General features: G+C 35.6%; 9 protein-coding genes across 9 annotated transcripts; 1 reads left to right on the top strand and 8 right to left on the bottom strand.

Moving 5' to 3' along the window:
• Positions 1–20,191: 20,191 nt before the first annotated feature.
• On the top strand, positions 20,192–20,736 carry LOC119669030. The gene is made up of 2 exons (XM_038079142.1): positions 20,192–20,498; positions 20,580–20,736. Exons 1-2 carry the CDS (start codon positions 20,230–20,232, stop codon positions 20,632–20,634), a joined length of 324 nt encoding a protein of 107 aa, XP_037935070.1. The 5' UTR covers positions 20,192–20,229; the 3' UTR covers positions 20,635–20,736.
• Positions 20,737–22,209: 1,473 nt separating this feature from the next.
• LOC119665480 lies at positions 22,210–22,908 on the bottom strand. Its single transcript, XM_038074701.1, has one exon. It carries the CDS (start codon positions 22,906–22,908, stop codon positions 22,210–22,212), a length of 699 nt encoding a protein of 232 aa, XP_037930629.1.
• A 12,392-nt stretch (positions 22,909–35,300) lies between these two features.
• Positions 35,301–36,686, bottom strand: LOC119665478. The gene has a single exon (XM_038074700.1). The coding sequence runs from the start codon at positions 36,684–36,686 to the stop codon at positions 35,301–35,303; it is 1,386 nt and encodes a 461-aa protein (XP_037930628.1).
• Positions 36,687–36,802: 116 nt separating this feature from the next.
• On the bottom strand, positions 36,803–39,256 carry LOC119665477. Its single transcript, XM_038074699.1, has one exon. The coding sequence runs from the start codon at positions 39,254–39,256 to the stop codon at positions 36,803–36,805; it is 2,454 nt and encodes an 817-aa protein (XP_037930627.1).
• Positions 39,257–39,268: 12 nt separating this feature from the next.
• On the bottom strand, positions 39,269–40,588 carry LOC119665476. Its single transcript, XM_038074698.1, has one exon. It carries the CDS (start codon positions 40,586–40,588, stop codon positions 39,269–39,271), a length of 1,320 nt encoding a protein of 439 aa, XP_037930626.1.
• A 5,149-nt stretch (positions 40,589–45,737) lies between these two features.
• On the bottom strand, positions 45,738–49,694 carry LOC119665475. The gene has a single exon (XM_038074696.1). It carries the CDS (start codon positions 49,692–49,694, stop codon positions 45,738–45,740), a length of 3,957 nt encoding a protein of 1,318 aa, XP_037930624.1.
• Positions 49,695–49,706: 12 nt separating this feature from the next.
• On the bottom strand, positions 49,707–51,026 carry LOC119665474. The gene has a single exon (XM_038074695.1). The coding sequence runs from the start codon at positions 51,024–51,026 to the stop codon at positions 49,707–49,709; it is 1,320 nt and encodes a 439-aa protein (XP_037930623.1).
• Positions 51,027–67,367: 16,341 nt separating this feature from the next.
• LOC119665473 lies at positions 67,368–68,900 on the bottom strand. The gene has a single exon (XM_038074693.1). The coding sequence runs from the start codon at positions 68,898–68,900 to the stop codon at positions 67,368–67,370; it is 1,533 nt and encodes a 510-aa protein (XP_037930621.1).
• A 535-nt stretch (positions 68,901–69,435) lies between these two features.
• On the bottom strand, positions 69,436–70,149 carry LOC119665472. The gene has a single exon (XM_038074692.1). The coding sequence runs from the start codon at positions 70,147–70,149 to the stop codon at positions 69,436–69,438; it is 714 nt and encodes a 237-aa protein (XP_037930620.1).
• Positions 70,150–71,566: the final 1,417 nt, after the last annotated feature.

Raw genomic sequence — 71,566 nt, 5'->3', positions numbered from 1 at the left:
TAATATAATTATAATATAATATAATATAAACATAATATAATATAATATAAACATAATATAATATAATATAAACATAATATAATATACTATAAACATAATATAATATAATATAAAAAATATAATATAATAAAACATATATAATATAATATAATACAATATATTGAAATATAATAAAATAAATAATATATAAATATAATATAATAATAAATATAGAAATATAATATAATAAAAAATATAGTATAATATAATAAAAATCTAGTGATATAATATGATAACATGTATAGTAATATAATATAATAAACACTATAGTACTATGACATAATATAATATAATAAATAATATAATATAATAAAAAAAAATATTAAAATATAATAAAATAAAAAATAAAGAAATATAAAATAATAAGAAATATAGAAATATAATATAATAAAAAATATAGTATAATATAATAAAAATCTAGTGATATAATATGATAACATGTATAGTAATATAATATAATAAACACTATAGTACTATGACATAATATAATATAATAAATAATATAATATAATAAAAAAAAATATTAAAATATAATAAAATAAAAAATAAAGAAATATAAAATAATAAGAAATATATAATATAATATAATATAATATAATATAATATAATATAATATAATATATATTATATAATATAATATAATATAACATAATATATATTTATGTTTCGCGATCCTTCCGATTTTGTTTTATAATATATCCTGAATTTTTTATAGAAGCATAATTAACTATATCGTTTATGTAATAGTTAAATATTCCATCTGATTACATTTTGCATCTTTAAGTTTTGTTCGTGAACTTTAACTTCGTTGATAATTTCTCTATCAATATTATCGACTGAGTTCTGATCTGTACACCTTAAATGAGCCCATAAAATACATCGTTTTGCAAGTAGAAAATCTGTCACTTCATTAGATTTAGACATTGCGTGATTTATCAACCACTATCGCACCTCTTCAAATCCATGCTTGATTTTTAATTGAATCCAAACGCTTCATTTTTACAAAGATATTTCCCACTTTTATTTTTGCCGCATATGAACATATGTTTTGCGTTTGTGTCAAAAATAAAATACGCATTTTGTGTTTTGTGAAGTTCGAATTGAGAATTCATATATTACTATAAATATATAAGTTTAAGTTGAAATAATTTTTAAAATTCAAACTAGAGCACTTTTGATATTACTTTATTGACGTTTTTGTTCCAACTTCAACAAATTCCTTATTTTATAAGAAAATGCTGTAAAATCTGTAAAAATTGTTTATCAACATATGTTTGTGTATATGTGCTTCTACAACACAACAATATATTTTATTTTTTTTGATAAAATGGTTTTTGCTATCTCTTATACATAGCAAAAACCGTCTGCGTTCACCCACTAAAGTTTTCTTAAATTTTGCATTACTTTTTAATTTTTACTTAAATTCATTTTTGTTTTCTGATTTATTTTAACCAAAGAAACAACGATAAAATTCAAACATAAAAAATTAACAGTTATTCTTTAAAAAAAGATAAAAATAGTTATATGCAAAAGAAACTGTTTTTGAAGCAGAAAAAGTCTGCGTTAATTTCTTAATATTTAAATTAAAGCAATTCAAATTCACAGAAATCTGCAATTAATAGCCTGTAGAAGAACTTGTTTAATAACCTCTTTTAGGCGTCTTTATATAGACTCAACCATCTCTGCAATATCCTGTGCGATTATTTTTAGCCATTCTTTCTTTATAACGATTCTTATCATATCCTTGCTGGTAATCGTATGCTGGCGAATATTATTTTCCAAATGAACCTACAAATGTTGTATAGGACTAAGGTCTGGTGTTTCTGACAGTGTTTGAAGTTCCCTGGGAGCATGGTTCAGCAGCCAAATCCGTACGATCGCTGCTGGATGCTTTAAGTCGTTTTCCTGCTGAAACAAAAAGGTTTCCTCAAGCCCTAGTATTCTATTATTTTCTTTCAAATTTGATTTCAACATATTTAGATACCAATATTAATGCATTGTATCTTGTATAAATTCAAGATTGCCAGCACCATTACTTGCTATACATGCCCAATCATTTACGCCTCCGCCACCATGTTTCACCATTGAAATCAATTTTTCTTTATCATAGACTGTACATGATTTTCTTCACACAAGTTTTGTACTTTGGATTCTAAATATGCAAAATTAACTGTCATCGAAGAAAAAACTCATTTTTAGAACTTCATAGGTTTATTTACATGCTTTCTTGCAAGCTTTATCAATTTATTGTATTATATATGGATACTTATATGCTATGTGTACGTATCGATAAAAGTCTTGTAGACAATTAAAATTTGAATTACTATAAATGATATTTTTAATTAAAACTATTTATTTTGATTTAATTATATAATTTCGAAGATCAAATTCTTCAATTAATAAAAGACTACACTACTTTATTTGCTTTATTTATTTTATATACCTAGTAGACCATGGTTAATAAAAGCATCCGATCAGGCTTAAAAACACCTTCGTACTAACATTTTCACACTTTTGAAATAAAATTTAGATAAATAGTAAAGCTTTGCGAATTTTTTTAACTAAAATGTGATTTTGTCATTGCTTTTACAATTTTCTATAAATTGTGCAATGCTAATGTTAAAAATTACCTTAAATTTTTATTCTTACGCTGTGTTATAGAGTTGACTTCAGCCGTCCTGGTTAATTGGTTTTTCTAAAATTTTTTTTTTTTTGTATCAATTAATTTAGAAATCTCCACTACATCTGGTATAGATTTTTCTTCAGCATTGTATATACAAGTTGAGTTATATAATATGATACATATATAAATATTGTTATTTATGTATTGCTAGCTCACTTGCAGACTTGTTTTTTGTCTTCGTTTGGATACTGTGGATCTCGTGTGTTTTTGTTGGTATCATTATCTACAACAACAGTCGATCATTATGCAGTATATTGCATTGAAGTTGTCTAATATTGATGTTCTATTATTGGCTTATTCACGACATCCCCTTATGTACTTACAGTGTTATGCCTAATAGTATAATTCAGAAGCTACTGCATTTATTTCTTGGGTGTTGTATTCCTCGAATATGATGAATATGCACTGAACACGGATTAGATCCAGCATTGGTTCTACCGCTTAAAGAGCAAGGACAGAGAACTTAACACCTATGCTAGCTCCACTACACTCATACTACTTCCCTCGATGCTACATCATATAATTATTTACCACTTCATTATTTGTTGAAATGAAGCTATTATTAGCTGTTTTCGCAATTTCGCAAAGAATGTATACATTTTACTTTCAACAATGATATATGCATTGGAACTACAAATTGCAGTATACGGAAATCTTTGTGTAACATATTTCAAAACATGATACAAAATAAGTAATGTACATCAAAGGATGCCATTTTTTCATCTTTCTGCGAACTCATCAATTCCATGCCAAAAAAAACAGGTCGTCTTTTAAACTCAATAATGAATCGATTACTTTTGATCTCTTAATTGTTGCACTCCAGCAAGAGGGTAATCTTTATAAAACGATATTGATGATCAAAGTCTAAACAATACAATTGGTGAGGTTAAGTTTTCCATTCATTATTATCGTGATAGTTTTTGACCGGTGTAAAAACATACAGCCACCTGCTATAGTAATGGCAAATTACGGATTTGGGTCTGGTCGCATATTCCGGTCGTGTTTGGTCAGGCTTTTGGGTTAAAATCTTTTAATTTATTTCCTTGATTCGGATAAGTGCCATTGATTTCAAAATATTACTTTTAGTAGTAGTACTACTTTGATTGCAAACTACTTTTATGTTCACATCTAATTACTTTGGAAGTTCTATTCACATTTGACTTAAGTCTTTGTCGAGTTTTGCATTGAATTCTTCAAGTTTCTTAGGTTTAAATTACTATTCTGTCTCTCTTTCGGATCCTTATGTTAACAAAGTAAGCATTCTTTTTTTATTCGAATTTTTGGTCATTATTGCTATTAATGCTAAATCAATATCTTGTATAACTTTTGATTTTGAAGGTTCTATTTTATTACCATGCTCTGTATTTTAATATTGTAGATATACGACATCATGTCTTAAAAAGTTACATTTCTTAGAAATTAACTTAAAATTATATTTATCTGACCTTTTCCGGATTGTTGTCGTGTGACTAAGAAAAACAATTTTTTTCTGCAAATAATCGATTTTACTCATCAATATAATCTCCTTCAAGGGCAATACAATCATTTCAACGCTTCTCTAACTTCTCGATGCCGTGCTTGTAGAAGGATTTGTCTTTTACCTCAAAATAGGCTTCAGTTTCAGCAATTACTTCTTTATTTGAAATGAGTTTCTAGCATTTTTTTGAGATCAGCGAATAGCCAGTAGGTGCTGGTGGCCAGATCTGGAATAAACGGTGGATGAGGAAGCAATTGGAAATGTAATTCGTGCAATTTTTCCATCGTTTTTATTGACCTGTAATATGGTGCATATTCTTGGCGAAACAAAATTTTTTCTTCGCCATATGCGGTCGTTTTTTCACAATTTCAGATTTCAAACGATCCAGTAATGCCGTGTAGTAGTTACTATTGATGGTTTTTCCCTTTTCGAGATAGTCAATGAAGATTATACCATGTCCATCCCAAAATACCTTTCTAGCTGACTGTTGTGCCTTTGGACGCTTCATACGTGATTCACAGGTCAAATGTTTATGAATCTTAAGCGTTGATTGAAAATTACAACCAATCTCATTCTGAACGATTTTTGTTGTTGCAAATGATGTCATTTGAAAGCACGAATTGAATTTGCGAATTTTACGAAAAAAACAATATAGATTAAGATGTAGCTCCAGCCAATAGTGCTTTCAATGGTTCTAGCGGCGAATTCAATGGTGGCAATACAATTTTTTCAGATGCGCAGCAGAAACCGGCCGATTCACCTTTGTATTTGAGTGCATGACAGTGGTGGCACTGTTTGTTCATAGCACCGATTACAATTCGTGAATGTGACGAATAGTCGATATCCGACTCATATTCATATTGTTTTTTTTGTACGTTATTTATACCTTTTATACCTTTATATATATATATACGTTATTGTACGTTATTTTATAATTCTTCTTTTTTGTGTGTGTTCAAGTGAATTCAAGGATGGTTTAGATTCACAATTTGGTCCACTGGATAACGTTTTTTTAATTATTATTATATACTGCGGAATTTAAATGCACTTAAGCTATACAATTTTACGATTCATTTTAGAGATTTTAAACTTTTTAAACAAATCAAAGTAAGCATGGATAAATTTTAAATTTCTAATATAAATGTATATGGATAACAAAAAATAAAAAATTAATTAAAAAGACATTATCCAGTGGGCCAAATTGTGAATCTAAACCTTCCTTGAATCCACTTGAACACCCACAAAAAATTTCATCAAAATCGGTTCAGCCGTTTAGGAGAAGTTCACTGTCAACACACGTACAGAAGAATTATATATATAAGATATGTATACATATATATTTTATACAATATATTGCATTTATTACCATATGTTATATTTCTGTGAGCATGCTTATGAGTATATTTTTTGGCTGTATTTGTTTATTTTACCCCATTAGTAGAAATAAAGAGAAACAAGGCCTTTTTCTGTAGTAAGTAGTCCTTACACGCTTGTATTTTTCACTATCTCTTATTTGTTCTGAATGTGCTAAAATTAAGATATATTTATGTTTTTGCGAATTTGAAGCCCTTTTCTATTTCATTATTATAATTTTTTTTACTTAGGAATTCAACACCTGCAGCTTCTGTAATATAATGCAATATTTGACAGTTTACATATTTATTTTAAAATTTAAACAAAAATACTAACTGTAAAAAATATTATTCGTGCCACTGTACTTCTTGAAAGCATCCTTTGTCAGTATGCTGTCATAATAAAAGTTTGTAACTATTTTTTTTCCAAGAAAGTTGTGCAAACTTTTTGCAAACCCTCCGTTCGAAATTATATTTTGGACATTTAAAATCTAAAAATAGGGAGAAAAATATGAGTAATTAATAATCAGACATATTAAGTACAGTCGAAGTTCACAAATTAGAACTCTCTGAAATTCGAATCTTCCAGAAATTAGAATTGAAATTTGTAAAGCATTAAACGCTGTAAAATTAGAATTAAAAATTCTTATTTCTGGGCATGTTTTTTTTGTGTGGATTTATCTATGCTATTTCTGTTCTTTTAGCAGAAATAGATCTGAGCAATAGCATCTGTATAGAACATATTAAAAGATGGAATAAAGATGTGCTTGATGAAGGATCTACATATGAACCCAGTAGAGATGTTGAGTTTTTACAGTTGTTTCAAACTCGACAACAATTGAGAACGTTAATAATTTAACGAAATTATGCAACAATAAAGAATTATTTTCTACTAATATATAGTGGAATATATATAATTATTTTCCATATATGTCACAGAAGGATTAGTTTTAAACTTGCCGATTGTAACATCTGCGTCTTTATTAACTTTGAATTAATTTCTTAGCTTCGAAGTCCTCTTTTTTTTATACATTCCATTTTTATATAACACAATATATAATATTGACATAATTGTAGTAAATCTTTATGTTTTGTTGCATATAGTTAAAAAATACAAGTTGTATGTATTCCCCTGGGTTTGTTTAGTTTCGTGTTCTTATTTTTATTGAATAAAATAAAATGAAAAAGTAATGTATTGTATTTTTTAATGACTTTTCTACATTTTTTTATTTATATTCGAATAAAAAAATTGTCCAGAAATTATAATTTATCAGAAATTAGAATTACCTTAAAAACAAAGTGGTTCAAATTAGCGTCGACTGTATCTTATCAAAGTGATTTTAATATAATTTGCAATATTTCCTTCGAATTCGTTTAACCCTTCGTTATAAAAATCGGAAAAATGTGGAGAAGTTTTTTGCCTTCCTGATCCCGTTTTAGTGTATGTTCTACCTTTACTTTAACGACAGCGAGTTCCGCAACAATTATTTCATTTGTCTCACTACAATTTTCATCAGCTTTCTCAATCGCGGTCATATACTTTCGAATTCAAATTCAAATTCAAATACTTTTGTTAGAATTTTGCAACTTTTGCAGTAATTTAACTTCACAAAGAAGAGATAGTTGTCTAGACAGCAACGAAAGAAAACAGAGATGCAAAACAAAAAAGTACAGATTCTTACTGTACCTAAATTAAAAAAAAAGTAAGTAGATTCTTACTTTAAATTAAATTAATGAAACACAAAATCATTCAATTCAAATTTATTTTACAAAATCACGACTGCATGGATAATCTGATATTGACAAAACTAGAACTTGACTGGCACCCTCACACTGTTTCATTTAGGTGGTTTTGCTCATTATAGCCATTAATGAGGATAATTTACCACACAAACCTCCTTCATATAAATGAGCTCTATGGGAGCTGAACACTGGTTCAGTAAACCCGCACACATATTACTTAATATTTATATTACTTAATATATATTAAGTACCATTCACCAATAGTAATAAATTAACTCATAGTTAAGATTGCACTACTCATATCCAATAAAAGGATGTTTTCAAAAAAAAAAAATTTAAATGAGCTCATTATCAATAAATCAGCTCATTTAAGGGGAATAATGTCGAATGCAACCCTTAAAAATAAATTCCCCACAAGTGTAATTAAAAAATTTGAAATATGTGTCATATGTTTAATACTTAAAATGTAAACAAACAAGAGTTGCAAAACTTATTCTAACATGTTTTATTATGTTCTTAAATTCTATTGGTTATTTAAACGACCACATTTAAATTCAGTTTCCAATATTTAATTGTTGTTAATGATAGTGCAAGGTTGCCGTAAACATAATCTATTTCCAATTTGATTGCACAATTGCAAAAAGTTATCCAAACATCTGAAGTCGAAACTATTAGTCATTTACAGGTATCATTTAAAACTTGCCAGATATGCAAAACATAATTAATTTTCTTCTAGTGTAACCACCTGTTGTGAAGTCAGGTAATTATCGTCTACCTAGCAGCTAAAATATTACTAAGAACGCTGAATATAAGAGGACTTCTCAACTCAAACAATTTTATTTCTACACATATTAGGCAATTTAAGAGGCACGTGGACACTTTGCATTGGCTGCTCAGACATTGTTTTTGATTACTCTCTATATTTTAAAGTTTTTCTTTACGTAATGCTATATGCGTGAATGCAGCATTAGTGTATTTAAGCATTTTTTTAGTTCTAATTTTATAAAATCGTTGTTGTTAAATCTTTAATAAAAACAATAGTTACATTAAAAACTTCGTTAATCATAAACGAATTACGTCAATGATATATAAAATAAATTATATACGCCCAGATATTAAATAATGCAAACATATGTAATTAAGAACTTTCAAATATAATTGCGAATATGAAACATTTTGTTTGACAAAAATTTCGAAAATTTAAAACTTTTTTATATTAACTAATTTAACAGAATAAAATTAACAATAATGTAAAAATGTTATATCTTAAAATGTGCAAAGGTCACAAAAATTTTTATACTTGATTATTTTAAAACGTTTTTCGTTTATCCTCTGTAACGAGTTTTATCACTTTATTCTTTTGAGAAAGCCAGTTGCAAAACGGTTTCATTTCGTTTAAAATATATTTCTTAATATTTGAGTGATATTGTGATTTGAAAAATATTATTTTAGATGTGTATATTGTTATTACTATTTGTAGTCGATTTTCATTAGAAACATAAGCTATTAACTTAAAATCTCCATCGTTGTCTGTCGTAATTCCGTAAATATTTTTGCAGTTTCATTGAAAATAGTACGTGGTCAAGTTATCTTCGGTCTCCCTTGTCTTCTATTTCCCTGCGGATTTTATTCAAGCGCTACATGGCATATTTCATCGTAAGGTTTCCTCAAAGTGTGTCCAAGCCAGCTATACTTTTGACTTTTTATTTCATAATTTAAATTTTTTTGTTTAGTTGTTTGCAATAAATCTTATTTTCCTGAACCACCAGATTTTCAAGATGTTTCCCAGGCACCTGTTAGTCATGTTTCGCATCCATATAAAAGATCCGATTGAACACATTTATTAAAAATTTGTATTTTAGTTTTGTAAGACAATAAAGTAGATCGCAATACGTCGCGTAATAAAAAAAATGCAAATCCGGCTTTATGGGTACGATGTGATACATCTTTGTATGTACCACCTTCCTCAGAGATTATGCACCAAAGATACTAGAATTCGCTCACGTTTTGAATTAGGTTGCCATGAACGTAGAAAGTTGGCGAATTATTTACTTTTACTGTCATAATCTTTCTTTTGTTGATAGTAATACGTTGTCCGATGTTTACTGCTACATTTACTCTTGTTACCGTAGAAAAGGTTTCGTTTATGTTTCCTGCACATAAAACTATTGCTTTGGAATCATTATATTACGCTTTTGTAAGGTTTTCATACAAACTCCTTTATCTTCAAGTGCATCCCAAATCGCACTCGTTGTAATGTTCAATAATAAGTCTTAGGCGGTTAACATGGTCAATATATGAACGGTTTACACAAAAGTCTGCTTGTTCCTTTTGTAATAAACGATCCACTGATTTTTGTATACGGTTGAGTATAATCTTGTTACAAATTTCATTAACTGCTGGTGTAAAAGCGATTGTTCTACAATTGTTGCAAGTTTCACCCTTTTAATATGGATTTCGACTATTATAGTTAAATTTTCGTTTTGCGGTATAGTTTCTGATTGCCATATTTCCTTGAAGAGTGACCTCAAAATTTCGACTACACTGCGTGATTTTAAAATTTTTGATTTTTAAAATTCTGCTAGAAAGTTGTCCATTCCTGCTGCCTTTCTAATTTTTAACTGGTATATGGCCTTTTCAATTTCGTTCAAACTAGGTGTTTCGGGAGAAATAGATCTGAAAGGGTTAGCAAATATGATCTACTGGAATCATATTTTGACGGGAATTAAGCAGTTCTTCAAAATATTCTCTCATGTGTCAAACTAATTTCTTCTGGTCAATATTTTGCCGTTTTAATCCTTAATAGGTTGGTTTTGATTGATTTTTATACTAGCAAGTTTTCATGTCTCCGATTTGAGCTAATCGGAAACAAGTCGTTTCATTCTCGGCTTGCTTCTAAACTTCTTTTACTAAAGTGACATGTTTTGTGTTCAGTTGATTTATTACAACGAAGTCGGCTGGAATTTTTAGAAACCGCTTTACCTTGCCTTGTGCATCTACTTTCTGTTAAAACTCTTGCAACCATCATTCTTTATATTGTGATGGCGCTCAGCTATATCGCTGAAGATTGTGAAGATTTTTTCTGTATATATTCCCATGTTTCGTTTACGTTGATAGGATGGTGCGTATGCCCTGGCAGGGGTTGATACTTTCTTATCACGTCGTTTGCGAAACTTTTTCGGTTATCTTCTAGTTTCTTCTTAGTTTCTCGATATCGTAACTTTAAATTTTGTCGTCGAGTAGCGCATGTTGTTAAAAAAGTTTTGATTCGTTTATTACAAGACCAACTAAGTAAGGTATTTTGGCTTATTAAAATTCCAAGGCCTGCATATGCAGATCGTTATCATTAGGTTTGCCAGAATATATTATTGCTATGAGTATATATCGATCGCTATGAGTATTTGTATTGTCTTGCAAGTGTATGATAATTATACGAGTTTTCCTATTTGGTATAAGGTATTAACATTCCAGGATCCAAATTGTGACCATGTGCAGGCATTAGTCATCATTATTAGATCAGCCGGTTTCTATTTCTTGTAATGTTTGTAATATATGTTGAATTCAATTGGTGTTATAGTTGCTATCTTTGAAATAAACGCTTTGTGGATGTAGGACCTCCAAACATCGTTCCGATATTGTTCCTAAGGCCATTTCCTGTCAAAGCGGGATGTTAGGGTACGGATATCCCACCGAACGATTGCTCGTTAGTCTCATATGTGAAAACTGGGTTCAGTATGAGAAAACTGAAGATGACGTTTGTCATTCTTCTCATGCTTTTTGAAATGTAATATAAATCTTGAGCCCCTATATATGTATAATAAAATGAAACTGACAAACGTTGTAAAGCAGTCTGCTTTGATTTTTTAAATGAAGACTGTTTGTCTATCACCGAAACTGTTCTTTATTGTAGTTTCGGTGAAATAACCATCTAATTGAACTTTAATTGCCAATTTCAGGTATTTATTGCAGACAATCCTTTTTATAAGCGTTTTTAAAATTCCACAGTCTGTGAAGTATCAACCAATTTGAAGTTTCAAAATGTTGTCTTTTTCCTCATGAATTTTGGAGATTAGATTAGATTACTGTTTTTCACAGGTTTAATATTAACTACGCAACTAAGTACTGTTTGTATTCCGTGCATTTTATTAACGTCATCGGTCTGATCAAAAGTCAGCATAAAGAGGTCGAGGAGGCTTTTCGTTATATACTGTAACATTCATAATTTTATGAATAATTTTAAGATTTAAGATAATTTATAATGTCAACCGGATGAAACGAATGGTGAAGATTTGTTGGGAATAAAGCAGTGAGACTTCTGTAATCTGAATTATCTGTAGTATTAATTTTATATACCTCATTATTAAACAATTAATTTTATATTTGTTTTCAACATGATTATGAACAGTTTGCTGTAGCACATTATAATTTGTGATACCTGAGATCATTACAGGTCGTGGCTTTCTATAATAGATTTTCCTTAACAAGTTTTTGTACATTTTGGTCTATGTGAGAGTTGATTGTTGCTGACGACTCTTAATTTAATTTTACCTCTGATAAGCACTCTGTTTTTCGTTTCTTGTGTGTATATCCCTTTCTGTGTCTTTTACTTATCCAATTTGATTTATGTAGCCTGGAGATATGGGCCACTTTGAAACAAACTCTAAAAGAGTTTTGGCCAATTAAAAGAAAGTTCTTAAATGTCTATGGGCTACCGGAGACAGAACAAACACCCCTAATGCGAGAGTTTTTAAAATGTTATCATACCTATAGGCGTTTACCGGCCTATCACTATTCTTTAAACAATTTCTAACAGAAATTTGAAGATTTTGGGGGAGCCTATTACAAAACTCCTCTAAATTATCCCCCTCTGGCCCTTCAGTGATACTGGTAAATGACTTATCAGCTGAAAGTTGTCGAAGCAACTCATTATTTAAGGCCCTAAGCTTTTCAATCTCTAAATTTGGTTTTGAAATAATTTTATCCCTTATACCTAAATCTAAACAAATCTTTTTTAGTTTATTATTTAGTTCTTGATTTTCTTCTACCAATTCTCTTATCCTAGGAGACAACTCAGAAGATGAACTATTTCTTTGGAGCTCCATGTCACCTATTGGAGGTGCATTTTCTACCTTTCCTACCCTTTCTAGTGGTGGATGGAGATAAGATATTTGAAATTATGTTGTTTGCTACCATTGAATTGTGAAGACAATCTATTTTTTTCAACGAAACATGTATGTTATTGTTATCACCAGAGTTCGTATTTGCGTACCCATGAGCGGCTCATTTCGGCTCATTCTGCTCACGGCTCATGAGCCGACAAAAAACTCTTTCACGCTCACGAGCGAGCCCAACTACAGAGCTCTCGCTCACGAGCATGAGCCGCCATTAAGTTATAATTGGGCGCACGCTCGTGAGCAAGAGTATCAGTTGCGGCTCATGAGATCTCATGCGCCCAATTTAAGATTTAGCTATTATTTTTTTTTTGTAAAAACATGTCATTAAAAAAGATTAAAAATTTTAATAACCTTGAACTAACTAAAATATGGAAATAATCAAAGTTTCTAAAATAAACAATAAATATATTTTTATTGTTTAAATAAATAAATAATAAATATACTTTTATTGTTTATTTATGGAAAATAATATTTTATAAATATATTTTCCAAATTATTGTTTCATTATATTGTTTTAACGTGAAATTATATATTTTTACAAATAACGTTTATAAAAATAAATAAAGCAAATAAACTAATAAATCGCTTTTTATTAAACGGTTGAGCTCGTGAGCTCTCGGCAGCTCTTCAATATGAGCAAGTTGAAGGCTCAAGCTGGTGAGCAGCTCTTCAATATGAGCCAATTATGGGCTCACTCTCATGAGCCAATTTTGGGCTCACATAAGAATTGAAATACGAACCCTGGTTATCACCACCCACTACTTTAAGTGATTTTTTGCTAACACTAATTGCTAAATTTTGGTCAGGCATTGCTTCCTTGATTAAATTTTTCGTGCAACGCATTTTTCCAGAAAAGTGCCTATCACAGGCATAAAATATCCGGTTTATGGAGTCAGTAACTCCCAGGGCCTTCCACTCGTTTCTATAATAAAAATCATAAAACGACCATTACTTAAAATTTGTATGAAAACATACAACACAGTTTGGAGAACTATTAAGGAACATTTAATACAAAGATAATATTTACGAAAAACACAGATCACATTGTCTAAATCGCAGACTTTGTTCAAGCAACAACAAAATCTGCAGCAATTTTATAAAGTGGAATGCAACTGCACGTCCAAGGTCTTTTGTCTGTATGATTTGAAGAAAAAACAAACAAACAAAAATCGCAAATTGTACAATATATTTTTAAAACATATAATTTTTTACACTTGTGTTTTGTTAAAATATAATTAACATAAATTTAAATATCTATATATAATAACAACACTCAACCAAAGTATAATTAAAAATATTAATTTCACTTCAGGATTTTTCCATTTTTATAATTATTAGTATATCATGAAAAAAATAATTTTCTAATCACTTTCAAAGTACTAAATTATAAATAACATGCACAACTTAATTCGTAGTTTATTATATACACTAATTAGGTACACATCTAAGTTTCCAATGTGTTAATACATTTATATATTTACTTTATTCTACAACAATAAATTGTGTTATTTTTAATTAATAATATACTTTCGAAATTTAAACATCCAAGTACGCACTTCCATTTCATCTGTAAATAAATTTTAATTAAATTTAAATAATTGCCTTTTCTAATGCTTTTATAATTGAAAACAAATTCCGCCTTTTTTTCTTTCACTAATGTGGCATTTGTGCACTTAATTACAACTTTGGCGCATTTTCTCGTAACAGATTTTTAATGTCAAAAAACCAAAACAAATAACGAAATTTCACAGAAACTTCTCTTATATTAGCAAATATCGTGGTGAGTAGGGACCGGGTGGGCAAAATAGCAGGGTCCGGGTGGGGAATATATTCACGCGCTATTATGTAGCATTTGGTCTTTATTATTAGAAAAGACCTGCGTAATATTTTCACCTCATTACGCAAAATTTTGAATATTTTTTGAATAATCCAGAAAAATTTATACACAATTTTTTGAGATACTCTCAGTTTCTTTTCTTTATCTTCTTTGCTATTACTTTAAGCACTTGACTCCACCAAGGGTTGCCAGTTGACAAAAAAAGGATTAGAAAGTTTTTATGAAAATTCCAGTCATCTGTCAAAAGTTTGTAAACAAAAATTCGAACAAAATTAAGTTATACAAATTTGAAAATTGGGGAAATGAAATATTTTAAAAATATATATATAAACTAGCTGACCCGGCGAACGTTGTTTCCCCTTGCAATTAATTTTCCTGGCGTTCGTTGCGTTGCTCTTGACTTTCATTAGCACGTGTAATTGTATCCTGGTTTCTTACATCTTCATTGTTTTCTGCCGATCTATTTAACCGACGGTTCTGGAGTAATTGTGAATTCCGAGTCCGTCGACCAATATTTCCTCCTCGTCCACGAAGACGTGGCATTGTTTTTTGTACGATATTTATATCTTTATATATATAATTCTTCTTTTTTGTGTGTTGAATTTTTGAATTCGCTAAATTTACCAGGAATACCACCACATAACTTAAGATTAAAAATTGGCTCACTTATAATTATGCTGCGGAATTTAAATGCACTTAAGCTATGCAACGTCAGTTTTACAATTCATTTTAGAGATTTTAAAGTTTTTAAACAAATCAAAATAAGCATGAATAAATTTTAAATTTTTAATATAAATGTATATGGATACCAAAAAATAAAAAATTGATTAAAAAGACATTATCCAGTGGGCCAAATTGTGAATCTAAACCTTCCTTGAATCCACTTGAACACACACAAAAAATTTCATCAAAATCGGTTCAGCCGTTTAGGAGGACTTCACTGTCAACACACGTACAGAAGAATTATATATATAAGATATCTACAATAATGTATACGAGTACTTGAAGAAAGTATGTATAATTTAAAAACGCTTTAAAACGTTCCTATCAAGTTAATACTTATTAAACATATTATTAACTTTGTTGTAAAAGGAAATTTCGTTATATACACATATGCAAGATTTACTCTTTGCGAAAATATAACATTTGATAGATTGCAATAGTGATGCATATATCACACTTAGCGTTTATAGTAAGTAACTTGCTGTTTTTTGCCACACTTAGAAGCTACCGAAGGCACCTGTTATTCCTAAAAACTACTATTTTTTAGTATTTGATGTTGAGATGTTTGTATACAACAAACATAAAAAATACAATAGAAAATAATTTCTTGTTCAAAAATTTAATACATAATTTTGTATTGATATTCAAATATAAGTGAGACAAATAACATCTCTTGTTTCTATAATTCTTGGAATTAGAAGAGACAAAATATTGTAAATATTCAAATTGCTCATGAAGTGTGATAATATATATTGTTACGAATTTATTCATATCAGCAATGGAACGATTGAAAATAATTTGATTATGTCAGTTTATATTTTAAGTTAGTGAGAATTCTTACTGAAGAGTTGTATTTCGGATAATTGCTTCAATAAAACTCTGTTATCAAATACTACTGTTGAATAAGAGTACATAATTTGAAGTCAAGAAGTTTCATTCATTTTACAAAATCCAGTGAGATAAATGAGAAAGTTAAGATTAAATTGCAAAAAGCAACTACGTAACATTTGGTGTCAGAAGTGGGATTTTGTAAAACGGTCCAATTGGAACAGATAACTGTGATTCAACAAAAAAAGCAGTTGGCGAAAGTAAGACATGGTGTAGGTGGTGCGAAGGCAGAACTAGTGGAGTAAATGTAGATGAAGGGGAGTTCATCGAAGAAATCTCTGGTGCAGTGGAAATGAGGACAGATGAAAAACTTGACAAGAATAGTGAAATGATGGCAATTATGAATTTTATGATGCAGAAACTTGAGAAAAATTCAGTAGAGCAGGTGCACGGTTTACGCAAGTTGAACCAAAGGCTTGGACAAACTTCAGAAGAACAGACGCACAGTTCACGCGAACAGGCGCACAGTTTGCGCAAGTTGAAACAAAAGCTTGCACAAAAAAACAAGCTTAAGATAGAAATCACTCAGAAATTAGAAGAAAATTTTGTCGGGCTAAAGATAGAGTTGCAACAAGTACAAGAAAGGTGCTAGGGAAGAAGGGACCCGATTGATCGGAATGTTCAGGTTTTAAAAGGTGAGACGTTTCAATTGAAAAGTCGAGCTGAGAGTAGGCAGCTAAGCGGGTCATCTTCAGCCATCATTTGTGAAACTAGTGGCTACCGAAGTTTAATGAGAGCTAAACTTTTGAAGTGTTCAATTTGAAACAGCGGTTGAAACAAATAATTGGAATATTGGTGAGAAAACGGTAGCATTAATTGTGGCATTAAAAGGTAGTGCGACAGAAGTTTTACCACAAATTCCACCTGAAGAACATAAAAACTACCAAGATGGATACATTGCAGCGCAAGTACAGTAACGTTTTCATGACTTCATTGCAAAGGGTAGAACCGGAAGCAAGAGTCCAGCATGTTGACGAGAGTCCTAAAGAATACTCTACCGACATTGAACGGTTGTGTAATTTGGCATACATTGGTAGCTCTGGTGATATTATGGTGAAGAGTACAATCGACACTTTCATAGGCAGCATACGTGATCTGGAAACTAAGCGTCAAGGTCGTTATGTTCCCGAAGGAGACATACTCTAAAACAGTCAGCTGCGCTTTGACGTACGACGCTGCCGGTATTATGTGTTGCGTTACAGCTAAAGTACGGAAAATAAAAATTGGAGGAAAAGCAGGAAGATAGACAAGAGGGAAGTTAAAAGGAAAGACAGAAAGGAAGGCAGGAAGAAAGACAAGAAAGAAGACAAGAAGGGCGGTAAGAAAAAATGCAAGAGGAAAGAGAAGAAAAAGAAGAAGAATAAGAGGGAGGACAAGAAAGAAGATAAGAGGAGGAGGAAGACTGATTCAAATAATGAATAAGGAAAAAAGAAACAGAAAAAAGAGTAGAAAGAAAAGTAGGAAAGACTATTTTGGCTTATGTACCTATGATTTTGTGGTAATCGGCTATGGTATAGTTGTTGTAGAACGAAATCTAAAAGACAATTCTTGTTTACTAGATGTTTTTTAAATCGAAGAAGCTCACTGGAGAAGAATTAGTAGGTGCTATGTGCAATTTGCTTATGGGTTGGCACAATAAATTATTGCATCACGGAGCCACATCATTAACTGGTTTAATTGAAGCGACCGGATCGTATCCGGATATACAAACATCTTGAAAAGGACCGTGTAAGGTAGTAATGAAGAACAATAATGTGTTGTTTATGGAATTCAAAGTCGCGGCCTCATAGAACTAGAACGGAAGCGGTTCATCTGGATATAGTAATACCTGTAAAGTTAGAATTTTTGCTGAAGAGTTATGTTTTAGATATTTGCTCCGAATAGAACTCTGTTATCAAATACTACTGTTGAATAAGAATTCATAATTTGAAGTCAAGAAGATTCTTTCATTTTACAAAATCTAGTGAGACGAACGATAAAGTTAAGAGTAAATTGCAAAAGGCGATTACGTAACAATATATTCATATGTTGTAGTACACATAAAATATGTGTGCAGGATAAATAGAACTTCTGGTTGCTTAAGAATAATTTGGCAGCACTGCCTAAATCATTAAACATATAGAAAGTAAAAAAATTTTTAAGAAATTTGTGGTTAATAAATACTTGTAAATACAAATTTTATGCTTGCACATAATTTTATAAAAAAGTTTTTCATATAAATTTCTATAAAATTAATGACACAAAAAAGTTATTGGTGTCCATTTTATATTGTGTTTGAATTAATAACTTCAGTCATCTTCACAAATTTTATTAAAAAATTAGTTTTTTAAAGTATTTAAATTAACTCATTAACACTCGTAACAGTTATAAATAATAAACAGGTGACTGGAACTTTCCATTTTCTTTCAAAAATTATTCACAATAGATCACTTTTAAGATTTGGCACCATTGCACTTATTCGTTTCAGAGTCAGGAAAGTGGGCTTATTTTTGTGAATTTTTTTTTTTTGCTTTGCATGTTAATATTTAAGCGACACGTGTTATATTCTAGAATTCATGACAAAAGAATTTCAGATGTTGCTTAAGCAACATCAATTCAGTATTCAGAAACCAAATCAATTTTAAGGAACACTCTTTTATGTCCTTATAGAGAAAAATTATTATTGAGAGAAAGCTATACACATATTATTTTTTAATTATAGTTGCTCGTTAAGCATTTCTCATTGTTTTTATTATGTTTTAGGCAGCCTAATTTGCAGAGCTTAGTTGCTATTTGCCTGTATATTAATGAAACATATTGTGTCTGCTGATATTCTCAATAACTGCTCTCAATTATGGTCATACAAAAGTACAAATGTATATGGTGATTTTAGGCCCAGAATAATTTTTCAACTGAATGCTCTACATACTCTCATTCTGTAATATTTATAAACGTACGCGGAATTTTTATATATTACGTTTTGATTTTTACTAACATAAATATTCTTGCATGTACATAAAAAACATTCTGTTTAAGCGCTTCGACTACACACTTATAAGGCGTATTTTGTGAAAGTTGTTCTTAAATAACAACGCACTAAAAATTATTATTATCGAAAGATGCCAATTTATTTGTCAATATTTCGACTTTATTTATTTCTTTTATTTACAAAATGCAAATTGGGTACTACATAAAGTATATAAAAACACTTGCCACTTTGTACTGAATACTATTTTTAGTACGTCCAGCACTTTGCAAAGAACTTTCATTTACCTGTTTCTTTTTTGCAGCAGTTGGAAAGCATTACCGGCTACAGTGTGAGACTTCAACCCACTAAAACCACCTCTCAGGAACGAGTTAAACATTAAACTGTAAAAGCTATCTGGCTGAAATGTCCAGTAATCAGTATGTAAAGATGTTAGAAGTATTTCAGTTTTCAATTTTATCTAAGCTGGGATTGAGAACCTAATAAACGTTAATTATGGGAAATGATTGGCATTTACAAAAGGCTGGGACTCCTTAGGAGTATACTTTATGGACGGATCACAATATCTGTGGTTGTACAGCGGAATTATGGGAGGCCTGTGGAAAATAGATTGGAATCCGTGGAAAGTTATTCGGTGTTCAAAATAATCGGAAATAGACTAAAGTAAAGAGCTCGACAGGTAGAGGAAAGAACTCAGCAGGAGTGGTGATGCTGATTAGATTTACGTGCATAGTTAATACAGTTGCAAAGGATTTTCTTTTCAAAAATGCGCAAGCACTCCATTTGTGCTAATGTTACCACGGACCAAATCAACAGCGCGTAGATGAATAGAAAGTGAATGAGCTGCTTATAGCAGAGTAGCTGAGTCTTAACGTTAAATAGGTTATACCTACGTAGAGCGTTCTTGAGTTGGATGTGCTGGAAAGTGGCGTTCTGAACGACCTGGGATATATGGGGACTGAAAGTGTTTGAATTTATCAACTAGTCGGATGGATGTAGCATTGATATGCAATCTCAGGTTGGAGGCTTTATATAGTCTTCGTTCCGCTTACCAGTAAGCAATGGTCGACATCTTGTCTGATTTAAGCTGGAGATTTTCACTTGCCTCACCTGAATCTCTTTTATATATTTTTTTCCAAAGCAATTTTCACGCAATCTGCTTGTACAATATAGTGTAAAACAAATATATGTTGACTTGTGGTGATACCAACAAGTTTATTAAATATTTAAAAAAAAAAAATTCTGTCAAAATAGTTACGCAGTTTTTTCTGCAAAAAATTGATGTAAATATTTAGTAAATTATTAAAAAACTGAATATCAAATATTTATATACTAGCTTACTCGATATATGCATAGTTTTTGGTCTTTGACTCGAATTTTTATTTACAGGCCACAACCACTTGGAGCAAATAGTGGACAATTATTTAATGGTAACGAAGATGACGACCATTTAGGCGGATTCAAAAATAGATTCCAATTCTTAAATCAAAATCTTAACTTAGACATTAGTCCAATACGCGGCAGTGGACAAAGTGGAGATGATTATAGTTATTCACAAAATGGTTATAATAACAATGACGATGAAAATGTTCATGGATATAATTATAAAGTACCATTGCAAGTATCAAAATTCAAATAACATACACGAAATTAAATAATCAACTCATTCTAATTTGAACTTTAATTTATTAAAAATAGAGATCAACTTCAGACTCATCCAGTTCCTTCAAGACAATACCTGCCAGTGCATTAACATAAATATAGAATTAGAAGTTTAATATAATTTAATTAAGGTATTTTAAAAATATTTATGTGTACATAATAAATTTATTATAAAGTGAATTGTTACACTAATATTCTACAAAAACCTTGCCTACTTATTTTTTCCATAGTCAATTTATAAAGGATTTTTTATAAAAATAATCAAGAAATCTATCAGTTATCTTTCAAATGCAGGACGGGAATAAAAACTATATGCAACTCAAGAGACTCGTTTGCAACCGTTTAAACGATCGATGCATATATTTTGATTTAATATTTTAAAAGTTCTTACGTTCTTTTGTTTACTATTTGAGTTTCAGAGTCAAGCATGTTAACTCGGAAATACATTACGCTAATCAAACTGTTTAGATTTTATGACGTGCATGGAGACAGAAAAATGCTGTTGTCATGATTCTTGCTTTTCTGTAAAGTCTGAATTAGTTTTCGAAAACGTAGCAAACGTAGATAATGCAAAATGCAGAAAAAGTTATTACTTATGACAGAGTATATACAACGTAAAACAATATAAGAACACAAATAACACAAATTTAATCGATCACCAAATACTTCGCACGCAGAGCAATATAATACAGCTGCTCAAAGTTCATATTAGCTAATATAAAATCTCGGCTACGTCTAGAAACCAAAATTCATTTACCACAACTTTTTCTTTGGATTGAATAATCGAATTCATTGGTTTTTATAAGGTAGAAGGAAACAGAAAAATGATTTAACTTTTATGGGTTTACATAACATATTTTTTATTATACTTCGTGCAATGTTGTTCGAGTATGACAGCAGTTGATTTGACCCTTCACTGAAATATACTTCGGTCGCGACAGTCCACCAAAAACCGAGTTGCGTAAATTGAGCAACAATATTAGTTGGATGCCATTTTAGTCGCTCATATACAATAGCAGCATAGTTGAACGCTCAAAATCATATCAACTGCCCCCGGCATCTGTAATTGAGGGTCAGCTAAATCTAAGTTCAAAAAATCACCAAGAGCTTCCTTCGGTATAGGAATGGTTGGGGTAACGCTACCCACTCGGGGAAGTATTAGCGCAACACAATTCATGTTGAAATCGAATTTTAGTGAATGGATTGTAAATGAAACCATTCCTCTTGAATTGGCGACCTTTGACATTTGTTTTGTCCAGTTTTAATCGCTGCACGATGAACTCGCTGACAAACGTTGCTTCCGATGCGCTATCCAAAAGAGCACGTACAATAAGCTTCTGACCGGAAGGACTCCTTACCTCTATCAGTGCAGTACCAATTAAAACAGTCTGTAGGTGTAATGTTCGAGCATCTTGATTAGTGCTGGCAATGTGTGTGTTGTTTGATGTTACAGTGTACTTCTTGATCGCTTCTGTGGGATTTTCCTGTATGTCTGAGTAATTCGTTTCTCCACCACTCCCCTTATGGTCATGTAGTAATGTATGATGGGTTGCACTACATCGCAGACACCGATATTTCGATAGGCAATTATGACACATGTGTCCCGTTCTCAAGCAATTGAAGCACAACCTTGCAGCTCTGACTACCGCATATCTCTTTGGCCTAGTCATTTGTCGAAACTCTGCGCAATATGCCAGCAAATGGCATATTTGCTGGCATAAACTCGGCAATGCACGCATTGTTGAATAGTTGTATGATGGCTTTTAACGAAACCCTTTGTTCTGATAGATGTTGCAAACTTACTATCAACTACCTCAAGCGATTGTATTCGATTTTTTAGGAAATTGACCAGATCTTCAAACTTTGGGATTTGTTCTGAACTGGTCGTTGACAGCTCCCAAGCTGAGCGTGTTCTCGTGTCTAATTTGTGAAGAAGCGTAAAAACCAGCCAATCGTCCCAATGCTGCACTGGACGACCCAATTGTTCTAACGCACGCACAGTCGACGCGATGGTGTCACATAGTAAGCATAAACTATTTGGTAAACCGTCAGACACCGTTGTTACATTCACAATTTCCTTTAAATAAGCATTAAGAATAATCCTCTTGTTTTCATACTTGCGGACCAGTAAATTCCATGCTACTGCCCAATGTGCATCTGTTGTAGTAATGTTGTCTAGTGCGTGTTGCGCGTCCAACACTAACGCATCTTTTAAGTATTGAAGTTTCTGCGTATTAGACAATGCGACATTATTTGAAACAACTGACGTGAATAAATCCTTAAATGCGTACCAGTGCAGATAATTACCATCAAACGACGGAATTTTAATGCGTGGCACATTAGACGTCAATTCCATGCTTGACATACTTTTAATTACAGGTTTGCTGTTACCTGAAGAGTCTACAGCTTCTGTCTTAGCTAACGCATCGATTAGCTCCGCATCACTTCCAAATAAATATTTCAATATCCATGTAACTGTTTTCGCTGACTAACGCTCTTATTGAGTCACTCGCTTCTTCCTCCTTTGCACCGTCATGAATATAGGCCAACAAATTTTCTCGAGCTTCCTGTGATTGTTATATGCAATGTAAGCCGTTGCGCTCAGCAAGTTTTCGAATCCAGAGTAAATAATTGTGCCTAGCGGCTATAAAATCCAAATTAACTAATTGTGCCCAATGGCTATATAATTTGATAGATATGCCCAGCGGCAATAAATTTGACAATACGCCCAATGGCTATAACTTGAGAAATATGCTCAGCGGCTAGAAGAACCTCGCGATATTCGTAGACAGCAACACATAATTGGACGCAAAAGATACGTTGCTTCCCGCAAGTGATGCCAAAAAATGTTTACGTAAATGAATTATATTCGTACAGTAGTTTATTTTAGGTAACATCAAATTTTATTTCATTACTTCAATAATTAATAATACTATAAAAAAGTTTACTTAATAAAGAAATAAATGAAGAACAATAAAACGGCACTAAAACCCGACCGGTCACTTCGCTAGCTCGCACACACACACTAAAAAGAAAACCTTGCCAATAGATAAACGAAGCCCATACACAGTGGTTGCCAGATTGATATATATGTAATTTTAAACAGTCAGTCTGTTTAAAGTATGTATTTATTCGTAGTTATAAGAGCAAGAGTCGAACTGAAGGCCCTTTGGGGTTACAATTAACTCCGACACATCTGCCCTATTATTTTCATTAGCCCCTACTATTGAATTCTGTTTGTTTACCACTGCTAACTCAAACACTTTCCAAAACTCGAGACCAAAATAAAAATATTGCTGCAATGCAGGTACTACCAAAAACCCCATATTTTTTATCACATCATTTCACTTTACTGGCAATGTGATCATTCCTATGATTACGGTCTCTCCTCCATTTGCTGTTTTAACCTTCTGATTCTTCAAGGAAATCATTTGGTTTGACCGTTTTTCAAGAAATTTGGCGCCATTTTTCCCAATGCAGTTTGTACTAGCCCCTGAGTCTAATAAAGCTAACACTTCTTCCCCATCTATCGTAGTTTTTGCAAAAAATCTATTATCACCATCTAAAATCACTATAGCAGACACTGACTTTCTCTTACAACGTTTAAACAAAGCTGTTTTTCCCTAATTTTCTTAATTTTCTTAAAATTTCTAACTGACAGCTCTTCATTAAATATTTTTGCTCTTTTACGTTCATAATTTAATTTACGCTGGTGTAGACTTTTACGTTCCATTATAACAGGTGACACCGGCGTTTGTACATCAACTTCTCTTCTTAAAATAGTTACTTGTTTCCCGGCTTCATCTGCATTTGACAGCCTCCCCGGGGTGACGCTGTCATTACTTGGTTTCCCTCTTCAAACACACAATACGATACATCACTATCACATATAAAACATCGCATAGAGTGAAACGACGATATACATGACTCATTCACACCATTCATCACCTTCTTCTTATAATAATTTCCTGCGAGGCTCCGTGAAAGTGCTTTCGTGTATCTTGATGACCTATTAGTATGCTCTGTAGATTTTGAATCACACCTCAAACTCTTAGAGGAGGTAGCTACCTGTTTAACTAGACATAAGCTAACAATAAACGCAGAGAAGAGCACATTTTACTATAAAGAAGTCAAGTACCTAGGGTTCATAATAGGCGACGGTTGTTTGCGATCCGATAAAGGTGTAATTGCCGCTATGGTAGAATTTCCTGAACCAAAGACCGCAAGACAATTGCGTCGATTTTTAGGTATGACAGAGTGGTATCCGAGGTTTATAAAAACTTATGCCATGATAGCTGCGCCACCGCACGAGTTTCTTACAAAGTCTAATATGAAAAAATTCATACTGTCAGATGAAGCCAGAAATGTGTTTCAGGCGCTCAAAACTAGTTTGTCAACAGCACCAGTACTAACTAATCCTGACTATACAAAAAGATTTTACGTAAAATGTGATGAATTAAAGGAAGGAGTAGGTGGAGTTCTGTTTCAGAAAGATGATTTTGGTGATGAACGACCTATTTCATATATGTCTTTGAAGCTCAACCGAGCTCAGCAAAATTACAGTTTAACGGAGTTAGAATGCTACGCGACCGTATTAACAATAAAAAAATTTCGGCCCTATATAAAGGGCTTACCGTTTACTGTAATCACTGATCATGCAAGTTTAAAAGGGCTAATGCAACTTGCTAGGTAGTCACCTTGTCGTGGTGTAGGGGCTTATTGTGGACTGAAGCATGTCATGTGAAAGTCATAACATGATGACCTTTCATGTGGCATGATTCAGCACACAAATTAAGAACTGCCGCCAACGCACAGGTTGAGAGTACATATCTACGATTCCTGATCAGTCGTTGAGGCTAGATAGTGGACTTTAATAGACACTTGCTCATTGGTCAGTCCTTTTAGGAAAGTGAGGCTATCTATCAGACCAATGACTCACCTTTAGTACGGTCATGTCTCTGCTGTTTGTGAGTCGCCGATAGTCGAACGGGGGAGAAGGAAAACACCCTAGGGCAGGGTCTGTTTATATTCCAGGTTACCAAGGCTAGGTCTTGATAGCCTGGAATATGAACAAACCTATTGCCCCAAACAAACCCCCTAAACTCTGCACACCTATAAAAGTGCAAAATATGGCTTTACAAAGCCAAAACTCATTACTGGCCAAGAGGGCACATAGTACCATCGTCAGTGTACAAATGGACCACGACTTGTTGGAGGTGGCACCTGATCCTCTACCCGACAAGCCGGAGGAGATGGACATTCCACTTAGTCAGGAGTCGGCTGGAATGTCCATTTCCTCGGAACAGGAGAGAGATCTTCTTGAGCCTAGTCCAACCAAAAAGACTCAAACAAGAGTGAAGCTATCCGGCGCTGGACACAAAAGATGAAGGCTTTACTTGCCAAGGGCATCCCGCTGGAAACAGCAAGGTCTTTGGCAGTAAAGCCGGCCACCACGTCCAACGAAGGACAGGCAACACCTAAACGATCCGGATCGGACAGCTCGACACCAACATCGAGCTCCAAACCGATAAAGCGGATTGCATTACAGGGCAAAAAAGTTGATAGGGGGCAGAGCCCAAACTGGCATGCGACAGTCAAAAAGATTAATTGATCCTGATCACATCAAAGTTGATGCTATCCTTGGCCTTAGCAGAAACGATATTAAAATCTACACTGAACTTCTTACAGGACACTGTAGACTTAATTACCACATGAAGATTATAGGTGTGGTAGAAAGTGACTCCTGTCGACTCTTACATGAGGAGAAGGAAACATCACAACATGTTCTATGCAACTGCGCAGCGGTTGCAAGACGTAGACTCGATTACCTTGGAAGCGGGATATTAGTCCCAAGTCAAATAGGTAAAATTAAGCCCACAGCAATTACAAGATTTATAAGTAGTCTAAAATTGTCCTAATTGGGCCTTTAGGCGCACAATAGATCTTTTAGGTCGGGGTGCTTCAATAACCTATTACTTAAATAAATAATAATGCAACTTAAAAATCAGGAAGATTAGCTATATGGAGCCTCAAACTTCAAGCATTCGACTTCAGTATTGAGCAAAGGCTATGTATCGACTTTATGGGACCATACCCACGATCATCGGATTGGAACACAATGTTGTTCGTATATTTGGATCATTTTACGAAAATTATTAATGAAAGCAGCCACGGCCGCTAAGGTCACTCAATACCTTGAAAACGACATTTTTCATGTGTTTGGGATACCTGAGTACATTCATAGTGATAATGGTAAACAATTCACAGCAGAAAGATTCAAAAACCTGCTTTTAAAATACGGAATCACACATGTCAAAACGGGATTTTATGCTCAGTTACAAGAGCATAAGAGAAAAGATAGTACATTAACTTAAATTAGATCATTAAAGAGCTGAAAAAGTGTATAACACAAGGAGTAAGTCAATTTCTTTTAAAGTAGGACAAATGGTATATAGAAGGAATTTTAGACATAGCCATACAGCAGAATATTATAATGCAAAACTAGCTCAAAAAAATATTAAATGTATTATTCATAAGAGTGTAGGCAATTCCCTATATATCTTAAAAGGGTTGGATGGTAAGGATATGGGCACATATCATGCGAAAGATATTTTTTGTAGCTTAGCATTTTTAATTCTTAAACTACTAAGAATTTCCTATAGTATTTTTTTTTATAGTTACAAAACACTTACATAAGTCCTTGATGTATTACCTGTGACATTTTTTTTGATGTTTATTTCTTTATTAGTTTGATAATAATTATTCTTTTATCGGTGACATTGTTTTTTATTAATAGTAAGACATATGATTAATGCTTTATTTCTCGTTTGTAATATTTTTGTTTTTTGTTTGAAATAAACTATTTAAACGTTAAAAATTATTTGCAGTGATATATTGCGTAGCACCACAAAAATAATATGATTATTAGTTTTTTTTCGAGTCTATTAATTTATTAGTTTCCGGTCATTTAAGTACAGTCGCTCATGCTTGTTTTGTTAGCATGAGGACAGTTAGATGAAGTCAATTATGCTCGGCGAGCTCAATCGACAGAACATAAGTCTCTTAATATCAGGGAATGGGTCGAAGAAATGATTTATATTTTTTTTACCAGCCCATTCCATGCTAAAAGTGACATCGACGGTTTCGAGCGTGTTACGATAAATGTTGGCAATTTAATGTAATTTACGGATATTTTTTTTTTGGTTGTGGTGCTATGTGGATGCTAAGTGTGTACATTAAAGTATTTAAGAGTGTGGATGTTAAGTATGGTGAAAGCTCATATGTTGTAAGAGTATCTGAGCGAGTGGTTTTAGGATAAACGTTATATAGCCAAACTTCCAAACGTTGACTCGAGCGGGAATATAAAATATCTAGCGGAAGAAGATCGTGGGTCAGTTTTTTTGAGAGTCGAATTAGCAACATCGTGTGCTAAAAAAAAAGAAAAATATTGTGCATAACATTTAATGTATGCTAAGGTGAATGTTATTTTTTTTAAATAACAAAAAAAAAACAAAATTCAAATTTATCAGTGAAACAAAAAAAAATTAAAAGAATAATGTACGCTACATACAATTTTATTTAATTTGTGAAGAAATTGCTAAACTCATCTTGCTAAGATGAATCTTTTTTTTTGATTAACAAAAATAAAAAAACAAAATTCAAGTTTCTCAGTGAAACAAAAAAAAATAAAAAACAATAATGTACGCTACGTGCAATTTTATTTAATGGCTGTGAATTAACAAAATCACTTATTCACTGACATGAATGAGACAGCAAAGAACAACCTACTGAAGGGCAAAAACCACATATTGAAGAAAAACAATTTTTTTTGGTGAGGGATTAGTTACACTAAGTGATCTTATTTTACCAATGGATAATACAGTACTTTATGGTTTTATTGATTATCCAGAATTTATAAAAGCTCCACAAAAAGCAGCATCAAAACAGCAACATCAACAACAGCTAAGTGGCGAACAAATGAAAAAAATTCATTATCTCATATAAATAATTTATATATATCATTTATAAAGTTTTTTTTTGAAGTAATTTTCATAATTTTTATTATTTTTGAATTTTAAATATTTAATTAAATTAATTTTTGAAACAGAAGGAGTAAAAAAAAAAAGCTCGTGTGCATTTATATTATTATTTTTTTTATTTTTTTATTAATCTAGTTAAGATAATATTTACCTTAAATATATTTAATATTTGTTTAAATTTGGTTCTAAACATACATTTAAAAGAGAAAAAAAGTAAATAAACGTAATATATATGTTTGTATATAGGTAGCACCTATATGCCTATATTAAGGGTACAAATATAAGGGGAGTTTGGTTTTATTTACAGGTTTTCTTGCTGATGACGTCATCGACGGGAAGATGAATTTGTAATACTCCTCTCTTTTTAGTTTTTTTCTTTGGATTTCTTTTGACATTTTTGTTTTTATTATATTTGCATACATATTTTATATTTACTTTTATTAATATTTTTTTTTATTATCTAATTTTATATATTTTTTTATGCCAATAATTTGAAGAATATTAGTTATATAAATTTAGTGTTACTTATTTGTAACTCACTTTTTCTTTTTTCTTCATTTTTTTTGTGTTTATTTTCATTATATCTTTAATATAGAATCAATGTAATCTAAATTGTAAAAAAATGTAAGAAGAGAAAAATTATTTCAGATGGCTTAATATCAGAAAATATAGACGACAGGTGGATGTTAAAAAGGGGACAATGTTAGCTTGAGGTAAGGTGAAAATGAGTTAGACAGAACAGGGACGAATAATCAAATTAAGGAGCTGTAAGGAATTTAGTAGGGCCTTTTACTTCAGCTCATGGTAACTACGGTAGAGTATTGAGGGTGGGTAGGTCCTAACTGACAGACATAGACAGAAACAGTACGGAGTGGTAATGGTAGACCCAGTTATATCCTTAGACAGTTTCTATTATACACATTTTTTTTCTTGTTTCTTTTTTTTTTTATTTTTATTTTTCTTTTGATCCATTTTGATCATCATAATTGCATTTTTTTTTGTTTTGTTAAATAAAACAACCTGGCACTATTTTTTTTTTTTGCTACGATTCAATAGTGGTATAGCGGAGTTAATAATCCAGCCGGCCTCGCTACCGTGCCAGAATTTTACTCCGTTTACGACACATTCCAAGATATTGAACGCAACATATTGTATGTATCTCAGGGCTGCAGCGAGTATGAATCATGCAAGTCTTGTGGACTGTTGTTATAAAGTATAGTAGGATACTAGCAATGGCAAAGTAATATAGTTTATAAGTGTGGAGTCGTGGACATCGACACCACTGATAGTTAAATGCCACAGAGTAATTTCTTTTATTATATTTTTTATTCTATTTTATTTTATTTTATTTTTACTTTATTTTATTTTATTCCATTTATTCATTTATTTTATTGCCGATGTTGTGTATCTACTTTAACTAGTGTAATGATCAATTTTGTACTAAAAATTAAATTGATCTTATAGCGTTAAGGACCTAGGATAAGTAAATAATTAAAAGCACTGATTGACAAATATTTCATTGATATTACCTCGGATTCTCACGGCTGGTCTACAGCAATAATGTCAGTGGAGTTGTGTTGTGAAAGAAGTTGCTGGATGTAAGCGGAAATTCTTAAGAAAGTAGAACTATACCACAATAAAGAAACTTATAGAATAATTACATTTAACATGTCCTCTCGGTTTATCCGTCTTACTTTAGTTTAAATAAATTCTTTTTTTAATAATAATAGTTAAGAAAAAAGAAACTAGCACCCAAACACATTTATGAAACAAATCAAAACAAACAAAAAAAAGGAAAGGAATAGAAAAGAGTATGCAGCATAAACAGCGCAAGACGAGAGACGAAAGAATAACCAACAGCAAAGTAATTGGAAGCTTTTTTTGAAAGCTTGAGTTTATTGACCGCGAAACGGCGGATTAAAAAGTCTGAGTTAAGCAGTTATAAAAAAGTAAATAAAAGGAGCATTCGGATGATCTTCTGTCTTCTTGGTTGAGTTTTTTTGAACGGAACGGGCAGAACGTATGACAGAGTTTAACTTCAGTGATCCGCAAAGAATACAAAAGAAATAAAAAAAAAGTTATATATATGAAACTCTTATCGGAAGCGGCGTGAAGTTGTTAATATATAAATTTATACTCTGGAACAGTGTTTTATACCATAACAACTATCAAGTATTTTAAATAAAAAAAAAGTTATATAAAAAAAAACCAATTTTTTTTTGAGAGACGTGTGTCCATCTCTAGTGCCTTTGCTTTACCGCAGAATATGTTACATTATTAACCACAAAGGAAACCAAATGAAGTGTTTAAAGAAATTCAAATATATTACTAACTAAATTATAAATACGAAATTAAACAATAGAAAACAGTTAAATTCTAACAATTTTTATATTTCAATAATATATATCCAATGAACGTTTTTTTTAATATCAATAAATCAAGTATCGAATGCATTGAATGTGATAAAATCAAACTGACACCTGGGACAGCAACGGCGTCGGCAACAGTAGCAGTGGCGCGAACGTTAACAACAATAAGGCATCAATTGCCAGAATAGCAATAATAACTAAATAAATTACTTATTGCATTAATTATCTACTTACTTAATTTTTTTTGAAGTATTATTTAATTTTCTTTTATATAATAACTAAGAATATCCATGAAAGTTAAATATAATTAATTGAAGTATGTTAAATGAATACTGTTACTTATTACATTAGTTATCTATTTACTTAGTTTTTTTTTTTTTGAAGTACTCCGATTTAATTTTCTTTTATAAAATAACTAAGAATATCCATAAAAATTTAGAATATACGGTATAAATCGTGTAATGTATTTTTATAATTATTTGTAATTTAATATAACCCATTAATTTTTTTTTTCTCCACCCCCGTGTATTTGTAAATATTTATGATATAGAGATTCAACTTTGGTTGGGTTTTTTTTTGTTTAAAACATATCCCAGGTACAGCAGAGGAGCGGTGACGTCATCACTACAACTGCGGTGAGTGTGATTTGTTTTTTTTTTATTTCGTAGTTTTCATTATCACAAAAATAAGTGAATAGTTGCGAGGGGAAATATATAAAAAAAAAATTGATACGCGGAAAAAAAAAAATTGCTTTGTTAATTAATTTCTTTTAGATATTTTATTGATCGTAATTGAGAATTTGTACTTGGAAATTTGTAGTTATAAATAAAAGAAAAAAATTAGAAAAAAATTAAATTACATTACTGCACCTCTCATCTTCGTTTACAAGGAAAATTCTTAGACCTATAGTTTTCTTTTCAATTTCTAGCTCTTTGTTGTTGAGTTATTGTACTGAACCCTGGTATACGCTGAGTATACCCCGGCCGCGGTAGAGGCCGGAAAGGTCGTTACAAGTGGCGCCCGAGCAGGGACTCGTGTTTAGATTAAATTTAGACTAGATTCGATTTCTTTTGGTTATTTATATCGTAAACATCCAATATGGTTAAGACAGCGTGGATTGCGGCGGCACGTAGGGAAGATCTAGTAGCGATGCTGGAGGAATTCGACGATGACACCACGGGAATAGTAGAGGACCTTCGTAAGCGGTTACGTGAATTAGTAATGAAGGGAGAGGAGCCAGGAAATAAGTATCTTGAAATTGAAGCGAAATATAACCGCGGAAGCTCGCCTTAACCGATGAATCATGAACCTGAACCATACAAACCATCCATTTCAGAAACCAAGCCAACTGAAGAGGATTTTGGCGACATAGCAAGAATAACCAATCAGGTGCGTAAATGGGCTCTGCATTATGATGGTGAAACACCAGCGTTACCATTTATCGAAAGGTTGGAGGAGCTTGCCGAGGTATACAATATCTCAAAAGACATCTTACCAAAATTAATGCCAGAGGTGCTAATAGGAAGAGCTTTAATTTGGTTTCGTAACAATAATCGACGATGGGTGAGGTGAAGTAAATTCAAACAAGATTTTTTCGCGTTTTTCTTGCCCAGTAACTATTTTGAGGAATTAGAGGACACCATTCGTAACCGACATCAATTGAAAAACGAATCGTTTAAGAACTACATGCTGGCGCTGCAGGATTTGATGCGACAAGCCGGACACACGAGAGAACAACAATTAAACCGGCTCTATCATAATAGTATGCCGGAATACCAGCTACATATTAAGCGTCGTGAGTTCTCGTCATTAGACGATTTAATACAATTGGCGAACGAGTTTGAAAGACTTAGTAAGTTAACAAGGAATGAGGCCCCAAGTACATCGGGTTGGCCAAATATCGTAAGTAGAGTGCAATATCGGAAAGGTAAATACAATGTGGTGGCGGATGCATTATCGCGTCAACCGGAAGGAACTGCAGCCTTAGTTAGAAGGATAAAAACCAGCGACGGTGTGTGTGCTGAACCAGACTGGGTTCACAAACGAAAAGAGGAGGTTAAACTGTATCCAAAGAAATTCGCAGACTACACCATAGAAAATTACCAGCTGTGTAGACATATACCCAGCTATGATTAGGACGAGAACAATAAGCCATGGATATTATGTGTGCCAACAGTTCTAAAACAACAGATATTACGGGAGAATCACAGCGTACCTGTAGCAGGACATTTCGGAGTAAGGAAAACTAAGCAAAGAATATCAAAACTGTGTTTTTGGCCAGGTATGTTTCGCGATATTAGTAAATATGTGCGAAGTGCCAGAGGTTTAAACCGAACCAACAGGCTGCTGCCGGACTAATGCTAACACGATTAGCAGAAGAACCATGGTGTACCATCTGCGCGGACATTGTTGGACCATTGCCAAGGTCCAAACAAGGAAACTGCATGCTTCTGGTCTTTGTGGATAAGTTCACAAAATGGGTTGAGCTAGTACCGCAACGGAAGGCGACCACAATCGGCCTTCAAAAGGCCTTCAGAGAAAGTATTCTTGCGCGCTTCGGTGTACCAAAAGTCTTATTATCAGATAATGGGATCCAGTTTACCAATCGGGCTACTAGAACTTTTTTCTCAGATTTGGGTATAACACAACAGTTTACCGCTCCATACGCCCCATATGAAAACCCCACAGAGAGGACTAATAGGACCGTTAAGACCCTTATCAGTCAGCTCACGGAAGGCGACCACAGGAATTGGGACGTATATTTGCCAGAAATTACATTAGCGATGAACTCAAATGTAGCCGAATCTACGGGATTCTCAGCAGCCTTTTTGAATTTCGGGCGAGAACCACGTATGCCTGCTAATCAATTTGACAAGGTCACTCCAGGTACCGGTGACGTGCCAATCTCTCCTACCGACAAAGCTCAGAAATTACAAATTATCATGTAAGTGGTAAGGCAAAATATGCAGTACTCTTCGATCGAACAGGCAAGGCATCACAATCTCCGCCGTAGGGATTGGAAACCGAAAATAGGGGATCAAGTTCTGGTAAGGAACCATACTTTGTCTAAAGCGGTTGATCACATTGCCGCGAAACTAAGTCAAAAATTCAGTGGGCCATACAAGGTGAAATGTTTCCAATCGCCAGTAACTGTAATAGTAGAAGATCACTAAAACCAGGAAAACAGCCCACGTCAGCGATATCAAATTGTACTACGTAGACTCTAATCGAGAAGAGTACGAAGGCAGTATGGAAAAAGCGTAAACATAATATTGGGAATACAATGTCAACCCTTACAACAGGATTTACCTTTTACTGGAAGTATGGGGGGAATGCAATGATCAATTTTGCAGAAAAATAAAATTGATCTTATAGCGTTGAGGACCTAGGATAATTAAGTAATTAAAAGCACTGATTGACAAATATTTCATTGATATTACCTCGGATTCTCACGGCTGGTCTACAGCAATAATGTCAGTGGAGTTGTGTTGTGAAAGAAGTTGCTGGATGTAAGCGGAAATTCTTAAGAAAGTAGAACTATGCCACAATAAAGAAACTTATAGAATAATAACATTTGACATGTCCTCTCGGTTTATCCGTCTTACTTTAGTTTAAATAAATTCTTTTTTTAATAATAATAGTTAAGAAAAAAGTAACTAGCACCCAAACACATTTATGGAACAAATCAAAACAAACAAAAAAAGGGAAACAGCAACGTGAGAGATGTCATTTTTATTTGTTTTTTTACATTTTCGTTTGATCGCCAAAATATTGCAGCGGGAAATAGAGAAAGGAATAGAAAAGAGTGTGCAGCATAAACAGCGCAAGACGAGAAACGAAAGAATAACCAACAGCAAAGTAATTGGAAGCTTTTTTTTGAAAGCTTGAGTTTATTGACCGCGAAACGGCGGATTAAAAAGTCTGAGTTAAGCAGTTATAAAAAAGTAAATAAAAGGACCATTCGGAGGATCTTCTGTCTTCTTGGTTAAGTTTTTTTGAACGGAACAGTGATCCGCAAAGAATACAAAAGAAATAAAAAAAAAGATATATATATGTGTATGAAAAACAAACACGAATTTCCACACACGCAAAAGTTTATGTATTTATTCGTTAAGGATATACATAGTCAATTAAATTTTATTACATTCTTATTCAAATTTTGAACTGATAAATTATTAATATCTTGTCAAGCCAAAAAAACGTGCACACACCGCCAGTAGCCAATTAAGAAGAAGGAGAAGGAAAAAGCAAAAAAGCGAAGCCAAAATTATCGCTGCCAGATGTTAGGATGCCATCGTCAAAAACTACTAAATGTGTGCTGCCATATCGCCTAGTTGCTGTGCCAAATCTCAAACATCCTCCCCGACTGGACGGGTACGTTCAGGATGCTCCACAAGCCTGCATATCTTTTGGATAGGTCGCATGCATTCGCCTGCTGAATGCTTGATCGTGACTACTCGGACCAAACCATCTTCGCCTGGGTGAAGTTTAATCACCCTGCCAAGCCGCCAATGTGTAGCTGGTAGATTCTCGTGCCGGATAACCACGACATCGCCTATGTTGATGTTGTCGCCATTCTGATGCCATTTGGAACGTGGTTGCAAAGTTGAAAGATATTCATCATGCCATTGTCGCCAAAAATGCTGTTGCATTTGCCTTAATTGTCGCCAGTATGATAATTTGTTGCTAGGTACTTTGCCAATAGGTGCGTCTGGTACTGCCAATAGAGATCTGCCAATCAGGAAATCTGCAGGTGATAGAGCCATCTTGTCGTCACAAGTGTCATGCAATGGTATAAGTGGACGTGAATTCAAGCAAGCCTCGATATGTACAAGTAGAGTATGTAGCTGACCATAGTAAATGGAATGGGTGCCAACAATGCGTAGTAAGTGCTTCTTCGCTGACTTAACGGCAGCTTCCCATAGACCGCCTTGATGAGGTGCGCCAGGTGGTAGAAAATGCCATTTTGTGCCTCGATTTGCCAATTGCTGTTGAGAATATTCATTATGCCAAGCCTGTAAGTCAGCGGCCATTAAGCGATCTGCGCCAATGAATGTAGTGCCATTGTCACTGTATAAATGATTACATGGACCACGCCGGTTTACGAAACGGGTGTATGCATTTATGAAAGCCTCAGAAGTGAGATCTTCAGCCAGTTCGATGTGCACTGCCTTGGTTACCATGCACACAAAGATTGCCACGTAAGCCTTCCGCACTGTTCGAACAGCCTTGGAGCCAATGCGTATGTTGAATGGACCGCAATAGTCTAAGCCAGATCTTGCAAATGGTGGAGATGGGGTGACCCGAGCCTTTGGTAATGTCGCCATACGTTGTTTTAGCATTATGTGTTTATGCCGCCTGCAAATCGCGCATGAGTGTATGCATTGCTTAACCAAAATGCGTGCCTGTAGAATCCAATATTTGTGTCGAATCGTATGAAGCATGATTTGTATACCGCCATGAAGTGTGTCCTGATGCACCTGCCATATTAAAAGCCTGGCCAATGTGCTATCCTTCGGAAGAATGATTGGATGACGCTGTGGCTCTGCCACCCTCGCATTGTGTAGGCGTCCGCCTACTCGCAATATATTGTCCGCTGTGGAGTTGATGAATGGACTCAGTGCAATGATCTTGCTGGATGTGGATATGGGCTGTGCCTTTTTCAGCTGCTTGATTTCCGCTGCGAAATATTTCGCTTGTTCTGCCTTGATGTGGTGATTTAAAGCAATGTCCATTTCGCCTGTACAGATGTGTGTATGCGAACGAAAACGATGATGTGCCTTTTTGCAACGCAATATGTATGCAGTAGTGCGCAATAGCTTGCCAAGATGACTGAACCGGTCCAACAGATCTATGACGACCAATTCGTCGCCAGCAGTGTAGTGTGTCTGTAATGCGGGTTGCCTATTACCTGCAATGCCTTTACCTTAACTGGTTTTAACTCGCCTTCCATTATTGCCAGCTCTGCTGGTGCACAGTGGTGCAGCTCATTGATTGAATAATCAGTTGAATTAGGACCGTGCCACCATAATGCGTAGTTTTGCAACGCCAAAGGGGATATGCCACGACTGGCGCAATCAGCTGGGTTATGTTTGGTAGGAATGTGATGCCAATGCCTGATATCTGTCATCGATTGAATACAGCCAACGCGATTAGCAACGTACTGCTTTAATTGTGATGGGTTTTTGCGTAGCCAACATAGAGCAATATTTGAGTCGGAGTATAGAGTGTATGGTACGTGCTCCAAATGCAAAGCCTGCCTTGTTTCGTGTAAAAGAGTAGCCAACAATTGCGCAGCACAAAGTTCCAATCGGGGTACTGTTACCGAATGTAATGGTGCCACTTTAGTTTTTGATGCGATAATGTGACTAGTGATACTGCCATTGTGGTTTGTTGCCAAATAGAGTGCTGCAGCCATTGCCTTGACACTAGCATCGCAGAAGCCGTGAAGTTGTATTTGATATCCGGGTTGCATGCCTATCCAACGCGGTATTCGCACTGCCTCCAGTTGGGACAGCTGCCTTCGGTATATGAGCCATTCTTGCAACAGTTCAAGTGGTAATGGGTCGTCCCATGCCAATTTTGCTTGCCAGAGTTTCTGTATGAAAAGTTTAGCCGTAATGATGACCGGTGCCAACATGCCAATTGGATCATATAATTTTGCGGCATCGCTAAGCACTTGCCTTTTCGTAAGATGTTGTGCATCATAAGAGCTGACCTGATAGAAGAGTTCATCAGTGAGTGGATCCCAGTGTAAGCCAAGAACAGTAGTTTCTGCCAAGTGCGAATTAAGCTGACATGGATCAGCATCGCCAAGAAGATGTGCCAAGACTTCAGCGCTATTCGATTTCCATTTCCTGAGATGGAACTGACCGTCTGCCAAAACAGATGAGACATCGGCCGCCAGTTGAATCGCCATGCCAATAGAAGGTGTACTCTTAAGGTAGTCATCTACGTAGAAATCATACAGGATGCTGTGCAAAGCAGTTTTAGCTCGTACTTCATCTGAGAGTTTATAAGAGTTGTCTCTGCCACATTGCTGCATAGCGCGAACAGCCAAATATGTGCCACTAGTTGTGCCATATGTAACGGTAGCCAATTGATATGTGCGAATGGGCTGATCGGATGATTCCCGCCAGAGGATCTGTTGCCACTGCCTGTGCCTCTCGTCAACCTTGACTTGCCTGAACATTTTCTCCACATCAGCTGTGAATGCTATTCGATGCTGCCTGAAGCGAAGCAAAAGGTTAAGTAATAAATCCTGTATTGGGGGGCCAGCGAGTTGTGTATCATTTAATGATATGCCATTCGATGTTTTTGCGGAAGCATTGAATACGACTCGGAATTTTGCCATGACTGCATGATGTGGAATGTAGTATGCCTGAGATGGGTCGCCTGAATGATGCTGAATAGGGTGCATGTGACCAAGTTGTTCGTATTCGCGCATAAAAGCCACATATCTTTGGCTCAGCTCTGAGTTGGATGCCAATTTTCGTTCCAACTGGTGAAATTGCCTGAGTGCCATCTGATGTGAATTGCCAAGTGGTGGAGCATCTGGTGTAAATGGTATTTGTACACAATAACTGCCATCATCAAAACGCTTATGTGTGCTCATGAAAATGCACTCGCAAAGATCAACTGCTGCTAGTGTATCGCCTTTAGCCATGTCAATTTCTTTGGATTCAAATAGCCTGTGTAGAAGGTCATCAACTCGCTCATCAGGCGCCTCCACACGCAATGCCATAGATTGTTCCGCCTTGTAATTATGCACGGTTGCTTCGGCTGGTCCGAATACAACCCAGCCTAATTGCGTATTTTGTGCCACAGGATCATCAAGCTCGCCACGAACTATGCCATCTGCCAACAATTGGCCCCATACGTCTGAGTCAAGCAATGCATCTATAACACCAGTTTCGCCAAATTTCGGGTCTGCCAAGGGCAAATTGCGTAAATGCTGCCAACAGTTTTCCATGATTGGAGCCACAGGGATTGCTGAGGTAATTTTGTTGATGATGTAGAATTCAACATCCAAGCCAAATAAAGCATTGACAGTCGAAAATATGCGCAAGACTGCCCGGCCATTAGTATATGAACGATTGCCACTGCCAACGCCTTGTAATTGCAATGCACTTTTCTGCTTCCGCAGAGCCAGTTGATTAAAATATCGCGTACTCATTAGACTTACCTGAGAGCCTGGATCGCATAGAGCTCGACACGAGTCGATATCGCCAAAGCCATTTAAGATGCGTATTTGTGCTGTTGCCAAGAGTATAACCCGATTGCCTATAGTAGCGAATGTCTGCATTGGATGGTGTAGTCACTGATGCACACGTGGTGGAATGCCAGCCTGGTTCGGTTTCGCTGGTGCCTGAGGTGTAGCTTGTGCCTGCTGTTTGGACTCTTGCAAAGGAGGAGTTTGCGCTGGTGAACTTCGGCATAGTAGAGTGTGATGCCTGCCATTGCATATGCGACAATTAGTTGAGCCACATGCCTTAGTAGAATGTCCAGGTTTCAAGCAATTGAAGCAAAGATTCGAGCCTTTAAGCAGTGTGAAGCGCTCCGCTGGTGAGCAAGCCAATAGCCTGGTGCACTTGCCTATTTGGTGCGATGCGTCATTGCAAAACTGGCAGTGGCCTGAAGTAGTTGCTATTAGGTTTGTCCTCATTAGACGTGAGCCTGGCCTTTTATAATCAGCCTGAGATGTGCCACGATATTGTAGTGTAGCGGTCTTGTCATCAGATTTTGGTTTGCTCTCCATTTCTCGCCAAACAGTGCCAACTAGACTGTGAGCTCGTGTCTCCAAAAATGCAAGCAAATCTGCCAAAGGAGGAATTTGATTAGTTGTGCGGCTCATGCCCCATGCCTGTTGCGTAATTGTTGGTAACTTGGCCACTATCATGGGTACCGCCAATGCATCCCATTGATCCACAGGTAGGTTCATTACTGCAAGTGCTCGCAAGGACTCTCGCACTGTATCAACCACCGAGAGCAACGCAGATGTTGACTCAGCATGTGGTGGGTTGAAGCCAATTAGCCTAGCCACGTGTATTTCAGCCAACTGTTTCGGATTGTCGTATCGAGCCTTCAGTGCAGCCCATACCTCATCGTACCCGCCACTGTACATGCCTCCGACAAGCGCCACTGCATCACCATGGACTGCCTCTCGCAGTTTGTCAAGCTTGTATGCCTCTGGAAACTCTTGCGAATGTACCAATGTCTCGAATGTGTCCTTAAATGCCAGCCAATTGCGCATCGTGCCATCAAACTTGGGTACCGCCAATCGTTCCAATTTAATTGCCAAGCCTTGGGAAGATACAGCACCGCCTGCCATATTGGAAGGTGCATCCGTATTTTGTGCATCACAACGGGCCAACTCACGCCGCAATGCAACGCACGCCTCGTTATATAAGTCTTCCACCTCGTCCCACAACTTGATGTGAGACCATAATTCAGTATCATCTCTTGCCAAAGCCACCAACTCACCATGTGCAGTTTCTAGTTTTTCGAAGTGTGCCTGCAATGTTGCACGATCTTGCTGCATACCAAAGCCATCCTCAACGTAGTCATCCGCCACTATTTTTGCAGCTACCCGCTTTAATGATGACCACGCAGCCGTACGCTTATTTAGGGCAGCCATATTTTCTTCGTATAAAAACGCCAAAAAAGCCAAAAACGCAATTTAATTTTAAATAAAAACCGAAATTCCCGGGTTTCGGCACCAACAAATGTATGAAAAACAAACACGAATTTCCACACACGCAAAAGTTTATGTATTTATTCGTTAAGGATATAGTCAATTAAATTTTATTACATTCTTATTCAAATTTTGAACTGATAAATTATTAATATCTTGTCAAGCCAAAAAAACGTGCACACACCGCCAGTAGCCAATTAAGAAGAAGGGGAAGGAAAAAGCAAAAAAGCGAAGCTAAAATTATCGCTGCCAGATGTTAGGATGCCATCGTCAAAAACTACTAAATGTGTGCTGCCATATCGCCTAGTTGCTGTGCCAAATCTCAAACAATATGAAACTCTTATCGGAAGCGGCGTGAAGTTGTTAATATATAAATTTATACCCTGGAACAGTGTTTTATACCATAACAACTATCAAGTATTTTAAATAAAAAAAAAATTATATAAAAAAACTAATTTTTTTTTTGAGAGACGTGTGTCCATCTCTAGTGCCTTTGCTTTACCGCAGAATATGTTACATTATTAATCACAAAGGAAACCAAATGAAGTGTTTAAAGAAATTCAAATATATTACTAACTAAATTATAAATACGAAATTAAACAATAGAAAAGAGTTAACATCTAACAATTTTTATATTTCAATAATATATATCCAATGAACGTTTTTTTTAATATCAATAAATCAAGTATCGAATGCATTGAATGTGATAAAATCAAACTGACACCTGGGACAGCAACGGCGTCGGCAACAATAGCAGTGGCGCGAACGTTAACAACAATAAGGCATCAATTGCCAGAATAGCAATAATAACTAAATAAATTACTTATTGCATTAATTATCTACTTACTTAGTTTTTTTTGAAGTATTATTTAATTTTCTTTTATATAATCTCTAAGAATATCCATGAAAGTTAAATATAATTAATTGAAGTATGTTAAATGAATACTGTTACTTATTACATTAGTTATCTATTTACTTAGTTTTTTTTTTTTGAAAGTACTCCGATTTTATTTTCTTTTATATAATAATTAAGAATATCCATGAAATTTAAATATAATTAATTGAAGTATGTTAAATGAATACTGTTACTTATTACATTAGTTATCTATTTACTTAGTTTTTTTTTTTTTTTTGAAGTACTCTTTTATAAAATAACTAAGAATATCCATAAAAATTTAGAATATACGGTATAAATCGTGTAATGTATTTTTATAATTATTTGTAATTTAATATAGCCTATTAATTTTTTTTTTCTCCACCCCCGTATATTTGTAAATATTTATGATATAGAGATTCAACTTTGGTTGGGTTTTTTTTTTGTTTAAAAACATATCCCAGGTACAGCAGAGGAGCGGTGACGTCATCACTACAACTGCGGTGAGTGTGATTTGTTTTTTTTTACTTCGTAGTTTTCATTATCACAAAAATTAGTGAATAGTTGCGAGGGGAAATATATAAAAAAAAAAATTGATACGCGGAAAACAAAAATTGCTTTGTTAATTAATTTCTTTTAGATATTTTATTGATCGTAATTGAAAAATTTGTACTTGGAAATTTGTAGTTATAAATAAAAGAAAAAAAATTAGAAAAAAATTAAATTACATTACTGCACCTCTCATCTTCGTTTACAAGGAAAATTCTTAGACCTATAGTTTTCTTTCCAATTTCTAGCTCTTTGTTGTTGAGTTCTTGTACTGAACCCTGGTATACGCTGAGTATACCCCGGCCGCGGTAGAGGCCGGAAAGGTCGTTACAAGTGGCGCCCGAGCAGGGACTCGTGTTTAGATTCGATTTAGACTAGATTCGATTTCTTTTGGTTATTTATATCGTAAACATCCAATATGGTTAAGACAGCGTGGATTGCGGCGGCACGTAGGGAAGATCTAGTAGCGATGCTGGAGGAATTCGACGATGACACCACGGGAATAGTAGAGGACCTTCGTAAGCGGTTACGTGAATTAGTAATGAAGGGAGAGGAGCCAGGAAATAAGTATCTTGAAATTGAAGCGAAATATAACCGCGGAAGCTCGCCTTAACCGATGAATCATGAACCTGAACCATACAAACCATCCATTTCAGAAACCAAGCCAACTGAAGAGGATTTTGGCGACATAGCAAGAATAACCAATCAGGTGCGTAAATGGGCTCTGCATTATGATGGTGAAACACCAGCGTTACCATTTATCGAAAGGTTGGAGGAGCTTGCCGAGGTATACAATATCTCAAAAGACATCTTACCAAAATTAATGCCAGAGGTGCTAATAGGAAGAGCTTTAATTTGGTTTCGTAACAATAATCGACGATGGGTGAGGTGAAGTAAATTCAAACAAGATTTTTTCGCGTTTTTCTTGCCCAGTAACTATTTTGAGGAATTAGAGGACACCATTCGTAACCGACATCAATTGAAAAACGAATCGTTTAAGAACTACATGCTGGCGCTGCAGGATTTGATGCGACAAGCCGGACACACGAGAGAACAACAATTAAACCGGCTCTATCATAATAGTATGCCGGAATACCAGCTACATATTAAGCGTCGTGAGTTCTCGTCATTAGACGATTTAATACAATTGGCGAACGAGTTTGAAAGACTTAGTAAGTTAACAAGGAATGAGGCCCCAAGTACATCGGGTTGGCCAAATATCGTAAGTAGAGTGCAATATCGGAAAGGTAAATACAATGTGGTGGCGGATGCATTATCGCGTCAACCGGAAGGAACTGCAGCCTTAGTTAGAAGGATAAAAACCAGCGACGGTGTGTGTGCTGAACCAGACTGGGTTCACAAACGAAAAGAGGAGGTTAAACTGTATCCAAAGAAATTCGCAGACTACACCATAGAAAATTACCAGCTGTGTAGACATATACCCAGCTATGATTAGGACGAGAACAATAAGCCATGGATATTATGTGTGCCAACAGTTCTAAAACAACAGATATTACGGGAGAATCACAGCGTACCTGTAGCAGGACATTTCGGAGTAAGGAAAACTAAGCAAAGAATATCAAAACTGTGTTTTTGGCCAGGTATGTTTCGCGATATTAGTAAATATGTGCGAAGTGCCAGAGGTTTAAACCGAACCAACAGGCTGCTGCCGGACTAATGCTAACACGATTAGCAGAAGAACCATGGTGTACCATCTGCGCGGACATTGTTGGACCATTGCCAAGGTCCAAACAAGGAAACTGCATGCTTCTGGTCTTTGTGGATAAGTTCACAAAATGGGTTGAGCTAGTACCGCAACGGAAGGCGACCACAATCGGCCTTCAAAAGGCCTTCAGAGAAAGTATTCTTGCGCGCTTCGGTGTACCAAAAGTCTTATTATCAGATAATGGGATCCAGTTTACCAATCGGGCTACTAGAACTTTTTTCTCAGATTTGGGTATAACACAACAGTTTACCGCTCCATACGCCCCATATGAAAACCCCACAGAGAGGACTAATAGGACCGTTAAGACCCTTATCAGTCAGCTCACGGAAGGCGACCACAGGAATTGGGACGTATATTTGCCAGAAATTACATTAGCGATGAACTCAAATGTAGCCGAATCTACGGGATTCTCAGCAGCCTTTTTGAATTTCGGGCGAGAACCACGTATGCCTGCTAATCAATTTGACAAGGTCACTCCAGGTACCGGTGACGTGCCAATCTCTCCTACCGACAAAGCTCAGAAATTACAAATTATCATGTAAGTGGTAAGGCAAAATATGCAGTACTCTTCGATCGAACAGGCAAGGCATCACAATCTCCGCCGTAGGGATTGGAAACCGAAAATAGGGGATCAAGTTCTGGTAAGGAACCATACTTTGTCTAAAGCGGTTGATCACATTGCCGCGAAACTAAGTCAAAAATTCAGTGGGCCATACAAGGTGAAATGTTTCCAATCGCCAGTAACTGTAATAGTAGAAGATCACTAAAACCAGGAAAACAGCCCACGTCAGCGATATCAAATTGTACTACGTAGACTCTAATCGAGAAGAGTACGAAGGCAGTATGGAAAAAGCGTAAACATAATATTGGGAATACAATGTCAACCCTTACAACAGGATTTACCTTTTACTGGAAGTATGGGGGGAATGCAATGATCAATTTTGCAGAAAAATAAAATTGATCTTATAGCGTTGAGGACCTAGGATAATTAAGTAATTAAAAGCACTGATTGACAAATATTTCATTGATATTACCTCGGATTCTCACGGCTGGTCTACAGCAATAATGTCAGTGGAGTTGTGTTGTGAAAGAAGTTGCTGGATGTAAGCGGAAATTCTTAAGAAAGTAGAACTATGCCACAATAAAGAAACTTATAGAATAATAACATTTGACATGTCCTCTCGGTTTATCCGTCTTACTTTAGTTTAAATAAATTCTTTTTTTAATAATAATAGTTAAGAAAAAAGTAACTAGCACCCAAACACATTTATGGAACAAATCAAAACAAACAAAAAAAGGGAAACAGCAACGTGAGAGATGTCATTTTTATTTGTTTTTTTACATTTTCGTTTGATCGCCAAAATATTGCAGCGGGAAATAGAGAAAGGAATAGAAAAGAGTGTGCAGCATAAACAGCGCAAGACGAGAAACGAAAGAATAACCAACAGCAAAGTAATTGGAAGCTTTTTTTTGAAAGCTTGAGTTTATTGACCGCGAAACGGCGGATTAAAAAGTCTGAGTTAAGCAGTTATAAAAAAGTAAATAAAAGGACCATTCGGAGGATCTTCTGTCTTCTTGGTTAAGTTTTTTTGAACGGAACAGTGATCCGCAAAGAATACAAAAGAAATAAAAAAAAAGATATATATATGTGTATGAAAAACAAACACGAATTTCCACACACGCAAAAGTTTATGTATTTATTCGTTAAGGATATACATAGTCAATTAAATTTTATTACATTCTTATTCAAATTTTGAACTGATAAATTATTAATATCTTGTCAAGCCAAAAAAACGTGCACACACCGCCAGTAGCCAATTAAGAAGAAGGAGAAGGAAAAAGCAAAAAAGCGAAGCCAAAATTATCGCTGCCAGATGTTAGGATGCCATCGTCAAAAACTACTAAATGTGTGCTGCCATATCGCCTAGTTGCTGTGCCAAATCTCAAACATCCTCCCCGACTGGACGGGTACGTTCAGGATGCTCCACAAGCCTGCATATCTTTTGGATAGGTCGCATGCATTCGCCTGCTGAATGCTTGATCGTGACTACTCGGACCAAACCATCTTCGCCTGGGTGAAGTTTAATCACCCTGCCAAGCCGCCAATGTGTAGCTGGTAGATTCTCGTGCCGGATAACCACGACATCGCCTATGTTGATGTTGTCGCCATTCTGATGCCATTTGGAACGTGGTTGCAAAGTTGAAAGATATTCATCATGCCATTGTCGCCAAAAATGCTGTTGCATTTGCCTTAATTGTCGCCAGTATGATAATTTGTTGCTAGGTACTTTGCCAATAGGTGCGTCTGGTACTGCCAATAGAGATCTGCCAATCAGGAAATCTGCAGGTGATAGAGCCATCTTGTCGTCACAAGTGTCATGCAATGGTATAAGTGGACGTGAATTCAAGCAAGCCTCGATATGTACAAGTAGAGTATGTAGCTGACCATAGTAAATGGAATGGGTGCCAACAATGCGTAGTAAGTGCTTCTTCGCTGACTTAACGGCAGCTTCCCATAGACCGCCTTGATGAGGTGCGCCAGGTGGTAGAAAATGCCATTTTGTGCCTCGATTTGCCAATTGCTGTTGAGAATATTCATTATGCCAAGCCTGTAAGTCAGCGGCCATTAAGCGATCTGCGCCAATGAATGTAGTGCCATTGTCACTGTATAAATGATTACATGGACCACGCCGGTTTACGAAACGGGTGTATGCATTTATGAAAGCCTCAGAAGTGAGATCTTCAGCCAGTTCGATGTGCACTGCCTTGGTTACCATGCACACAAAGATTGCCACGTAAGCCTTCCGCACTGTTCGTACAGCCTTGGAGCCAATGCGTATGTTGAATGGACCGCAATAGTCTAAGCCAGATCTTGCAAATGGTGGAGATGGGGTGACCCGAGCCTTTGGTAATGTCGCCATACGTTGTTTTAGCATTATGTGTTTATGCCGCCTGCAAATCGCGCATGAGTGTATGCATTGCTTAACCAAAATGCGTGCCTGTAGAATCCAATATTTGTGTCGAATCGTATGAAGCATGATTTGTATACCGCCATGAAGTGTGTCCTGATGCACCTGCCATATTAAAAGCCTGGCCAATGTGCTATCCTTCGGAAGAATGATTGGATGACGCTGTGGCTCTGCCACCCTCGCATTGTGTAGGCGTCCGCCTACTCGCAATATATTGTCCGCTGTGAAGTTGATGAATGGACTCAGTGCAATGATCTTGCTGGATGTGGATATGGGCTGTGCCTTTTTCAGCTGCTTAATTTCCGCTGCGAAATATTTCGCTTGTTCTGCCTTGATGTGGTGATTTAAAGCAATGTCCATTTCGCCTGTACAGATGTGTGTATGCGAACGAAAACGATGATGTGCCTTTTTGCAACGCAATATGTATGCAGTAGTGCGCAATAGCTTGCCAAGATGACTGAACCGGTCCAACAGATCTATGACGACCAATTCGTCGCCAGCAGTGTAGTGTGTCTGTAATGCGGGTTGGCCTATTACCTGCAATGCCTTTACCTTAACTGGTTTTAACTCGCCTTCCATTATTGCCAGCTCTGCTGGTGCACAGTGGTGCAGCTCATTGATTGAATAATCAGTTGAATTAGGACCGTGCCACCATAATGCGTAGTTTTGCAACGCCAAAGGGGATATGCCACGACTGGCGCAATCAGCTGGGTTAAGTTTGGTAGGAATGTGATGCCAATGCCTGATATCTGTCATCGATTGAATACAGCCAACGCGATTAGCAACGTACTGCTTTAATTGTGATGGGTTTTTGCGTAGCCAACATAGAGCAATATTTGAGTCGGAGTATAGAGTGTATGGTACGTGCTCCAAATGCAAAGCCTGCCTTGTTTCGTGTAAAAGAGTAGCCAACAATTGCGCAGCACAAAGTTCCAATCGGGGTACTGTTACCGAATGTAATGGTGCCACTTTAGTTTTTGATGCGATAATGTGACTAGTGATACTGCCATTGTGGTTTGTTGCCAAATAGAATGCTGCAGCCATTGCCTTGACACTAGCATCGCAGAAGCCGTGAAGTTGTATTTGATATCCGGGTTGCATGCCTATCCAACGCGGTATTCGCACTGCCTCCAGTTGGGACAGCTGCCTTCGGTATATAAGCCATTCTTGCAACAGTTCAAGTGGTAATGGGTCGTCCCATGCCAATTTTGCCTGCCAGAGTTTCTGTATGAAAAGTTTAGCCGTAATGATGACCGGTGCCAACATGCCAATTGGATCATATAATTTTGCGGCATCGCTAAGCACTTGCCTTTTCGTAAGATGTTGTGCATCATAAGAGCTGACCTGATAGAAGAGTTCATCAGTGAGTGGATCCCAGTGTAAGCCAAGAACAGTAGTTTCTGCCAAGTGCGAATTAAGCTGACATGGATCAGCATCGCCAAGAAGATGTGCCAAGACTTCAGCGCTATTCGATTTCCATTTCCTGAGATGGAACTGACCGTCTGCCAAAACAGATGAGACATCGGCCGCCAGTTGAATCGCCATGCCAATAGAAGGTGTACTCTTAAGGTAGTCATCTACGTAGAAATCATACAGGATGCTGTGCAAAGCAGTTTTAGCTCGTACTTCATCTGAGAGTTTATAAGAGTTGTCTCTGCCACATTGCTGCATAGCGCGAACAGCCAAATATGTGCCACTAGTTGTGCCATATGTAACGGTAGCCAATTGATATGTGCGAATGGGCTGATCGGATGATTCCCGCCAGAGGATCTGTTGCCACTGCCTGTGCCTCTCGTCAACCTTGACTTGCCTGAACATTTTCTCCACATCAGCTGTGAATGCTATTCGATGCTGCCTGAAGCGAAGCAAAAGGTTAAGTAATAAATCCTGTATTGGGGGGCCAGCGAGTTGTGTATCATTTAATGATATGCCATTCGATGTTTTTGCGGAAGCATTGAATACGACTCGGAATTTTGCCATGACTGCATGATGTGGAATGTAGTATGCCTGAGATGGGTCGCCTGAATGATGCTGAATAGGGTGCATGTGACCAAGTTGTTCGTATTCGCGCATAAAAGCCACATATCTTTGGCTCAGCTCTGAGTTGGATGCCAATTTTCGTTCCAACTGGTGAAATTGCCTGAGTGCCATCTGATGTGAATTGCCAAGTGGTGGAGCATCTGGTGTAAATGGTATTTGTACACAATAACTGCCATCATCAAAACGCTTATGTGTGCTCATGAAAATGCACTCGCAAAGATCAACTGCTGCTAGTGTATCGCCTTTAGCCATGTCAATTTCTTTGGATTCAAATAGCCTGTGTAGAAGGTCATCAACTCGCTCATCAGGCGCCTCCACACGCAATGCCATAGATTGTTCCGCCTTGTAATTATGCACGGTTGCTTCGGCTGGTCCGAATACAACCCAGCCTAATTGCGTATTTTGTGCCACAGGATCATCAAGCTCGCCACGAACTATGCCATCTGCCAACAATTGGCCCCATACGTCTGAGTCAAGCAATGCATCTATAACACCAGTTTCGCCAAATTTCGGGTCTGCCAAGGGCAAATTGCGTAAATGCTGCCAACAGTTTTCCATGATTGGAGCCACAGGGATTGCTGAGGTAATTTTGTTGATGATGTAGAATTCAACATCCAAGCCAAATAAAGCATTGACAGTCGAAAATATGCGCAAGACTGCCCGGCCATTAGTGTATGAACGATTGCCACTGCCAACGCCTTGTAATTGCAATGCACTTTTCTGCTTCCGCAGAGCCAGTTGATTAAAATATCGCGTACTCATTAGACTTACCTGAGAGCCTGGATCGCATAGAGCTCGACACGAGTCGATATCGCCAAAGCCATTTAAGATGCGTATTTGTGCTGTTGCCAAGAGTATAACCCGATTGCCTATAGTAGCGAATGTCTGCATTGGATGGTGTAGTCACTGATGCACACGTGGTGGAATGCCAGCCTGGTTCGGTTTCGCTGGTGCCTGAGGTGTAGCTTGTGCCTGCTGTTTGGACTCTTGCAAAGGAGGAGTTTGCGCTGGTGAACTTCGGCATAGTAGAGTGTGATGCCTGCCATTGCATATGCGACAATTAGTTGAGCCACATGCCTTAGTAGAATGTCCAGGTTTCAAGCAATTGAAGCAAAGATTCGAGCCTTTAAGCAGTGTGAAGCGCTCCGCTGGTGAGCAAGCCAATAGCCTGGTGCACTTGCCTATTTGGTGCGATGCGTCATTGCAAAACTGGCAGTGGCCTGAAGTAGTTGCTATTAGGTTTGTCCTCATTAGACGTGAGCCTGGCCTTTTATAATCAGCCTGAGATGTGCCACGATATTGTAGTGTAGCGGTCTTGTCATCAGATTTTGGTTTGCTCTCCATTTCTCGCCAAACAGTGCCAACTAGACTGTGAGCTCGTGTCTCCAAAAATGCAAGCAAATCTGCCAAAGGAGGAATTTGATTAGTTGTGCGGCTCATGCCCCATGCCTGTTGCGTAATTGTTGGTAACTTGGCCACTATCATGGGTACCGCCAATGCATCCCATTGATCCACAGGTAGGTTCATTACTGCAAGTGCTCGCAAGGACTCTCGCACTGTATCAACCACCGAGAGCAACGCAGATGTTGACTCAGCATGTGGTGGGTTGAAGCCAATTAGCCTAGCCACGTGTATTTCAGCCAACTGTTTCGGATTGTCGTATCGAGCCTTCAGTGCAGCCCATACCTCATCGTACCCGCCACTGTACATGCCTCCGACAAGCGCCACTGCATCACCATGGACTGCCTCTCGCAGTTTGTCAAGCTTGTATGCCTCTGGAAACTCTTGCGAATGTACCAATGTCTCGAATGTGTCCTTAAATGCCAGCCAATTGCGCATCGTGCCATCAAACTTGGGTACCGCCAATCGTTCCAATTTAATTGCCAAGCCTTGGGAAGATACAGCACCGCCTGCCATATTGGAAGGTGCATCCGTATTTTGTGCATCACAACGGGCCAACTCACGCCGCAATGCAACGCACGCCTCGTTATATAAGTCTTCCACCTCGTCCCACAACTTGATGTGAGACCATAATTCAGTATCATCTCTTGCCAAAGCCACCAACTCACCATGTGCAGTTTCTAGTTTTTCGAAGTGTGCCTGCAATGTTGCACGATCTTGCTGCATACCAAAGCCATCCTCAACGTAGTCATCCGCCACTATTTTTGCAGCTACCCGCTTTAATGATGACCACGCAGCCGTACGCTTATTTAGGGCAGCCATATTTTCTTCGTATAAAAACGCCAAAAAAGCCAAAAACGCAATTTAATTTTAAATAAAAACCGAAATTCCCGGGTTTCGGCACCAACAAATGTATGAAAAACAAACACGAATTTCCACACACGCAAAAGTTTATGTATTTATTCGTTAAGGATATAGTCAATTAAATTTTATTACATTCTTATTCAAATTTTGAACTGATAAATTATTAATATCTTGTCAAGCCAAAAAAACGTGCACACACCGCCAGTAGCCAATTAAGAAGAAGGGGAAGGAAAAAGCAAAAAAGCGAAGCTAAAATTATCGCTGCCAGATGTTAGGATGCCATCGTCAAAAACTACTAAATGTGTGCTGCCATATCGCCTAGTTGCTGTGCCAAATCTCAAACAATATGAAACTCTTATCGGAAGCGGCGTGAAGTTGTTAATATATAAATTTATACCCTGGAACAGTGTTTTATACCATAACAACTATCAAGTATTTTAAATAAAAAAAAAATTATATAAAAAAACTAATTTTTTTTTTGAGAGACGTGTGTCCATCTCTAGTGCCTTTGCTTTACCGCAGAATATGTTACATTATTAATCACAAAGGAAACCAAATGAAGTGTTTAAAGAAATTCAAATATATTACTAACTAAATTATAAATACGAAATTAAACAATAGAAAAGAGTTAACATCTAACAATTTTTATATTTCAATAATATATATCCAATGAACGTTTTTTTTAATATCAATAAATCAAGTATCGAATGCATGGAATGTGATAAAATCAAACTGACACTTGGGACAGCAACGGCGACGGCAACAGTAGCAGTGGCGCGAACGTTAACAACAATAAGACATCAATTGCCAGAATAGCAATAATAACTAAATAAATTACTTATTGCATTAATTATCTATTTACTTAATTTTTTTTGAAGTATTATTTAATTTTCTTTTATATAATAACTAAGAATATCCATGAAAGTTAAATATAATTAATTGAAGTATGTTAAATGAATACTGTTACTTATTACATTAGTTATCTATTTACTTAATTTTTTTTTTTTTTGAAAGTACTCCGATTTAATTTTCTTTTATATAATAACTAAGAATATCCATGAAATTTAAATATAATTAATTGAAGTATGTTAAATGAATACTGTTACTTATTACATTAGTTATCTATTTACTTAGTTTTTTTTTTTTTTTGAAGTACTCTTTTATAAAATAACTAAGAATATCCATAAAAATTTAGAATATACGGTATAAATCGTGTAATGTATTTTTATAATTATTTGTTTATTACAATTACGGATGCAGTATTAGTGTTGCTGTAAGGCTAGACTTACTTTGTATAGTGACAAAGAAGCTTTATTAAAATTTAGAGGGGTTTTCGAATAACAAAGAAAGAAATAAAGGACAAACACAAAAATTTATTTTTTTAATTTTATTGAAGTTTGGCTGACCATACAACGCTGTTTCGAAAATTGCCAAGTACTCTTCATCAGTGGTCTTTGGGAATAATCGAATTTTATTTAATTAGTTTATAGTCCGTATATAATTTGTTTGGACTGCAAGTGCCAGGCTTAGAACTCGTGCCTGTCAAATTAGAAGCGATGACTAATCGTGTTTATCCACAAGAAGCCAAGGCTGCACAAACTTTCAATGCTCAAGTTCCATGTTTTTATTGTCACTTATTTTTATTTAATTAGTGACAACAACCAAAGCACTTGCCGTGCTTTAAATTAGAACGAGCTTATAAACTACAGCTTTATTTTTGGAAACACAAGTTCAACGAATTGAAAGTTTAACTTTTTGGGTTTTGCCTATTCTTTATTTCTTTTCAAAGCTACTCTTTTTGTAGAGACATTTTGTAATGCATATTGTTTTACTTACTATATGTAAAGCGATCAGAATAAACCCCTCTAATTATTTGTAATTTAATATAGCCTATTAATTTTTTTTCTCCACCCCCGTATATTTGTAAATATTTATGATATAGAGATTCAACTTTGGTTGGGTTTTTTTTTGTTTAAAAACATATCCCAGGTACAGCAGAGGAGCGGTGACGTCATCACTACAACTGCGGTGAGTGTGATTTGTTTTTTTTTACTTCGTAGTTTTCATTATCACAAAAATTAGTGAATAGTTGCGAGGGGAAATATATAAAAAAAAAATTGATACGCGGAAAACAAAAATTGCTTTGTTAATTAATTTCTTTTAGATATTTTATTGATCGTAATTGAAAAATTTGTACTTGGAAATTTGTAGTCATAAATAAAAGAAAAAAAATTAGAAAAAAATTAAATTACATTACTGCACCTCTCATCTTCGTTTACAAGGAAAATTCTTAGACCTATAGTTTTCTTTCCAATTTCTAGCTCTTTGTTGTTAAGTTCTTGTACTGAACTCTGGTATACGCTGAGTATACCCCGGCCACGGTAGATGCCGGAAAGGTCGTTACAAGTGGCGCCCGAGCAGGGACTCGTGTTTAGATTAGATTTAGACTAGATTCGATTTCTTTTGGTTATTTATATCGTAAACATCCAATATGGTTAAGACAGCGTGGATTGCGGCGGCAGGTAGGGAAGATCTAGTAGTGATGCTGGAGGAATTCGACGATGACACCACGGGAATAGTAGAGGACCTTCGTAAGCGGTTACGTGAATTAGTAATGAAGGGAGAGGAGCCAGGAAATAAGTATCTTGAAATTGAAGCGAAATATAACCGGGGAAGCTCGCCTAAACCGATGAATCATGAACCTGAACCATACAAACCATCCGTTTCAGAAACCAAGCCAACTGAAGAGGATTTTGGCGACATAGCAAGAATAACCAATCAGGTGCGTAAATGGGCTCTGCATTATGATGGTAAAACACCAGCGTTACCATTTATCGAAAGGTTGGAGGAGCTTGCCGAGGTATACAATATCTCAAAAGACATCTTACCAAAATTAATGCCAGAGGTGCTAATACGAAGAGCTTTAATTTGATTTCGTAACAATAATCGACGATGGGTGAGGTGAAGTAAATTCAAACAAGATTTTTTCGCGTTTTTCTTGCCCAGTAACTATTTTGAGGAATTAAAGGACACCATTCGTAACCGACATCAATTGAAAAACGAATCGTTTAAGAACTACATGTTGGCGCTGCAGGATTTGATGCGACAAGCCGGACACACGAGAGAACAACAATTAAACCGGCTCTATCATAATAGTATGCCGGAATACCAGCTACATATTAAGCGTCGTGAGTTCTCGTCATTAGACGATTTAATACAATTGGCGAACGAGTTTGAAAGACTTAGTAAGTTAACAAGGAATGAGGCCTCAAGTACAACGGATTGGCCAAATATCGTAGGTAGAGTTTAATATCGGAAAGGTAAATACAATGTGGTGGCGGATGCATTATCGCGTCAACCGGAAGGAACTGCAGCCTCAGTTAGAAGGATAAAAACCAGCGACGGTGTGTGTGCTGAACCAGACTGGGTTCACAAACGAAAAGAGGAGGTTAAACTGTATCCAAAGAAATTCGCAGACTACACCATAGAAAATGATCAGCTGTATAGACATATACCCAGCTATGATCAGGACGAGGACAATAAGCCACGGATATTATGTGTGCCAACGCTTCTAAAACAACAGATATTACGGGAGAATCACACCGTACCTGTAGCAGGACATTTCGGAGTAAGGAAAACTAAGCAAAGAATATCAAAACTGTGTTTTTGGCCAGGTATGTTTCGCGATATTAGTAAATATGTGCGAAGTTGCGATTCGTGCCAGAGGTTTAAACCGAACCAACAGGCTGCTGCCGGACTAATGCTAACACGATTAGCAGAAGAACCATGGTGTACCATCTGCGCGGACATTGTTGGACCATTGCCAAGGTCCAAACAAGGAAACTGCATGCTTCTGGTCTTTGTGGATAAGTTCACAAAATGGGTTGAGCTAGTACCGCAACGGAAGGCGACCACAATCGGCCTTCAAAAGGCCTTCAGAGAAAGTATTCTTGCGCGCTTCGGTGTACCAAAAGTCTTATTATCAGATAATGGGATCCAGTTTACCAATCGGGCTACTAGAACTTTTTTCTCAGATTTGGGTATAACACAACAGTTTACCGCTCCATACGCCCCATATGAAAACCCCACAGAGAGGACTAATAGGACCGTTAAGACCCTTATCAGTCAGCTCACGGAAGGCGACCACAGAAATTGGGACGTATATTTGCCAGAAATTACACTAGCGATGAACTCAAGTGTAGCCGAATCTACGGGATTCTCAGCAGCTTTTTTGAATTTCGGGCGAGAACCACGTATGCCTGCTAATCAATTTGACAAGGTCACTCCAGGTACCGGTGACGTGCCAATCTCTCCTACCGACAAAGCCCAGAAATTACAAATTATCATGTAAGTGGTAAGGCAAAATATGCAGTACTCTTCGATCGAACAGGCAAGGCATCACAATCTCCGCCGTAGGGACTGGAAACCGAAAATAGGGGATTAAGTCCTGGTAAGGAACCATACTTTGTCTAAAGCGGTTGATCACATTGCCGCGAAACTAAGTCAAAAATTCAGTGGGCCATACAAGGTGAAATGTTTCCAATCGCCACTAATTGTAATGTCGTGGTCCTATCGGTGTTAATAAAGAACACATAAAGTTGAGGTTCAGTTTTTATTTATTTATTTAGATTCAATTTAAGTCCTAACCCTAGATGCCGTCGCTGCTAGTTGTTGCTTCATATGTTCCGGTACTTCTGATGTCGACCTGTTGCTGCTGATGTTGTTGCTTGCAGATTAGTGGTTGCTGTTATTATTTCCGCTGCAGTTGTTTGCTGTTAATTTTTTCTTTATATTTCTGCTGTTCCTCTGCTAATTTCTTTGTTATTTATAAGATAATTATGATCATAACCGAGTCAATTTTCGTTAAAGAATTTGTTTATTGCTGGTGAAAGCACAGTGTCTTGCTCGGAAAGCTTTAAAATTGTTTTGTTGTTTTTGACCAAATTCACATCAGTTCAAAAGGAGAAACAGCAAGGTGAAAGATGAGGAAGAAGCTAAAACTTATGTTGATTAATTGCTGCTGAAGAAGAACAAGTTTTGGAGTAACGATATTTGCTTTTAACTGTCACAAAACGTTTTCGTTGCTTTTTATATATTTTTAGTTTGTAAAATTGTGCTCTTATGTTTATCAAGCATTTTAGTTCACTTTTATCAACTCTTCAACTTTAGATTGTTTTGATTCAAATTATGGCTGTTTTCTGTTACTTATAGAACTAACTTTATTTCACTTTAAATAATATGTGTTAACTCCTTTCCGGTTGGAGACGTTTTTAAAGTTCAATCGGTAAAAGTTTTATTTCAGAGTTTTCTTCTAAGATAGGGATTAGTTTTGTATTATGTTAAACAATATTTATTTCAAACGCGCTATTGCTTCCACTCAATTTCCGATCAAACTCGTACTCTATTCGATGGTGAAACAGCAACTGCCAGTCAAAAGTTTCTGTACTTTTGCGCTAGTTTCAAAAGTAGCGTGTTTGCTGGTCACGTTTTGTAGTGTCAGCATATTCCACGCTCGCGTTGTGGGATCATTGCCTTCTGCATAGTCCCATGCTACCGCATCGTAACATTAGACCTAATGCATGGCTGTTCTTATTTATTTATTTACTGCCGGTCATGCCGGTTTCTACACACCCTATTGGGTATGTACCCACAACATCCCTTTCCTCTTGCGGAGGAGCGCTGACGCTCTTCGAAATGGAGTTCTTCGTTGTTAGTGACATAGCGACAAGACATAGTGACAAAAGCATAGTGACAGCGTATAATAATTTAGTTTACATAGAATTTTCCAAATCATAACAACATTATTTGTTAACTATAAAACATTTCATTTTACATTTTAAATTCTTTTCTATATACTTCATATTTACTTTAATGTATGTAATTCAAAGTAATTGTCTAGCATTATCTATGCTGAATAATTTACTTTTTACTTTTTATTTTTAAAAATAGTTGTAATTTCTTACATATAATAATGTTTTTATTTTTTTTCTTTTTTAAAAAAAAAACAAAAAAAAATATTTTGTTTTATAGAGTCTTACAATATTATATTTTAATTTTCTTTTTATTTTTAAAACAAATTATTATTAATCTGAACTTAATTGTTTTTAAGGTAGTTAAATATTTATTTTTTTTTATTATGAACTTAATTTTGAATCGCTTAAACTTATTATGCTTATTGATTTCATTATTTGCTTGTATTTAAATTTATATATAATTTAAAATATTTCTACACTTTTTATAATTATAACAAGAACAAAAACATAATACTATCAATAATAATAATGCAACAAAATTATTTTTAACATAATTCTTAAATTAAATAGAATAATTTAAAATTACAAACTTTAGAACCGAATATTATTCTACAAAGTATTTCAATATCGTACATTCTAATTATGTTTCTCAATATAGCTTTGAATATTATTAATTATTATTATTTTTTTTTCTTTATATACTTTTTCCTTTTATAAGATTGTATTTTCCTAATATATGTAAATTTAGAAGTATATATTCTTTGTTTGGGTTTTTTTTTTCAAAAAAAAATTTATAAAATCTTACAATATTGCACATTCTAATTATATTTCTTAATATAGTTGCGAATATTATTAAATAATTTCTTATATACTTTTCTTTTTTATATAAAATTGTATTTTCTTAATACATGTAAATTTATAAGTATATATTTTTTGTTTGGTTTTTTTTTTTTTTAAAAAAAATAATTTATAAAGTCTTACAATATTGCACATTCTAATTATATTTCTTAATATAGTTTCGAATATTATTAAATAATTTCTTATATACTTTTCTTTTTTATATAAATTTGTATTTTCTTAATACATGTAAATTTATAAGTATATATTTTTTGTTTGGTTTTTTTTTTTAAAAGAAATAATTTATAAAGTCTTACAATATTGCACATTCTAATTATATTTCTTAATATAGTTTCGAATATTATTAAATAATTTCTTATATACTTTTCTTTTTATATAAAATTGTATTTTCTTAATACATGTAAATTTATAAGTATATATTTTTTGTTTGGTTTTTTTTTTTTTAAAAAAAATAATTTATAAAGTCTTACAATATTGCACATTCTAATTATATTTGCTACTTCATTTGACCTATGTAGATGTATAACCTTTAAAGCATTGTCATGCATTTAATTACTAAACAAAGCTAAACATGTATAAACTCAACAAACTAAACATGTATATAATAATTACTAATTCTTATATTAGGGTATTGGCCGCATTTTTTGACATCAGCTTTGTATAGGGCGTCCCCTTACATTCGCTTATATGTAGATCTATAGTAACAAAAAAAACGTATTAAATTTTAGAGATTTTTTTTTTTCTTTAATAATATTTTAATTAATGGCTTTATTGCGCCGGCCATCTGTAACTCACTCAGATTTAAATTAGTTTCATGATTACCAATCGTTACCAGCTACAAAAGTGTAAACTTCCATCTATAATGTACTGAAAAGAAAGGGAAAAATAAAAATAAAAGGCCCTAAAACAAACTAGACCGTGGGTTGGGCATTTCGCTTCTCACTACTGCCATCGGCATGTAGTACCGAATCATCCCGTGCCGGGTATTTCCTTATCACCGAACGAATGCTCGGAAAAGACCTAATTGGTGGAGAGTTAGTGGTAAAATTATTACCTAATGTTTAAACTTATAATAAGCAATAAATTTTGAAATAATTATGAAAAAAAAAAAAAAATAAAATTAGATTAAGTGTCTTAGTTTGTTTGTCGACCCTGAACCTACCTATGTGAGTGCTGAGTTTAACGTTATAATAATATCTTAAAAATAAAAAGTTGAACCGATTTGATTACGGTTCTAAAGATAATATAAATATATAGGAAAATTTAGGATGAAAACATTCTCAACATATGTGAATGCTGAGTTTAATGTTTCCATAATGTCCTAGGATAATTATAGGATAATTATCATGACTAGGATAATTACCTTCAGGCACTTCAAAAAGATTCAAACAGAATATTGAGTCTCGCTGATTATTTTATTCAAGTTGCCTAGTTGCAAGAAAACGCCTCGCTGCGCTAGGAAAACCCATAACTATTGTAGTATGTATGTGCTTATATCTTTATATCAACACATAAAAGGAATTCGCTTACCTTGCGTATTCTCATAAGTATCAAACAGCCATACACATTGTAATGGTCAACTGATACAATGTACATCAAGCACATGCGAACTATTGCTATCCCACGCGCAAGCGTACGTGACACTTTATGCGCACTCAGCGCTTTAACTTTCCACTGATGCTGCGCTTATATATAAAGCTTATCCTATGTACAATTAACATATACGAAATATATGACACTCAGGTGCTAATACGCTGAGCATTAGCATTAAGATGAATCAATTACAATAAACCTAATAAATTTAATAACTCAACCTAATAAGTCGTGTTTTACTTTTCACTAATAAGCATACTTCATTATACTTATCCAAACACATTAATGAATTGAAAACGTCCCATCCGGACGTTGGTTTACTGTACCTCTACCCGTTATCTGGTACTTAAACGAGATACCCCAGGTATGAAAGTTACAATGAACATCAAAATAGTGCTTTAAAGTTACGGAATTTGTCAAAACAGTAAAATTAACTGGTGTTTCAAAAAAAAATATATGCGCCTATACAATCAACAATGCAATTGGTTGATTGATTGATAATAAAATCATAAAACCATGTTATGACGTCGTAACCCGAGATAATTTAATTTTAATGGTAACAGTGATAAACAAACCCAAAGCTAACAATTGAAGCGAATGTTTTAAATAAAACTATTTTTTTATCTCAACAAATCGAACGGACATCTTCTCTCCTTAAATCCAATGGAAATTAAACGAATATTTTGTAATTTTTTTTTTTTAATTATGTCTTTCAAAAAATGGCTTCACCATGTTGTTGTGGAAAGTTTTCATTTTTCCTTTTATTAAAAGTTTTACATTCACCATGTTGGGTAACTCCTTTACGATATAAGGGCCCTCCCATATGGGTGCAAATTTATTCTTCCTCGATTGATTCCTCAGGAGCACTTTCTCTCCTATTCTAAATTTCTTTTCCTTTTTATTCCTGTTATATTTTTTAGAATTCAATTTCGCTTTCTTCTGATTTTCCCTCACTAACTCATGAGAACGTTGAATCTGATACTTCAATATATGAGAGTATTCATCGGAGTTATAAAGAGGTGACGGCTTTTTCCTCAGTGTTACTGGAATCTCAACATCAAAACCAACCAAAGTCCTATTCGGTGTTTGTTTTGTGGTCATGTGTACCGTATTATTGTGCATATGCATGGCATGGTGTAACCATTGATCCCTGATCCTCCACTTCTGGATCACGTTCCTCTTCCTTGTTTGTGCCGTTTGAAACTGTTGTCCCTGGCTCGACATCGGCTACAGATTGTTGTGATGGTGCGTTGATCTTCCTTTGGTTTGCAGAATCTGTAGCCTTTCCATCCATTTTTGTTGAGGTTTTTGATCTGGTTACTACTTGAATCTCACTTGATTCAATTGGTAGTCTGCTCAATGCATCCGCATTTAAATTAGATTTCCCAGGTTTATAACAAATTTCGAAATCATATTCCAATAATTTTAGCCTAAACTGCCCCAGCCTGGTGTCTTGAGTTTTTTGATTTGTCACCCCTCTGAGAGGTTTGTGGTCCGTGAAAATCTTGAAATGCCTTCCCAATAGGTAGGATCTAAAATTTCTCGTTGCCCAGACAATTGCTAGAAATTCCTTCTCGATGGTGGAGTATTTTCTCTCTGTTGCACTCAGTGCTCTGCTCGCAAAATACAATGGAAGATCCTCACCTATCTTTCCTTGCGAAAGAACGGCTCCTAATGCTTCGTCACTAGCATCGAAACGAATGGTTTGGAAAAATCAGCATATTGTAAAATGGGTGGATTGGTCACAGCTTCCTTTAAATCATCCATCGCCTTTTGACAATCGTTCGACCAAATAAATTTTTTCCCTTTTCTCAGTAACTTGTTTAATGGAAGGGAGATTTTCGCGGTATTGGGTATGAATTTCCTGTAATAATTTACTAAACCCAGGAATGCTTGCAACTGCTTAATTGTTTTCGGAGGACGGATGTTTTTTACACATTCTGTTTTCGATGGATCAGGTAGGACTCCTTCACTCGAACATTTGTGTCCCTCTCGCCGCATGAAATGACATTTTTCCGTTTGCAACTTCAGGTTGTACTTACGCAATACGTCGAAAACCTTCCTGAGACGCTTGTCATGTTCCGCTAGATTACTGCCATATATGACAATGTCGTCTAAATAAACGAAACAATCCAACTCTTGAAGCCCAGTTAGTATGTTGTTCATTATTCGCTGGAACGTTGCTGGGGCTCCCGTCAATCCGAACGGCATCCTAAGGAACTCATAATATCCCGTGCTAGTACTGAAAGCCGTCTTATCCCGATCCTGGTTATCGAGAAGTACCTGATGACAACCACTAGTCAGATCGAGAGTAGAAAAATATCTACTGCGGCCTAATTGGTCCAGAATCTCGTCAATCCTGGGAATTGGAAACACTTGTTTTATGGTTATATCATTTAGTTTTCTGAAATCGACTACGAGTCGCCATTTTTTCTCCCCAGCAGATCCCTGTTTCTTAGGAACTAGAATAATCGGTGAATTCCAGGGTGACACACTTGGGGCGATGACGTCATCTTCCAACATTTTCTGTACTTGTTTGGCAATTTCTGCCTTATGAGCCTCTGGTACTCGGTACTGCCTAATATTAATAGGAGGTTTGCCTGGTTCTGTAGGTATTTCATGTCTCAACGCAGTTGTATGAGTCAGTTTATCCCCCTTAAGGATAAATATATCGCTATAATCTGGAAGGCTGCCCACTATGACTGACCTCTCTTCTTCGTTGATGTTATCGTCTAATCTCACCGAATTCATCAGTAAGTTAAAACGCTCCGAGTCCTCTGTGCTGCTCAGTAAATTTACGTTGTGGTTTGGTTCCACATTTGATTCTTCATATAGCTCATAATTAGGCAACACTTGATTTTGCAACACCACCGCAAATTCATTGGAATTTAATACAGGAATATGCCCTGTGTGATTGATCACTCGAGTGAGTGTGCCACCTACGTATACATCTTGCGAGATTTCTTTTCGGCTCACTACTATATCTCCTGACTCGACAGATACTCTAATAGGAACTATTTTGACTGACCTAGCCGGAATTGTGATAGACCTGGCTATACAAATCAGTCGGTCACCCTCCGCTCGGGTTAGTGGCAATGTTGCCATTGTCTTACCTTTATCCAAGAAAATCACTTTTTTGTGCACCGTGTCTGCTATGCAACGATTCCAAAGTTCGTCTCTACCTAGTAATCCATCAGCTGGTAAACTTGTACCTTCCGGAATCACGTGCATCCTAAAATTTAATCCTGGTATGTCTTTGTGATGAATTGCCACGGACCCTAATGTATGAGTCTTTCCTCCGAATGCACCAACCAATCGTTTAGTATCACCTTGGTCTAGATTTATTTTTCTCTTTAGGGATTCAGGATTGATCAGACTGGTGTCTGCCCCTGAGTCCAACAAAAGTACTAACTGTTCGTTGATTGCTTGATCGCAAGGGTAAATAATGAAAGCATCATCGTGGCCTTCTTCCGTCGTATCACAACAGACGTCTGCGACCTGGCTATAATCTTGATCCCGGAAAATTTGTTGCTGAGAAGATAATCCCCACTTGGTTTTTCGCAACTTTGCTTTTAGGTTTAATATGAGCATTAGACATAAAGCCACTAATGATTGTATGATTTGTTCCACGGATTTCTTTAGCAAACCCTTATGTTCTTCGTAAGTTTCATTTCCGTACTGAGGTGTGGGGTCGTAATAGTAAATCTGCGGTTTTTCCACAATTGATACCTTTTTAGTAACTTTTTTTACGCGTTTCGTTTCGATCATATTATAAGTTATTTTAGAGGCTTCAATTTCTCTCTTATTTAACCCAACTGGAGAGGCTGACATTAGTAAACTGTTGTTCACGTCATGTACTAAACCCTCTCCGGGAGAGAATAACTCCTCTACTGAAATGCGTGAAATATCGCATTAATTTTGGATATCAGCTGTTTTATCGCCTACCCTATGCCAACTGTTTATGCGTTGTTCGTCGGCTGTCCAACCCTTTGACGTGGGTTGGGCCGGATTTAGTTTCGCTGATTTGTAGACATTGTTCCCCGTCGTATCTCGGGGTTTCGTATTCCTTGTGGTATGAAAGCATTGGAGAATGTGTAGCCGTTTGGAGACCTGTTCTTGAATCTACGAGGTTGTGGCTGCCGATATTCACGTCTGTACTGTAAGAATTGATTTGAAACTCTTCTTTCGAATTGATTAGGGCCTCGGTTTTGTTCTTGACTCAAACCAGAATTACGAGTTGTGAAATTTGACGGATTCGACGAAGTAGTATTTTGATCATTTCTGCCATCTCTCTGATGTCGCGCGACTTGTTGCGTCTTCTGAAAACAAAACTGATTTTCCTCATGACCATTAATTTGGCACTGCTTGCAGAACACAGTTTGTAATCTTTTAAAGCAACGCTCTTTCTCATGTCCAAATCTTTTACAAAAACTGCAAGTTTTTACGCCGGACGCGCCTTTATCAGCACATTTTGGCCCTACTTCATGCCCGTAGTCACCGCAGTTGATGCAGTACGGCGTATTTTTTCGTTGACGACACTCATCTCTTACGTGTCCTTTCTTCCTACAGAAAGTACAAATGAACTGATCATCTATTGGTTTTCTATTTTCTGTTTCAACTTGGTTGAAATTGACTTGATGGCCCTTCTTGTATTCTTGTCTCTTCTCCGCCATTTTAATTAGACCATCTAACTCAAGATAATCATAATCAATTAACGATTCCCTGGTTGCGTCATTTCTTAAACCCTTGATGAAGCTTTTGGACGCTAGAATTCTCAAATCTGTTGACAGACCCTTCCTATCCAACTCTCCCCAGCTGGTGTGTATTATCTCCAAACCATTCGATAACAAACCTTCCAATCTGCTGCCATAATTACTGGCAGATTCTGCAACCCCTTGGTTTATATTGGCCATCTTCGTGCGAACTTGTTCCAGAGTGTTTCTCTTATAAAAACTCCGCTGGATATATTCGCAAAACTCGGTGATTGTGGCAAAGTCTCGTCTCCCTATCTTGGAATATGCTGGCCCACGGAGACGCTGCTTCAGCGGATGATGTTGAGTGTATTATCTGCATTCACTTCAGTTCCCCACTCTTGCTCCACTAGTTTGCATCCTTCTACAAATCTTTCTACCTCTGCCGCTAGCTCCGGTCCCTCTCCTCCTGTGAATATCGGACAGATGTTATTCACTGAGTTCATTATCGCCGTTACTTTTGCCATATTGGAGTTCGCTAGATTTGTTGTTGCCAGTTCTTGAATCACCCCAGTTTACGTTACTCGCGGTTGCAATGTATCCACGCCCGGAGTTGCTGGTCTATTAAATGTGTCCAGCTCTCTCCTCGTGTTTTCCAATTGCACCTTCAATGTTTCAATAACGTCCTGTTCCACTAATTTACCGCCCTGTTAACTGCTCCGAAATTTCCTCCTCCGACTTGCCTAGATTTCTAAGACTCTGAATAAGCCGTTCGTTCTCTTCCTCCGCCGTTTTTAAGAGTTCGGTCAATTCCTCTTGCCTTTTCCTAAACCTTGTACACTGTACTTCCAAACCAATTTTAGTTTCCTGTAACTGTACGTGCTCTTTCCGTTGCTCGTCCGATTTAATATCCTCCACTTCCTCGATTAAATCCAACAGATACGTTATTTCCGCCAGTTGTGACAAACGTCTTGATTTTATGGTGTCCTTATGTATCTGTATAAAATCCCTGTTCTGTTGTAAAGCACCTAATTTCCGCCACGCATGTACCTGAATGGAGGCTATGAATGTTCGAAACTCATGGACCTCTTGCGCTAGCTTCTCCGCTCTTGATTGAGCGTCATTCATCTATCCGTATTACTGAATATTAGTAATAGCTATCTGAATTCGAATATAACTATAATAATAAAAAAACGCTTAGCTCACTGAAGATCAGTTAAAAAAAATGTATGCCAATGGAAACCTGAATATTCAAAAGTAATAATAACTCTTATATCTTCGTGGTAAACTTTTCGAAATATTCCGTTCTCAAAAGTACTCGAAGCATCGAAAAAAAAAAATGAAAGGGTGAAAAATTTCAGTGATTTCAGCTGGTGTTAGTGCACTTTTCACTAACACTTTCAAGAGCTGTACGGCAAATTGTTGTTGTGCGAAAAAACAAATTTTAGTTCACAACGGAGTTGCCGTTCTTGTAAGGTATTCTTTGATAGAAACCATTCAATAATCAAAAAGGTAGAAGGAGAGGAGAGAGAGAGAGAAAAAAAATTTTTATACTGAGTTAACTTCATATATTTTAAAGAAATATATAATTCTTTTATATTCTTTGAAAAACCCGTATCAACCGTAATATTCGAATATTTACAATTAAATATTGCATTATTAATTATATGATTTAAATAAATATACCATGTTTATTATACTTTTAAGATCAATTCACATTCTTGATCCCAAGTTAATAAACACGATAGTAAAACGAATTCCCAGCACAAAATACAGCACAAATTGATAAATAAATCAATAAAACGCCTTCCCAAGGATAATTAAATTCAACAGAGAAAAAGGAAACAATGAATAAATCAAAAATACAGCAGCAGTAATTCCGCTGCTTGCGTACTCGGTAATTACCGAATGGTACTCGTATTTCTCACGACCAAAACCATATATTTATATATATCTATATAATATATGGATTATATATATTAACTGACAATATTAATGTTTCAAAATATTGCGACTTTGAGATATAATTAACAATTTACTAAATAAATAATAAAGAAAAACCACAATAAGGTAGTATACATACATGTATTTCAGATTGATCATTTCGACGCGATGGTTCTGCAAATTTCAATTGTCAAGAAATTAAGTAGACATTTTTGACACAGTGAGTGCATAATACGAACGAAAATTGCTCATTAAAAAGTGCAATAGATAAAAGTGGAATAGATTTCATCAAAAGAGATTATTTTTAATCTATTTAATTAAATTCTCATTAACCCTTAAAAATTTTATACAACAGCTTATGAATAAAATATATTTGAATCGGTCATAAACTAATGTTCCTAGCCATTTGACTTAAAAAACATTAAACAGATCAATTCTAAACTAATAACATTATTAGAAATCAAATAAGTTTGAAACAAGGAAAAACATCATCGCTTGTGGGGAAACTCCTAGACTGATATGATATCACTAAAAATAGTAACTCAATATTTTTCTTCCCACCTATTTTAAAACATTTAGCAATAAGCAATACAAAAATTGCGTATTTTCAAGTACTTACGGAAAAATTTTGCAGTTTTAATAAAAGTCAATAAAACCCTTTTCAACAAATGTGTCACGACTATCACTGAAATAATGAATGGTTCAAGAAAATCAAATGTTAATTAAAATTAACGGAGATTCGTGAATATATACAATAGTATTACAAAAAAAAAATCTAAACTAGAAACAATTGCGTTATATAGCTATGTTGATGGAAAATTCAACAATAACTGGTTATATTACACATATTGAAAATTTAGAAAATATAGTTTTTATAATTGATATTAGTACAACAGATGTACTGCTTTGAGAGAAACTTGTCAGTAAGGAAATTTAATAAAAATATACGACTTTATCCTCGAACAATGTTATAATTGAGTTAAAATCAGATAATGTTGATAATAGCTATTGTACCAAGAAGAATTTTTCTTAGTAACCGCAAAAACTGAAAAAGAGACGACAAAAGAAAACACGTTGGTTTTTAGTTCGAGTTTGATCAAGACTGATCGTTTTTTATTAAAACCTTACATTGTGCAACAGGGTTGCCAATAATACAAAAACTTTCGTTATTTTGTATTGTTACCCAACATCCCGGCCTCCTTGAAAGGACTTTTAATAGGTAAAATGGCTAGTTTGTGGATAGGTCTGCGAATGATGCCCTTTGTGGTACGTACGTCAACTACTCTGACATGCTCGTCCTTGCCTGGTATGACCTTCAGAACTCTTCCGAGTTGCCAATGTAGTGGAGGCACATTGTCTTTATGAATTAACACCATTGCATTGGGCATGATATTTGGTATTTCACAGGTCCATTTTGTGCGCATCTGTAGCTCATTTATGTATTTATGAGACCACCGCTTTCAAAATGATTGTTTCAAACCGATGATGAGGGACCACTTGTCGAGCATGTTAGTATTAGCAGATTCCGTCCGCTCCGGTAACGCCTTTAGAGAGCACCCAATCAAAAAATGGGCAGGAGTCAATGCTTCGTAGTCGCTAGGATCTGGCGAAAGTTGTGTCAATGGTCGAGAGTTGAGAATAGCTTCTATCTCGGTTGTTACTGTTGACAGCTCCTCAAAAGTTAACTTAGTAGTCCTCAAACTTCTATATAAGTGCCCTTTTGCGGATTTAACTGCAGCCTCCCAAAGACCGCCAAAATGAGGTGCCCTGGGAGGAATAAAGTGAAAATTAATGAATTCAGACGCGCAGTACTGAATGATAGAAGATTGGGTTATTTTATTAAACAAGAATGACTTTAGTTCTGTCAATTGATTCGAAGCCCCAACAAAATTGGTTGCGTTATCGCAAAATATATCACTTGGTAAGCCTCTCCTGCCAATTATTCTTTTTAATGCTGCAATGAACGCGTCTGTTGACAAACTTGATACAACTTCGATGTGTACTGCTTTTGTTGCCATACAAATAAAAATGGCGATATAAGTTTTGTATGGAGGCTTCCCTCTTATACGTAAATACGTGTTGAATGGTCCACAAAAATCTATACCACAGCGCGCAAACGGCCGTGACGGTGTGAGACGTTCTACCGGTAAATTGCCCATCATCTGTTGCAATAGCTTTGGCTTATAATGCACGCAGTGAACACATTGTCTGACTACTCTTCGAGCAACTTCTCTGGCGTTTATAATCCAAAACTCTAAACGAATGAGTGCCACTAGTGCCTTAGGTCCAGCATGATAATTCTTACGATGCAAGTAACGAACATAACGTATGACGAATTCAGATTTGCTAGGCAGCAGGATAGGATGTTTACGTTCTTTTGCAAGATCAGCCAATTCTAATCGTCCACCAACCTTTATCAGCTTATACCCACCGGTATCTTCAATAAATGGGTTGAGGTATTTTAATGAACCTTTTGTTATAGATCCTCGATTCAATAAATAAATATCTTCAGCAAAGTACTGAGCTTGTATATTTGAAATGATGCATCGGAAGGCGTGGTCTAATTCTTTATGAGTAAGGACTTCTGTAAAGACATTGCGGTTGAACTTCTTCTTATAATGATGATACCAACGAAACAACCAAGCCAGTACACGAACAGCCGTTGTATGTGAGCTATACTTATCAATAATATCTATGACATAATTGGTTGATACAGTTACCTTGAATGCTGCTTTTCGTTTCTTTTCGTTATTGACTTCTTCAAAATCCAAGTTGTCGTTCTTGTTTGCAGGCCACTTATACATCTCTTGACGAAGAAATGAAGGTCCTTTAAACCAAATAGAATTAGTGACATCCTTAACAGTGCTGCCTCTTGACACAATGTCTGCTGGATTACAATTTGTGTGGACATATCTCCAATGTGAACCTGCGGAGAAGTCTTGAATCTCAGAAACTCTATTGCCTACGAAGGCAGACAGTGTGGCCGAATGCATTTTGAGCCAATGTAATACGATTTGGGAATCAGACCATAGATAGACGTCCGTATCAAACTTTTCGAAGAGCGATTTAATTTTGTTGTAAAGTCTTGCAAGTAGCAGTGCTCCACAAAGTTCTAATTTTGGAAGCGATTGTTTTTTTAGCGGAGCTACTCTAGATTTGGCTACGAATAGTTGAACCTCTATGAGGTTGAAATCATCTGTGACGCGAATGTAAATGCTGCAATCATATGCGCGAATCGATGCATCGCAGAACCCATGGAGCTGAATTGTTTTTGCTTTTGGTTTTAGACAGTACCTTGGAATGGTAATGGTGTTCAATGATGACAAATCGTGACAAAGCCTTTCCCATGCTGAATGTAAATTTTGAGGAATGGATTCGTCCCAATCCAATTTAAGCAGCCATAGCTCTTGCAATAATATTTTAGTTGATATGGTTATTGGAGCTAATAGTCCTAATGTGTCGAATAGTGACGACGCAATTGATAAAATAGTTCTTTTTGTGATGCGGCTGATAGAATTTGGTTTAACATTAAATGAAGGAATAAATAAATTGATCCCATTTCAGTCCCAATGTGCTGGTAATAACATCCGAACCTATATTGAGATCTTTGATAGTAGTGTCATCTCTAAAAGCTTGATGATTTGAGTGCCATTTAGCTAATTCGAAACCTCCCTGTTTTAGAAGCTCTTCCAATTCGTATCTTATTTGATGTAACTCAGAAAGAGAATCTGCACCATGCAATAAGTCATCAACATAAAACGAAGATTTGATTACTTCAGCTGCAATCTTGAATTGATCCACATATTGATGCGCTATATACAATAGGCAACGAATGGCAAGGTATGGTGCAGCAGCTGTTCCATATGTAACTGTGTTGAGCTGGAAAGTACGAATATTGGTAGATGGTGAACTTCTCCAAAGAATGTACTGAAATTTTCTATCTTCAGGATCAATCAGAATTTGCCTATACATCTTCACTATGTCAGCAGTAAGAGCGAATCGAAATAAGCGAAAACGTAACAAGAGGATGAACAATTCAGTTTGAAGAGTAGGTCCAATCATCAAAATATCATTGAGAGATTTCTGAGAAGAGGTTCGACATGATGCGTCGAATACGACTCTTAATTTCGTCGAGGTGCTGGTTGGCTTCAATACGCAATGATGCGGAATGTAATAATGAGGTTCATCAATATTTGGATCTTTTACCTCAATCATGTGACCAAGGTTTTGATATTCTTCCATAAAGGCAACATATTGCGTTTTGAGCTCAGGCGACCGTCACAATCGATTTTCTTGTGCAATAAATCTGCGCAACGCTGTACCGTATGAACTGCCTAAACACTGAGGACTATCCTTAAATGGCAACCTTACCATAACTCTACCTGCATCTGTTCTGCATACTGTTTCTGAAAACAAATGATCACAAACTTGTTGTTCACTAGTCCAAGCATGTGGAGTGATCGAGACTTCTTCTAGCTTCCATAAACGTTCTAACTTTTCCTCGACAGAGTCAATTGATGAAAGGAAACAATTTGAATTATTAACGCATTGTGAAACATCATATCTACCTGAAACAATCCAGCCCAAAATAGTTTTCTGTAACGTTGGTAATCCTAATCCAAGTTTAATCTGACCTACTGACAGGACACTAAAAAAGCTTTCAGTGCCAAGCAGTAAATCAATACGGGTTGATTTGTAAAATTGTTCGTCAGCAAGGTTAATATTTGGTGGTACGTTCCAAGTTGAGATGTTTATTTCAGAATCTGGTTGATACGCAATATGTGATGTTATACAGAATGTCAATGGAAGTTGAAAAGCCGTGAATCGAGATTTGATAGTAGTTGATACCTTTGCTGTAATTCTTGTCGATGAATTTCCGATGCTGTTAATTTCAATATTATGCTTGGCCATGGGTATGCGAAGTCTTTGAGCGAAATCATTAGTGATGAAGTTCACCTGTGAACACGAATCTAGTAACGCCCTACCCAAATGATAGCATCCAGATGCATCCTGTATTAGAACTAGCGCTGTAGCTAAGATGACATTACTTGTCGATGACTTCTCTAAATGTGTATGCGTCACAGCATCTCTAGAAGTAGTAGCTACAGCTGACACCATTGATGACTGTGGAGTAGGATGAACTGAGTTGAAAGGTGTTGTAGCATTGAAGGTGTTGCTACGATGTAACAAGGTGTGATGTTGATCTGAACAAATTTTACATCTATAAGTTGATGGACAGTTAGAACGTTGATGTCCTTTTGATAAACAATTGATGCACAGTGTGAATCGCTTTACAGTGTCAAAACGTTGTGCAGTTGATAAACTTTTAAACCGTTCACAGCCATTGAGCTTGTGATTCGCACTTGAACAAAATATACAAGAGGATTTAGTGCAAGAAAAAGCATAATCTTTGTGAGATTTTTTTATTTTTGACAATTTATCATTGGTGTGCACATCTGATACACAAGGAGACGTTTTATCCAGAGATTGAAGATATTGACAATGTCTCTCTAAAACGGCAGTACAATCGTTCCAACATGGCAACCTTTTGAAATCCAACGATTCCTTCCACTTTCTTCTCGTCCCTTCGTCACACTTTTGCATCACAATATGAATCAACATTGCTTGTGCAATGTCACGATCCGAACCCAATGATAGC

The sequence above is a fragment of the Teleopsis dalmanni genome, chromosome 1, assembly GCF_002237135.1.
Source record: "Teleopsis dalmanni isolate 2A chromosome 1, ASM223713v2, whole genome shotgun sequence".
Classification (NCBI taxonomy): domain Eukaryota; kingdom Metazoa; phylum Arthropoda; class Insecta; order Diptera; family Diopsidae; genus Teleopsis; species Teleopsis dalmanni.
This window is presented reverse-complemented; position numbering and strand designations above follow the sequence as displayed.

Excerpts from the sequence above, each read along its gene's own strand:
- LOC119669030 (XM_038079142.1), top strand. The coding sequence starts at position 20,230 with ATGCATAGTTTTTGGTCTTTGACTCGAATTTTTATTTACAGGCCACAA. Across the intron at positions 20,499-20,579 it reads TATAATTATAAAGTACCATT|AGATCAACTTCAGACTCATC; the intron begins GCAAGTATCAAA and ends TATTAAAAATAG.
- LOC119665480 (XM_038074701.1), bottom strand. The coding sequence starts at position 22,908 with ATGTCAAGCATGGAATTGACGTCTAATGTGCCACGCATTAAAATTCCG.
- LOC119665478 (XM_038074700.1), bottom strand. The coding sequence starts at position 36,686 with ATGGACATTGCTTTAAATCACCACATCAAGGCAGAACAAGCGAAATAT.
- LOC119665477 (XM_038074699.1), bottom strand. The coding sequence starts at position 39,256 with ATGCAGACATTCGCTACTATAGGCAATCGGGTTATACTCTTGGCAACA.
- LOC119665476 (XM_038074698.1), bottom strand. The coding sequence starts at position 40,588 with ATGGCTGCCCTAAATAAGCGTACGGCTGCGTGGTCATCATTAAAGCGG.
- LOC119665475 (XM_038074696.1), bottom strand. The coding sequence starts at position 49,694 with ATGCAGACATTCGCTACTATAGGCAATCGGGTTATACTCTTGGCAACA.
- LOC119665474 (XM_038074695.1), bottom strand. The coding sequence starts at position 51,026 with ATGGCTGCCCTAAATAAGCGTACGGCTGCGTGGTCATCATTAAAGCGG.
- LOC119665473 (XM_038074693.1), bottom strand. The coding sequence starts at position 68,900 with ATGCATTCGGCCACACTGTCTGCCTTCGTAGGCAATAGAGTTTCTGAG.
- LOC119665472 (XM_038074692.1), bottom strand. The coding sequence starts at position 70,149 with ATGGAAGAATATCAAAACCTTGGTCACATGATTGAGGTAAAAGATCCA.